Source organism: Rhipicephalus sanguineus, chromosome 8, assembly GCF_013339695.2.
Source record: "Rhipicephalus sanguineus isolate Rsan-2018 chromosome 8, BIME_Rsan_1.4, whole genome shotgun sequence".
Lineage (NCBI taxonomy): Eukaryota > Metazoa > Arthropoda > Arachnida > Ixodida > Ixodidae > Rhipicephalus > Rhipicephalus sanguineus.
In genome coordinates, this window is record NC_051183.1 from 64,310,455 (window position 1) to 64,382,543 (window position 72,089).

The 72,089-nt window shown below is 48.0% G+C and overlaps 2 protein-coding genes and 1 long non-coding RNA gene across 3 annotated transcripts; 1 reads left to right on the plus strand and 2 right to left on the minus strand.

The window, feature by feature from the left end:
* The first annotated feature begins 3,848 nt into the window (after positions 1–3,848).
* LOC119403280 (uncharacterized) lies at positions 3,849–5,150 on the plus strand. Its single transcript, XM_037670226.1, has one exon. It carries the CDS (start codon positions 3,849–3,851, stop codon positions 5,148–5,150), a length of 1,302 nt encoding a protein of 433 aa, XP_037526154.1.
* Positions 5,151–25,482: 20,332 nt separating this feature from the next.
* On the minus strand, positions 25,483–26,279 carry LOC125759669 (uncharacterized). Its single transcript, XM_049418712.1, has 2 exons — positions 26,008–26,279; positions 25,483–25,904 (listed from the first exon to the last, which is right to left on the minus strand). Exons 1-2 carry the CDS (start codon positions 26,249–26,251, stop codon positions 25,483–25,485), a joined length of 666 nt encoding a protein of 221 aa, XP_049274669.1. The 5' UTR covers positions 26,252–26,279.
* Positions 26,280–26,876: 597 nt separating this feature from the next.
* LOC125759670 (uncharacterized) lies at positions 26,877–27,306 on the minus strand. The gene is made up of 2 exons (XR_007417290.1): positions 27,150–27,306; positions 26,877–26,945 (listed from the first exon to the last, which is right to left on the minus strand). It is a non-coding gene; the product is annotated as an uncharacterized LOC125759670 (long non-coding RNA).
* Between the last annotated feature and the right edge of the window lie 44,783 nt (positions 27,307–72,089).

The window sequence follows — 72,089 nt, forward strand, 5'->3', positions numbered from 1 at the left end:
TTTAACTTAGCGCAACGACGACGACGGCGCAATGTCTCCTCTTCTCTTGTGTCCTCGTCGTCGTTGCGCTAAGTTAAACATGTTCAAGCACAACGCTGAACGTTTCGTTAAAAACTGCAGTGGATGAACGCGCTTGACCGAAGTTTGTCGAGCGATAGCAGCAGCTACCGCATCTACAACTGCATCACAACACAGACGCTGCACGGCGCCAACGACGCACTCGGCGCGAACGCCCACTGAATTCGAATACTGCCGGCGCCTCTGTCGGTGGCGGTGCGAAAGGCTGACCTTGAGCAGGGGTCCGTTTTCGTGAATGCGCTGCACTAGCTTTTCGCTGAAGCTCTTCGGCCGGCATTGCGAGGACACGCGATGTGCTCAGAACAAGACGTTGGCATGACCTTGGCTGAGCATGAAGGTCGGGCTCACACAAAGCGGCATTTTCTGGCTTTGTAGCTGGAGGAGTGGCGCTTTTGCCATAAAGTTTCCTTCGTGGAAGCCGGCGCGTTGAAACGCTTCGTGCATCATCGCAGCGCTGACAGCGCGCCGTCGAGTCATCATTTTGCTGTTCGCATTGACAATGATAACGGACACTGACCAATTTATGCTGTAGTTATTTACAGCGGACCTGTTTAAGCCGGCCGTAATCTCCTCAACGTGAACAAAAATCCTCGGGCGGGTTTGCGCCACAGGAATTGGGCAAGCCCCACTACCAGTGCAGCAGGTGCAATCGTTAAAGGAAAACGAACACGTGAAAGAGAGAGAGAGAGATAGAGAGAGAAAGAAAGAGATAAAGAGAAAGACAAAAATAGAGATAGAATAAATTGATTGAAGAAGAGTGAAAAATACATAGAAATAAAGGGAATGAGGACATAAAAAGATAGAAAGACAGAAAAGGCATAGAGAGAGAGAGAGAGAAGCAGATATAGAAACAGACACAAAGAAGAGGTACAACAGAAAGCAAGAAGGAAAGAGAAAGAAATAGAGAGAAACAGAGAAATACAGAGAAACACAGAGAGAAAGAGAGCGAGAGAGAGAGAGACAAAAATGAGGAAATTATAAACGGAGAGAGAGAAAGGGAAGAAGAAAGAAGGTGAAAAATAAAGCTAGACGACGAAGGCCGCCCCACACCGCTCTTCCTTGAGACTTGGCATCACTTCTGCGAAGCTACCATATTTTTTCTCGCGCAAGTATATTTATTATCCGAAGGTAAATTCTGCGTGCAGAAAGGAGATTTACACAATGTGGCCTAAGGCGTGATATTAAACATGCAATACTGAGCGACGCAGGCCTGTTCAGCTGTAAACCTGTGCTGCAGAAATAGAGCCTTTTCCTCGTCTCAACCTGTCCTACTGCCCAACTCGACCCTCGAGAACCAGGAAGCCATCGAGCAAAGAGCCACGGTGGCGGCCTTACCCAATGGAATATCCGAATAACGATAAAGCCCCAACCGCATGCACGCGATTTTCGGGCGACGGCTACGAGCGACAGCGACGAGCGACATGATTTGCTGTCGCGGAGGGCCATCCATCGCCGTCGCTTGTCGCGTCGCAGCTTTCTGGAAAACTAGAAAAAATCGCTTGTCGCCCGGAAGTGAGCGTGACGATTTCCGGCAACATGGCAGCATCACCGATCCTCGCTTCGGTTGCGATTTTCTCTTGATGCTTCCAATCGGCGCGTACTTCAATGAATGCAGGTTATAGCCTACCTTCTTTGCAACCCCATCTCACGTGCAGAGCGAGGCAGCGGCCGTATTTTGTCGTTAATTTTGATCGACGGCTCGTTTTGATGTTTCGGTGGTAGCTTGCTGCAATGATGGTAGCTTGCTGCAATGTCAGTTTAAAGTGCGTCGTAGCGTCGTAGACGTCGTAGATGCGTAGTAGATAGATAGCGTGCGCTTCCGTGCGCCCACTCGAGGTCACAGCAGATACTACTGTCGCAGTTAAACAAAACATTGGAAAAAAAAAAACGAAAATCCCGTAATGCTGCTGTGACTTCCTTATCTCACACAAGTCAATAATAAATTTGACATGCTGCCATTCATCTACTCTGTAATGCTTTTTTGCAATTTACCTGCCTGCACGCAATAGTTTTAAATCTAGCAACCATGACACTTTGTCGCGAACATGTGGGTGCTCCCGTCGCGACGCGACATCGCGACGGAGCCCGTTTGTCGCTGTCGCTCGTCGCCGTCGCTCGAAAATCGCGTGCATGCTGTTGGGGCTTAAGACTACCCTTCTACGAATTGCCGTGACTTTATCCATATCAATAAAACGTTTTCATCATGAGACCAGAGAAGGGCGTTGAAATTGCTATATGAGAATATGGCCAATTCTTGTGTATTCATGCCTGAATGCACCACGTCCGTTGTTGCTGCCGAATCTCGCAGCACGCGGCACTCCTTTCCATTTACTGTGAGCTCTCGGATATATGGCTCCAAAAGTTGAATTTTATCTACTTAGAATCGGCGTCTCTTTTTAACACGCGCCAACTGATAATACTGTACCTGAAATTTCGCACTGAGTCTCTTAGTGGTTCATTTTAGGAACAGTAGTTTAAGAAAAATACGCGGCGAAGACTTGTATTACTGATACCCTTGGCTCTGCATACCGAACATCGCGGAACGCGAGGCACTCAGTCATATGCTGCGATGTTGCCAGAACATGTTTGGAGGTTTCGTAATATGGCATTTAGGATTATCGATGCTTAGTCGGCTCCTACAATCCTCTGCATGGTATTTGCTAGGTATCCTACAATCCATGGTATACTACAATCCTCTCCATGCTAGTAGCTTCTGCAATGGGGACCGTTCTCTCATAGTAAAGCTCATAGCATCCTCTAAGTCGTCTTCATATTATATGCGAAGCATCATATAGCGGAGTTCAAACCGATGGTGGTGGTGGTGGTGTGCGGCGTGACCACCCTTACTGCGCATGCACATACCCTCTCCACAACCTCCTCTCCACTCCCCCTCTCCACTCCCCCTCTCCACATTCCCTCCCCCTCACCACTCTTCCTCTGAAACGCGGGCTAGACATGCCGAAATTCTCTCCTGCGCAACCCCGCGATGAGCGCCAGCGCATGCGCGTCCCCTCTCCCTCTCTCTCCTCTCCTACGCTACCCCTTTCTCGCGCGCGTGTCGAGCGCGTTCCCCGCTCGCGCTGTGAGAATTAACGGCCAGGCTAGAGGGAAGACAAGACGCGTGTAGCGTTCCTCTTCGCGTTCCACGACGCGAGGTCGGTAGCATGCCCAACGAACGCCAACGGGACGCGATCGTGCAAGTGCTCCTGCTTCGCATCGCCTCATGATCCCCTTTAGCGGGAAATCATGTATTTTAAAGACGATAGTCTTTCTTGGGATACTTAAACGGAGAAATTTTGGTCTGTCTTTCTGTCTGTCCTTCTGTCTGTCTTTCTGTTTGTCGGCACGTCACTCGATTCAGCCACTCGGCCGAAGTTGAACCACTTGCCCAAGGGCCAGCCATCTTGAACTGGTACGGCTGTTCATACTTGTGAACGATGTCGATCAAAAAGTAAATATCACGCATATCTGAGGCGCAACATCACTAGGTAAGTATTAGGTGGTGTGTTCCTTTAATAGAAAGTGCATACACACGTAATTCCAAAGACCCTACTTTCTTAAGCTGCGCTGAAAAATGCGACTGCGTTGAAACTTGCCTTCCTCTGTGCCCTCTTCACGAGCTCATTGTTGTGTTTCGGTTTCGGTTCTGTATGGAGGAAGAAGAAGTTGCGGAGTGGCTGTGCTGCTTCGCTCGTCTTCGTGCAGTTTTTCCTATTTTATGTGCCTCCAGTTGCGTGTTCTCTTGCACACTGAATTTCTGAGCGTCGGACATGATCCCAGCAAGGGGTGCGGGGCCCCCGGGACCGCCCCCTACGAAGCCTCCTGAGCTTCAGCCAGGTACCACGCCAGACCAACCACAGCAGATGTTAGCGGCGGTAACCAACATCGGGTCAACCTCTGGCGCTGGATTGCAGCCTCCAACGGCTACAGGTCAGAACTATACTCCGTATTTTGCGAATCTCTCGCTACCACCTGACCAAGGTCCTCCCATGGAGACCATTTCCTGTCTCGATGTCAATCTGCCTGAAGGTCAGGATGAAGACTTTTCTGACACGTCAGAATCTTCTGCTACTATTACATACATGGATGCTACCGTGATTTCTTCGAACGACTCGGAAAAACACATTGATGTACCGCCTGTCAAACGCTGCCGCGGATCGAAAAGGTCGCTCATGCTACCCAATTCTGTGCCCGCTGAAAACACACCTAAGCCGAACTTGACCATCATATTCAAGCCAAGGAACCCTGAGCAAACTATCACACGCTTCAATCCACTAGCATTGAAGACAGCCTTTGAAGAGGCAGCTCCAGATGGCGTACTGCAAGTACCACCGAATGAACGTTTGAATCTCCTGGCTGTCGATACTCGCCATGCAGAAGCTTCTGAACGTCTACTGAAAGTATCAAGCATTGCTGGAGTACTTGTACAAGCCTACGAGCCACGACCGGCCAACTGTGGAGTAGGCGTCATCAAGGGAGTTCCTGTAGACCTTGATCAAGCGGACATTCTCGCTGCTCTCCTTCAAAGAGCTCCCGTCAGGTCAGTAAGGCGACTAGGATCGTCAGAAAACGTCCGCATTGTGTTTGTCACCGAAAGTGCTCCAGAGTACGTCATCTTGGGCTACACACGTTACCGAGTGTACAAGTACGTTGAGGCTCCGAGACAGTGCACCAAGTGTCAGCGTTTTGGCCATGTTGCTGGTGCCTGCAGGTTACAAGCACGATGCTCACGCTGCGGGGGCAACCACGACCGATCTACCTGTGGAAACGAAGAGCCACAGTGCCCTAACTGCAAGAAAAAACATGAATCTACGTCTACTCGCTGCCCCATCTTGCGTAAAGAGAAGCAGATACATAACTACAAGATGAACAACAACGTTGGTTACCAATCAGCAAAATATGCGGTACGCCAGCAACAGAAACCCCGAGGTGGTGGCCAAGTAATGACGCCCACAGCAGACAAAGGAACGCCAAAAAATCCGCCACGAATCGACGACACAAATGACTTCCCATCTCTACCGACTTGCCCACCAGCTCCAACTCCTCACATACGAGGTGCTCAGGATGGCTAATCTGGCCTGTCGAAAGAGTCACGGACCCCAACTTCTTGGCGTGGATCACGCGAGTGCAGCGCTCGACAAGACCATGGAAACATATACTCATTGCTATCTGCGATTGTCGACGCTGTGCGCAGCTTCCTCACCCCAATGTCCTCTCCGGTGGCTAAGTCTATACTGATGCTGCTTGACTTTCTTTCTCCTGTTCTGGCACAATGGCGTTAACGGCCCAACGACTCAGTGTGAAGAACGTTAGAGAAAAGGCAACAATATTTCAATGGAATGCCTGCAGCCTCCGCTGTCGTCTCTCCGACTTCAGACAGTTTGTATATAAGCACCGCTTCCCGGTGATCGCCATCTCAGAGTCCCGAGTGCGCAGCGGCATTCGCCTTTCTGGATACACTATCACAGTCTCACCGACAGGAGTAGATACCAGCAGAGTTCTCTTGGCTGTTCGCAATGACTTAACTTTCAACGTTCACCGCATATCAGCCGATGCATCCAATGAATATGCTGCAGTGACAGTGAAGTGGCACACTTTGGCCTTCACGGTGATTGGGGCATACATACCACCTCGAGCTACATTTGATGTGGACAGGCTGCAGGACATAATAGATGGAACACCTGGACCACACATACTAACTGGGGACTTCAATGCGCATCACCCTGCCTGGGGTGGTAGGAGGACTTCAGTCCGCGGTAGGCGCCTATTTGATATAGCTCATCGCAATAACCTGGCGATTCTTAACGACGGGCAGCCAACCTTCTACAAGAATGACCGATGCAGCGCGTCAGATGTCACCATGATCTCCGCGCACCTCATGTCTACGGCGACCTGGTTTGCAGACATCGAAAGTCACGGCAGTGACCACGTGCCAACCTACATCTCCTTGGGCCCTATGCGGAACACACAACGAAAAGTGGTTCGTTGCACTAACTGGGAGGTATATAACGCCACAATCGAAGAGTCAGACCCATCTGGAATGACGTATGAGGAGTTTGTTGCTGCGCTAAATCGAGCAAAACAAAGTAGCACGAAACATCTGGAACCACCTCGCACTCATTCAACGATCGACGCCGAGTATGAGAGGCTCCGGGCAATTCGCCGCATATCTGAAAGACGTGCTCGTAGGACATTGTCTGCAGATGACATTCGTGATGCCAGGCGACTGCAAAAACAAATCCAACGTCACCTGGACAAGCTAGACAGGAGACAATGGCGGGCCTTCTGTTCCAAACTTGACCCCAGAAAACCACTGACTAGAATATGGGGCATTGTCCGCAGCCTAAAAACCCCACCGACCCAACTGCATCCGTTCCGTTCGGTTGCACTATCCTGTGACAGCAGCGAGTTGGAAATAGCGGAGGCCTTCTGCTCTAAGATCACTGCAGTAGTGGCGCTAGCAACTACGCCTCGTGCAGCAAAAGAGGCTTCAACGACGCCGACCACCACTGAAGCGGATGAACCTTTTTCGATCGCGGAGTTGCTTGGGCTTTGGCACTGGTGAACAAGGCGTCATCTCCTGGACCTGACTGCGTTAGCTACGTCGAGTTAACGCATTTAGGCGACAAGGCGAAGATGCGCCTTCTTGCCATATTCAATGCCAGCTGGGAGAGTGGGCGTCTTGAACCTTGCTGGAAACGAGCTCGTGTCATCCCTATTCTCAAGCCTGGCAAGTCTCCAACGGACCTTAACTCCTATCGTCCCATTGCACTTCTCAGTTGCGTGGGAAAGTTGATGGAGAAGATGGTATTGATGCGCTTGGACTGGTTGCTCATGAAGATGAATGCATACCCTCCACAAATGTCAGGTTTTAAAAAGGGACGCAGCAGCATCGACAATGTGATTAGCCTTATCAACTGCGTAAAAGTCAACAAAGCTAGAGGCAGCATCACTATCGGCGTATTCCTCGACATCAAGGGAGCGTTCGATAACGTGACTCACGAGTCTATCCTATACGCCCTGAAGTCTGTTGGAGTCGGCTGTCGTATGTACCGCTGGATCTGCGACTACTTCACCGATCGGTCAGTCTACATGTCCACGAAAGAAGGTGACACAACCCCGCACACAGTGCAACGAGGAGATCCACAGGGTGGTGTTCTAAGTCCGACCCTATTCAACATCGCCCTCATCGGATTGGAGAAACGCATCCCTGCATCGGTCGAAATCTCTCTATATGCAGATGACATCTGTATATGGAGCAGTGGTCGCAACAGACGTGTCCTACGAGCAAGGTTACAGAAAGCTCTCAATTCAATTGAGAAATTCTTACTCGCACGAGGTCTAATGATGTCACCAGAAAAAAGTGCCGCCGTTGCTTTTACTAGGCGTGATGTCTCGCGCTATATGTTAAAGGCAGCAGATTCTCCCATTCGATATGTGCCAAGTCATAAGTTTCTGGGAGTGACAATCGACAGGCTAATGACGTGGACGCCCCACGTTCGAGTATTAAAGGAAAAAATTGGGTCATACGCGAGCATCTCCCGCTTGTTATCGAGCAACGCCGGGGGCTGCTCCGTAAACGCCCTGCTGCGAATGTACATGGCTCTCTGCGAAGGTCTTCTACGATACAGCCTTCCTGCGCTACATGGCGTTTCCCAAACCAACATACGAACACTCACTGGAGCTCAAGCAAAAGCCCTGAGGGTGTGCCTTGGCCTACCAAAAAATACATCAACTATCGAAACCCTTGTCGAAAGCAGACGCCTATCAGCTCCAGTGCTCCTACAGCAGGAGTTTCTTCGTGTCCACTTGCGCTATGCCACCAGAGTGCCAGGTCATCCGCTTGCTTCAGACAGCGGACCTGTGGTACGGAGCTTACTCCCGCTGCATTATCAAAGCACGTCAATGCCTGCGGAGCCATCGTGGAAAATTCCTTCGTGGTCAATAGTCACTTTCGTGCCTGGGTTCAGTAACAAGAGGCGCACACCCGGACCAGCACTAACACATTTCACTCTGCAGCACATGTAAAACAGCTACAAGGCTCACCGTCATATTTACACTGACGGCTCTGTCACGCCTACGTCATCTGCCATTGGGGTATGGATTCCGTCTGCCAATGTCACCATTTGTGCCACTCTCAGTCACCGTACTTCATCTACAGCCACCGAACTAGCCGCACTACGGGCTGCTTTTAATTTCATCGTAGACCAGACAGCCGAGTCTTGGGTCATCTTCACCGACTCAAGATCGGCGCTACAGTCTCTGAATTCCCCAAGCACGCAGGAACAGCTCGTAATGGACATCAAACGCCTATGCAATAAAGCCTGCGAATTGAATCACCGCATTGTTCTACAGTGGATACCTGCCCACTACGGAATACAAGGTAACGTCCAGGCTGATGACGCTGCCAAAGCTGGACATGACGCCTCGAGAGAAATGGTTGAAATACCTTTCTCGAGAAAAGACGCGGCGACACTTGTATCGGCACATGCATGGCGCTTCCAGCGATCCCTCTGGACAGATGCCAGTCACCAGTATGGGCCTCTTTACAAAATTGATCCATCGTGTGCCTTCGATATGCCGCGAGACCTCAACAGACAAAAGGAAACATGCTTGCACCGCATCAGACTTAACGTCGCCTACACTCATTACTTCAAGAACAAAATCAAGCTGTCGGACTCGCCGTTGTGCGTTCAATGTAACCTCCTAGAAGACCTAAAACACATTCTCTGCGAATGCAGGCGATACGCAACAGAAAGACTTTCTCTGAAGGCGGCTTTGCACCTTCAACAGGACTCGTGCTTAGAACTGCAGCACATTCTGGGCCCATGGCAAAAGAGCACCTGTGCGTTACGCGCAACGAAAGCGCTGCTGACTTTCTTGCGGGCCACAAGCCTGACCGAAACTTTGTAAACAGTGTAGTCTATGTATGTATGTGTGGTTATCAGTGTATATATCATAATCATCACCCTGGAGCACCTGGAGTAGCATGTCAGGCGAATAGCCAGGCAAACATCTCCAGCTTTTCATTAAAACATTTCTCTCTCTCTCTCTCTCTCTCCCGGTTCTGTATTGCACTGTACAAATGCTATGGGGCGCCGCTCTGGCATTCCTGTTTAACGCAGGCGACGTGTAAATAAAAGAGTGTGTGGAGAGTACTAGTTTAGTGCGGACGTTTCTTCTGCTTCAGCGCATCGCGCCAAACCGCGTGTTCGGGCTGGTTGGCGTCCCCACCGGTCGCGTTGGTCACCGCCGGTCTTCGCCTGCTGCTGTGCTGGGACTACCAGCCCGCAACACAGCACTCATGTTTCCCGACGTATTGCCATATGGCGCCCATATCTTACGCAGCGCCTCTTCTATCGTCTTTAGACGACATTTGCAGCGAAGCACGCAGATACGCGGCCAATTTTTTTCTAAACACAGCGACAATGCCCTTTGATGTTAACAACGGGTGCATCAGAGTTGCCTGATGCTCCCGAGCTAGCAAGCAAATAATCATCACACAGGAAGCCCAAAAGAATCACAAACTTAAAAACTTCTCCCATTCTTGAAAATACTTTTATGTAACAAGAAACCTGTCACTCAAATACGAGGCGATTTCAAAAATCACTTTAAATTTTGTGCACAGCGAAAATATGAGCAACTGTGAAAGAAAGCACATATTTCCTTTTTAAAAGTGTCCCCGTGGTAGTCTCTATTCGGTTGCATGAACGTTTCCCAGTTCATGATTACCGTTACTTGTTGATTCCCCCGAAGTATCTTTGACTTCAACACTCAACTACGAAAAGTCATCGACAAACGCGCTATTGGTGAACGTGATGATCACTAAAACAACCAAATTTGCTGGAAAAATGCAAATATGCCCCCAAAAAACGCGACAAGCGACTGGACAATTCTACAAGCGACTCGCCGAAAGGGGAAACCCAAATCCATCTATTATAAGCGGAACGGGCAACTCTGGGGCCTATACACAACATATCTTATTTTAGAGCTCATACTTTTCCTTTTGACTCGACAGCGAGGTCGTTTCGCAGAAATTCCTGTGTGGGCGTCTTGGCAGCGTCGTTGATTATGAGTAAAAAAGTGAGATATACAGTAGTGTTTCAAGAAATGTGTCCAGTATTTTTTAAAAATCACAGAGAGAAGGTAACTGCGTGCTGCCTGCGGCGTTACCTTTACTGTGGGAGAGGGCATTTTGAGATGCGCACAAACATTAATTACGGCAGTATTTATAGAAATTAAGAAAATTAACTTTTTAACCAGTGGAACGAAGTGGTCGAGTCAAATGGGCGAATGGAAGCCCTTCCTGAGAATAGCCCATAGCCGCTTTGAAATTTCTGAAAGGCGGCCACAGATAATCACTGCGGAGCGATGAAATCTGGCTCATTTTGCTGGCGATACCGAAACCTATGCACCAAAAAGCGCGTCTGCCATTCACTGCGGAAACGCTCTCCGTGACGACACTGTTTCCCTCGCACGGGGAGGGGGGAGGAGGATAATCTAGCGCCGTTATCATCCGTTGATCTAGATACTTCGTTTCGTGGCAACGCTTATCCTCCTCCTCCCCCCTCCCAGTGCGAGGGAAACGGTGTCGTCACTGAGGGCGTTTCCGCAGTGAATGGCAGACGCGCTTTTTGGTGCATAGGTTTCGGTATCGCCAGCAAAATGAGCCAGATTTCATCGCTCCGCGGTGATTACCAGTGGCCGCCTTTCAAAAATTTCAAAGCGGCTATAGGCTATTTTCAGGACGGGCTTCCATTCGCTCATTTGACTCGACCACTTATTTCCACTGGTTAAAAAGTTAATTTTCTTAATTTCTATAATTACTGCCGTAATTATAGTTTGTACACATCTCAAAATGCCCTCTCCCACAGTGAAGGTAACGCCGCAGGTAGCACGCAGATACCTCCTTTCTGTGATTTTCAGAAAATACTGGACACATTTCTTGAAACACCCTGTATGCAAGCTAAAAGATCAAGAAGAAAAATCTTCGGCGCAAGCGGGAATCGAACACAGGCATTCTGCGAGGCAGACGGGTGTTTTACCACACAGCCACGACACTGATCGAAATCGCTTCAGAAAAAAATTACACCATCTCCCACTAAAGTGAACCATGTGGAGATGCGAAGCAGTGCATTGGCGACTTAAAGTTCCGTTCATCACGGGCACCTTGGCCGATGTTAACGCGTCCTTGCAAGTGTAGCACACCATGAATTCACTGTAGTTTCTGCTGCTGTCACTCGTCCCGAACTCTTGTTGGAGCACGCCATGCGGGTTCATCGCGTGTCTACAGAATCTCGTTCCCCGACGCCATCAAGTGATTGTTGAAAGAGTGTAAGGGGAGAGGCCACAGCGTCTTACCCACCCTCTACACAGGCCCGAACACGCTAGCGCGTGCCAGCGCGTTCTGATTAGGATGCAACGCGTTGGTTCATCGCACGTCTGCAGTATCTCGTTCCCCGACGCCGTCACATGATTGCTGAGAGAATGGAAGAGGGGAGAGGCCACAGTGTCTTACCCAGCCCCTTACGCAGGCCCGAACGCGCTAGCGCATGCCAGCACACATGGTTTTGTCTGCGTTACGCCAAGCTAGGACAGCCCGGGCTCCTAAAGTGCTTCGCATGTATCATCATCAGGGCAGTCGAAGAACAAGAGGATGAAGACCTCCTTGGAGGGAGCGCGCGCTCAGATGGCTATGCTAGATGGGACGGTCGCCAGTGGAACCCCGGACCCAGCCCAGCGCAAAAGCTGCTTCGCATCTAAAAAAACGCCAGGCCTGCGCGGAAAGCGCGGCAAATTCACAGCGAAAGCTGGAAGAGCGGAATTTCTGGAGCCCGTTGTAAATACTCTTGGGGCTACTAATACAAATACTTTAGCAAGGTACCCACTACGGCATAAAAATTTTTGGGACGCTAGGAAGCACCACGACACCATTATTCTTCATTCTGCGGAGGAGCGAAGTACCAGATATACACATCTGTAAGGCATTATGTGCACTTTGTTAATGCGACATCTGATGACGATGAAGAATTATCGCTGTTCCCTATGCAATGGTTTGGAAGCTTTAAACTATCCACAAGTTACATGATTCGCCTTGTGTGACGCCCGGTCGCTATTTCGCTCTCCCACCACGCAATATAACATAGGTTAACGTGAGAAAGAGAGAGAGAGTCGGAAAGAACTTTATTGAGACCCTGAGGAAATGAATCATGGGGGTTTCATGGGCTTCCGCGGCAACCAATACAAGTGAACTTGCGAGAAGCCCACGACACTATAAATCAACATAATGTTTGAGAAGTAGGGAAGCAGCCACTATGCCATTTTTCGTCATTCTGTGGGGAACCGTGGTACCCGCTAAACACCTCTGAGCCATTTTGTGAACTTTGTTGATGCTGTGCCTGATTACGGTGAAGAATTCTTCCAGAGCCCTTTGTAATAGGCTGGAATAATTCAAACGACCCACTCGTTGCGCACTTCGCATTGTGTGACACCTGGTTACAGAATTGCGTCGTGAAACATCTCGTTGTTATTTTACTCTTCTACCACACCATAATACATATGTTAAGGTGGTTCCTTCGCGACATGGACCCTGTGCAGGGTCTTTTCGCAAAGCAGTTTCAATCACCGGCATGGCTCTGTGGTAAAATACTGGGCTCCCCGCGGAGGGCCCACACGTTTGTGACGCCATACTCGTTCTTGTAGCCGTTTTTATCAAAGCTGCTATCGACTGCTCCTTACTGTCTTCCCATTATGACCGCCGCAGTGCGAGCTCGGTGCAAACTCGTGTTCCCGAGAAGCTCGGGCCATCCTGCATAGCACCCTTGTTTCTCGAAGTGGTCGACGCCCGCGTTAGAAACAACGCACGGCTTTGGGAGTGAAAGATAGCAAGGCGAAATAGCATAGCCGACATCAGCTGTCGGCGACAATCTCTCGTCCAAAGAAGATTATTATGCCGATATGAGGAAGAACCAACTGTGAGGAGCAAGAGACCTTGTGTTGAATGCTTACGGCGCGAACATAGGGTGTATATTTCAGGTATGCCGCGCAAGACGGTACGCTGTGTCCCATATGCTACATTTGCTCTTTGTCTTTTTTAACTGCTGTCCACCGTGGTGATACAGCGGTTACGGTAATGGGCTGTTAACGCAAAGGTCGTGGGCTCCATCCCTGCCACGGCGTTCGAATTTCAATGGAAGCGAAGGCCTGCGTACTGTGCAATGTCAGTGCATGCTAAAGAACACCAGATTGTCAATATTTCCGGAGCCCTGCCCTACGGCATGCGTGGTTTAGGCACGTAAAAACTCACAAATTATTTTTGCGGTGTTAAAAGATTTTCCATAATTCAGAAATACCTGAACCCAGCAAAATTCATAACTGCGATACCACTGAAACACATTGCCTGCAGGTCTTTTTCTATATAGTGGATTTCACTGCTTAGCTGGCACAAGTGATTCCGTATGGGCTGATCCAACTCGCGATGTGACGTCACCAATACAGGAGTGACGTCATATAACCGCTAGTTACGTCACATAGGCACCGCTGACCCTAGTGAAGTGCATATGTGCGTACACCGGATAAACAGAAGTAAAAATGCGTTGACTATGTTATGAGCGCTGGATATGTACCCTGGGCCTAAGGTGCAGAAGCCTCATGCCATAACTTCCACGCAAGAGCATCTTCTTAGGAGCAATGGAACGCCTGCATGAATATCGCGCGCACAAACACACAAGCAAGCAAGCAAGTGCCTTGACACGTTTGGCCAGATTTGCCCCTCAACGCTGATGGTATGCTTCATGTACTGTCGGCCGCAAAAGTTTGCGGGATCTGCAGCGCGTGGCGGAGCGACTGAAAACTGCATTGCTGCGTCACCTACCGTGACGCGGCAGGTGTTGAGGCTATCGGCCCCGGCCTCCGCGATTAGATCCGGCAAAGGGACGTTCTCTAAACGCGCCGTCGCTAATCACCGAGGTCGATGGCCTCAACACCCGCTGCGTCCCGGTAGGTAACGCAGCAATGCAGTTTTCCGTCGCTCCGCCATGCGCTGCACATCCCGCAAACTTTTGCGGCCGACAGTACCTCATGCAAGGCAGTGCGCTATCTCGAGTTGCGCGTCACTTTACAACGTGAACGGTAGGCGTTGTTGTCCCAGCCAGTACGAAGCACATGGCTACCGCACACCCTCAATAGAATTGAAATGAGTGCCCGTGGGACTGCGAACCACCACAACCATGACATACGCCACCACATCTCGTGTAAGGGGGAACAGTTTCGCTTTGCGCAAGCAAATGCCATAATTATACAAAAGTCACAAAGGGCCACCTATGCCCAGGTAGTCTTCGGACACGATAAGCGCCAACGACTGAAGTTTGCGCAGACCTTCCCAGGGCTACTAGCCTCGACGGCCTATACCTCACCAACGCAAAAGGTGACTTCAGGTTCCGACATGCCGCCGGCTCTATCGACACAGACCGTCGACGACATGACCCGGCTAGCAACTAGGCCTCTAGATATTGCCTTGGACTGGGTTGCCACCTTCATTCGGTGCCAGAACCACAATACCCTCACGCTCGCTACTCTCAACATACAGTCTGTGCACGCGCACGTGCACCACCTCGAAAAAGACGCTTTGCTCAAAGAAATTTCCGTGTTAGCACTTTCTGAAACCTGGGTCGATTAGCCCACTGCAATCATGGGATTCCAGTGTGTCATCCACAGCAAGGGACTTCATTGCAGGTGCGGAGTCTTGGGCAAATATAAGAGCATGGCGATGCGCAACTTCAACGTATAGGCCGCATCCGACTTCACTGGCCGTCAGACACCGAAAAAAACAGGCAAGCAGCGGAATCGGTGAGGTCTGCGTCGCGCACATCAATCATCACGTGACAACTGTCAAGAACCCCTTCCACACATGCACACAGGTTTGTGAAACGTGTGTGCGTTCTCCATCATAACGGACAAGTATAAGCATTACATATCGGCTTGCCGCGTCTCGTGTTGGTGATACAGTCGAACCCCTCAATAACGAAATCGCCAGGGAAGCGATTTTTGTTCGTTCTCGTGGAAATTTCACTGTCGCGAACATAAAAAATTCGCACACCAATTACTGCGCACAACTGTGCATTGTCTTCCGCTAACTTCGATGATTCGCTGTGTTTTCGTGAAGTAGCTGCACGCGCTTAAACTGACCAACCAGCGACAAATAATTCTTTCAGAAAGCATGTCTGCCGTGGGCCTTTACCTAGACAATGAACCATTCGCGTCAAACGTTGCTGCTGAAGTGGCCCAGATCCTTTGTTATTTTTGGCCCTTGATTGTAATGTCCCGAAATGCTAGCTTTCGGAAAGGACGTGAAAAGCGAACTCATAATAAATCCATTTTCAGCCACGCATAGAGTTGACATGCCTTCAAGAAAAATATATAAATAAAAATCACCGCCTAAGCAATCTGCACAGATAATTAACCAGCGCAGCTAGAATGTGGGGCCCGGGCTTTTATCGCGGGGTGACTCCCAACGGCTCATTAAACTGTTTTTCAGTTATTGGTTACGTCTGTTCAGATATGTTAATTGGAGCTTGTCGCCCGCGTCTTTCCTTCTGGATGCCTTGCCCCAAAAAAACAGTGACCATGCAATGGTGGTGGTTACGTCCAAAGACAGGCTGATCGTCAGCGCGTCCCTAAAGACAACAGACCCCGTAGTTGCCGAAGAAGCGGCCGTGGCCGCTGCACTCGCACATCTGAGCGTGGACACCGTGGTCACCGACTCAAAGACAGCCTACGGAAGCTTCCGCAGAGGGATAATCTCATCCGCGGCCCGAGCCATTCTATCCAAGTGCAAGCCTCCGGGAAGAGCCATAGAGCTCGTGTGGGTCCCGGCTCACTCGCAGGTAGCAGGCAGCACCCTTGCCGAATACCACGCCCGAGCAATGTCAATCCGGGTCGAGCATGAGCGGGAAGAGCTACCGCACCCGGTTACCATCTTTCGTGATATTACTCGGATGTACCGAGAGGAAAGGTGCAGACTGCCAGAACCGCACCCCAAACTGACCAGGCAACAACAGACGGTCCTGCGTCGAGTGCAGGCAGGACCGCTTGCGCATCTTGTGCTGATGAACCGCATCTACCCTGCGGAACACGATACGCTCTGTCCGTTTTGCACAAGAGAAAAGGGCACCCTGCCGCACATCTTGGCAGAGTGCACAGAACTCAAGACCCCTTCCCTCAACCCCCCCCCTAACAGCCTCAACCCCTTGAGCGGTGGGAGACCTTGTTATCCAGCCCCGCCCTACCGACTCAGCTTGCACTGACGGACAGGAGCCAGGAGCTGCTGGGAACATATGGGTCGTGTGACTAGGTAACCATCCCGTCTGGTGCCTGCGTGCACCATCGATATATTTGGCCTCAGTAAAAGTTGATTCATCATCATCAATTTTGTGGACCAGCGGTGAGCGTGGGATTTGCCCAGGTTATGTGGCACATACGCAATGGGAATTTTTGCGCACATACGACGGAGGAATTTCGGTTTCGCCTAGGCATATACAGCTTCGCTGTAAAATGTGGAAGTTTCGTGAATATATTTTTCCTTGCGCCACGCCTTCACTATGTGCAGTGAACATTTTTCAGTTAATGTTTAGTGCAGTAATGGCCGCACGCATATATGTGCGAGATTCTGCAGCCATGCTGCAGTCCTGCTCCAATATTCTATTGCGGCGTGGCTACAGCTGTAACAAGCTCGCCTCGGTGGTGTCATACTTCACCGGATCATCTGCTCTGTCCTCAAAATGGCCCTATTGAGCTAATGGTCCATTTCCACAACGCGGGCGAAGCTAGGTGCCTAGAACAAGCGAACAAAATCGATGATAAGCATCACCGAGAAACCATTACAAAAATGCGCCGGCCTCATTTTAAGTTTCCGCGCTACGTGACGATACACGCCGCCATAGCCGTGAAAAACTGTGCCTTAAAACCAAATTCTAAGCTTTAGACCGGGCCGAATTTTATTTAACTAAGAAGCTTTCGTTTCTGAGAAACCCGCATGGATTTAGACTTCTGCACTCTGAGGCACAATTACACGAATGAGGAGTAACGGAGCCCAATAGGCACGCGCGATGAACGGATAGACTGCGAAGGAGCAACCGCAGAGGGACGCGTGCCGTGTGCAAACTAGTTAGTCTGCAAAGGAACCATCAACCATGCGGGAGATGCAGGCCGTGTGCAGAGATACGTTCCGTGCGCAAACCGTTCTCAAGACAACTAACCGTCCTCCTTGCTCGTGTCAGTATTCCCACTAGTGTTCGTGCTGGCGTATTGGCGGTTGTGTTGCGCTTGGAGAGTTCCACAATCTAGGAACTACGCCTCGGCGTGGATGCGCGTATGGTGCTGCTTTTACGCTTCGCCGCACTCATGAAGTCTGGAGCTGGTCAAGACACGTCGCGACGTCGCGCTGTGTATCTCCGGCGTAGCCACGGCACTGCGTCGCCACTGGCTGGGGATGGCGGCCAAGAAGACAGTAGGCCTATCGGACCCATGATTTCAATCTGGCTCTGGGCAGAAATCAGCGCTGGATTCTTTCACAACTAAGTGATCATTATTTATTCTGCGGTACCTGTCGCATGCGCGAAACACATCGCGCTTTCCGGCAACGGGCTCGACCATATTGTATATCAGGCGCATGAAATGCACTGCGAAGGCCAGCTTCGGCGTCTGTGCTCGCCTGTGCGTTGTGACCGCCTGGAAATTTGCTGCCGGCGCCCGGACGCCCGCTCATCAATGATTCGCCGCGGTGATGAGCTTCGGGCTCGCGATATTGGGCAGAGGCGTCACCGCTGCGCTGCGACTCGTCGAAAACGCATTGCGGTGGCCGGCACCGAGCTCGATTGTATGCTGCCCACTTGAATTGCACCGGCAAGGGCTGGCGGGAGGCTTCAGCTAGCCGACTATAGCTGTGCTTCGGAACTATGTGGAAATTGGTCGCCATTACCATCGGCTTACCCGTCCCTCGCTCGCAAGCACCTCGCCGCCGTTCGTGGCGACAGCCACGCGTTCGCTCGCTCTTCTGCTCGAGGTTCGTGGCGGCAACGGCGGCTGACGGGCTTGCTCAAGCTGTACGACGCCTCCCGCAGAAAACTCGCCGACTCTTCGGCGGCGCGGCGGTTGGCGGCGCCTCGGCGGGATGGCTGCGGCTGCCGCCCTTGAGCTGTTTCGCTATGTGGCTCGAAATGCGTCTTTTATGATGTATGACATCACGATGAAATTATTTGCATGCCATATTTTAGACGTTTGTTTTTATTTCACATTGCATGTATTGGCATGTGCGTGCGTCTTCATCCTCTCTGTCACGTATGACTATTTGCAATCTTTTTTTGCTTTGAAAAATGCACCCGTTGTCCACAACGTGCATAGTGCTGTGTGCGCTGTTTAGTGCAATGCCAGTAATCTATCGCTTCCGTTGGAGCAGCATCATAAAAAGGACTGCACGAGATATGACAACGCGGCATGACCTGTATTGGACATTTTACAGTGAATTCAATGAAAGAAAGCAGAAACTTCATGTGTATATAGAAAAATAAAGCATTTCATTGTCTGACTTTTGTCTTGCGTTGTAGCATTCACAGCGAAAGCAGTGATACAATCATGACTAAATATTTTTTCGCGTGTTTTTTTTGCGCGCCATTTGTTGCTCACCGCGAAAAAAAAAACACGCGGAAAACGTATGATGCCTTGCGGAGAGTAACTGCAGAAAATAATTCCTGGGGATAAACGGGTCTTTTGAACTGGAGATAAAAAGTTCATCTGAATGGAGTATTTGTGTGGACCAACCGTTCGTCCGGCGAGGTGAAACTGTGGGGACTAACGGTTGACCGGTAAGGTGTAAATCTCACAACTGAATGTTAGCCCATTGAGGTGATCTCTGGAGACTAATAGTTGCCCGGTAAGGTGTAAATGTGAGGATTAAATGATAGTCCATTAAGGTGATCTGTGGGGCTAACAGTTAGCTGCATGAGGACTAACTGTTAGACCCAGTGCCGTTAGTTCTTAAAGCGATTAATGGTTGTGGCAGCCCCATTAGTTCCCAAAAGGGACGAATCACAGACCCTTTTAACACCCTATGGCCGAAGAGTGGCTTCGTGCTATAGACGGCTGATTGTCAGTTATCCCTTTCATAACCCTTCCACCATTTTGTGGCTTTCTGCATTACTCATCTGCAAGTTTGTGCGTACATACCAACAGCCACAACAACCTATATAAAGATCGTAACCCAGCTTATGTAATGGAAAGGACCAGTACCTAAGCTGCAAGACATGTATTTGGAGCTCAGCTGCGATAATTAATACTAACTTTTCATCCTCCACAACATATGCATCTGGAGTGTACCATTTCTTATGTTTTCGCTCGTTTAGGGTTCCTTTCTCTGCATAGTTGGAAATGGGAAAACTAAGGCCATTCAGTCGTATGCCATGAAAAGATTTACTGCTGCGAATAGATTTATATGATCGTCGAACCATCATATGCTTCCTAAGATTATAATATTTGTTTGATACTTGTTCGTGGATGTCTGATTAAAGAAATGCATCCCACAACATCACGACGGTAGAAAATTGTGGACATTGGAGACGTCAGCTAACGAACATCGCCAGCAATACAGACAGATCACGCTTAACAATATGGCACCTTAAAAAGAATCAAACTGAGCACGCAACTAAGGATGTCACTATTATTCGTAGGGCCTCACGCTATCACTAAGAGCACACGGAGGCCAACGCCTGAGGGCTGATAGATGAAAGGCTGACACGACCCGCCAGAATTCGGCGAGTCGTGCCTCATTTCGTCTTTTTCGAACCTTTCCTGGCGCTGCGAGAAGGCCTCTTTTTCTTATTGCAATAGTAATTATATTGTCACGTGTTCATGACTGCGAAGAACACGAACTGAAGCCGGTTAAATTTAAGCGCTTAATTGCGCGAACTTGTGCCCAGAGAGAGAAGAAACACACGCAGTGCAACGATAGCGTCGAGCGCAAATCTTTGGTCGTTGGTAATCTGATCGCCGGTGAAACGCGTCGGCTTATATGCTCGTATAACCGAATCTTCCAGTGTTATCGCTGTGCTCGCGTTAGGTCTAGCAATAACTCGGCTACACGCGACGTGCACAAAACCTTAAAGGCTCGTTCACACCGGAGGCGGAGCGGCAAAGCGGCCAAGCGGCCAAGCGGCAAAGCGGGGAAAACCTCCTCTCCAGGCGGCGAAAGCGGCCGGAAAACGAGGCGGCTAGTCCGATCGCTCCCGGACCGATTTTTTGCCGCCCGCCCGAGCTCGCCGCTTTGCCGCAGCTAATCAAAACGCACTGCGGCGGTGGCGCTGATGTATATCCTTGACGTACACATCCGGTTGAAATAATGCAAATGGCGTCCATCATGTCTGAACAAACGGCTGTGCTCTGTGCGGAGCTTTTATTAGATGCTATTAAGCAGTACCCGGTGCTTTACGACAGGGCTGGGCAGTATCGCGATACAAGAGTATCGCGATAGTATTTCAGAGATACTTTTGAGTTTCTGTATTTCTGTATCGAGATACATTTGAAAAATGTATTTGTATCTCAGTAGTGAAATACATTTACGATGTATCGCCTGTATCGCGATACTATGCAGGACACTGGTATCTCGTTACATTGTTTTTTGTGTCGGAAATGAGTTGAGGCGTGTTTCCAATGGGGAAATGACGTTTTTTTTTCTTTTTTTGTGCCAAGACAAGCAAAGGAGCGCCGCCGGTCGCCGACAGATAGGGCGGCGATGGTTTCCCCTCAAGCACAGAATGGTCTATGTGGTAAAGCGCGCAACAACGCAGACGGCAGAATCGCGGGGGCAGTGTTGTCGGCCTCTGCCGACGAAAGTCGCTGTCTCTCAAGGTCAGTGCAGCACGCCTAATTTTTTTCGGGTGGCAAGCCATTACGACCCCCGGCGCGGATACCGCCGTGGAACAGGCTTTGCAATGCTTCGCGGGCGTTCAGTTCTCAAAGCGGCGACACTTCCAAAAGCAGTTCTTGTAGTCGCGGCCGAAGTGACTAGAAGATGGCTATTTTTGACGCGCTTTCAGCCACCTCTCCAATGTCAGGGTGCGTTCCTAATTCATGCCATGCACGAAACGGTCTTTTGTGGTAGCAGGCTCCCCCACCGCCGGAGCCGACTTCGCCTGTTGCGGCTTTCTGAAATGGGTGCTGGTAGCGTCGGTGGTGGTGACAGCTTCATTGAAGCCGACAGGGTCAGACGGCTGAGGATTCCGAAGATGGGGACCGACTTCGGATTCTGAACAGTCAGAACAACCCAAGTGAGGGCGAAAGTGTTTCGGTATCTAGATGACTCGAGAAGAGATATCGCAACGCTGTAGGGCAATCCGGCTATGAAGGCGGTATTTATTCACTATAACACGAATTTGTGCTCGCCTTCAGCAGTAGACACACTTTTTTTCTTTCGTGAGTCTTGTGCTGAGTCTGAACCGACGCTGTTAGAAGACAGCCTATTTGAGAAGCCTACACAGCCTTCTTAGCAAAGCAGATCTTCAAAATAAATGTGTGCTTTTCTCAATTCACTGAGGTTCATTAGTGCACGAGAAGAAATTCTTCAGTGATTCGAGTGATTTGCTTAAAGTGTGCTATTTCTAGTATAGCTTAGTTTGTTCGCCAAGTATGTCGATTTCAATGTCCAATCCTTGTTACTGTTGCTGTGAAATAGTATATTTTTATTGCAATTGATACTTGTAATTATGTCATTATTACTAATTATGTACTTTGTCCGCCCCCCCTCACCTGCAATGTCTTAATGGCGCTGAGGGTACTGTAATAAATAAATAAATGATCTGAACGTTTCGATGCGCTGTAACTTTAATTACAACATCATGCTGCACTAATAAGTGTCTTTGCATAGTATGAGCATCCTTGAAATGAAAAAAGTATTACAGCATCTGTATCGCTGTAACTGTGTTCCGGAATACTTTTTTCGTCTTATTACAAAAGTATCTCCGAAATATCCCGTTACGTTAAAGGCAAATGTATCTCAGTATCTGTATTTTAGGCTTCCAGTCCATGCATTTCGATATCTGTATTCCGGAATACTTTTCTGAGTATCCCTGCCCAGCCCTGCTTTACGACAAGTCGCTGCCTCGCTACAAGGAAGTAGAGTACGAAAAGGAGCTATGGATGAAGATTGCGACGGATTTTGGGTGTGACTGGTAAGTGCACAACATCTCGTTGATAGCATTTTAGCTGGGCATCTACGTTCCGCACCGGTGAGACCGTCGAATGCTAGCGACTTACACATAAACGCGTAGAAGGAGCTCTAGTGCGCGTGACTTAATTAAACACACAAACACGCAGAACTGCAGTGTGCGTGCGCAGAACGATCGTGCGAGCGGCGGAACGTGAACACATTTTGGGCTCCGCACTTGAAGCCAACTGACCGGCGCTTGAAGTTGCGTCCACTTGGTTCCGCCGTCGTTTTGCAGCCAAGCTCACCGTGTCTCGGCAAGACGCGCTCGTCAAGAACACGAAATCTATGCAGTTCCATGCACTCTCTCGGGACGCTACATCTGCGAGCGGCTGTTACGTAAGCTACGCTCAGCTAATAGAGCTTATTTCTTTTGGCTCGTCGTAGCGTGTGTTTCAACGGCCAGTACGAGATATTTCGGCTTATAACTTGTATGCGCAAAACCTCTCCATGAAGTCCGACAGTCTTGTGGAGTTGCGCGTTTCCTAGGACAACCACTGCGCTTTCGCTATATAACAGTATTCAAAAACCGGCAAAGTTCGGCGCGCTCGCCGTATCAGACGGCTTGCCCGCAGCGTCGGCCCGCACACACAGCAGGTGACGGCACGACTCGCTCCAGCTTTGTGTTATCTTAAGCCTCGATATGACACCGAACAACGCTAAATCTGCCGAACCCCTTTCTGCAATTTCTGACAGCTCAGCGGTCGGTGCAACACTCGCACACGTGAATGCAAACAGATGTATTAAGTGTCGTTTTCTTCCGTTTTGCGTCTAATTGCAGAGAGAATATGGCGCGCCTAATATTTATTTTTGTTACTTTTGTTGAGTGTGCCTGCCGAATCACTACAGTTTATGCACGAAAAAAAAGAGCTATATATTGGTTTGAGTTTTGCTTAAAAAAGTTCAAGTTCAAGTTCAAGTTTATTTGTATCGCTTCACATTGAGTTGCACAGTTGTGCAACATTGTACTGTGTTGTAAAATGTTTTTCTTCATTTGCAGCTGCAACTTGCCAGACAAAGTTTAAAAACCTCAAAGACACCTTTACAAAACTGAAAACCAAAATCAGGGACAAAAGCAAAAGTGGGGCCGCAGCCAAGGACATTCCATCCGTTAAGTGGAAGCATTTTGAGGCGATGCTGCCAATAATGGAGAAAGTGTACGAGGAGCCCATGTAAGTTTCCTTACACCAATTTCTTAGTTTGCACATGGTTGTGCTCATTGATTGTCGTTTATAGTTCGTAGTGTCAAATGCTACGAAACCAAATATGCTGACTTCTGCCTTGTGAAATCACAGCATTTTGTGGATGAGTACACTCATTTTGTGTTTTCAAACTGTTCTTACAGCATATGCAGCAACATCACTTTTCAACAGACCAGAGGGTAAGTAACTTCAAATTAATCGTATAGTGTATCCGTCGTTAAAAAATTTTTTAAGTATGTGATGTCATACTGTACCCGTGTAATTTGAGAGACTAGTTGCTTTCTCCTGCTTTGCAAGACTTACAGTCGCTCTCAATATGAGTTGCAACACGTTGTCCATGGTTGAAGGAGCCCCAAGCCTGGACTATTATGCTGCTAAACGTTAAATTGGTTTTTAGAATACCAGTAGCAGAAACAGTGTATGCTTCAGCAAATATTGCTATGTTGGCGCTGCTTTGCGGTGCTGACCTCACTTTGAGCTCTGACAACATGTTGAAACTCATTGGGCTGCAACTGTACACATGTGGCAAGAGTAATTAGGACATTGTTGGAGTTCACATGGAAAAGGAGTTTATTTATACTTGATGCAGGTCAGAATGTCACTCTGAGGAACCTGCCGCAAGCCAAGATGAAGTCGAGGACGAGTTTTTGTGCAACGACATCTTTGAGGACAATGCAGTGGACCTGGAGAGGTGTAGCAGCAGCTCATCCGAGAGAAGTGGTCGTCGAGCTGCAACGACTGACAGTTCTGAAATGTAATGGCTTTGCATTTTCTATTGGTTAACGTATGCAATCAAAGCACTCAGTATTTTCACATAGGTTGTGAAGCGCTACACAGCTGATAATTTCGGCAATTGCTCATGCAGGCCACCAGAGACTGATACAGTTGAAACAGAAGTGGAGGAGGCGAACAAAAGGCAAGGACAGTATTGTTGTTGCTGCACATGGTGTGTTCAAACAATGGGAAATGCATTGATTAATTTAAGTTTTTCAACAGTGCATCAAGGTCACAGAAGTCACGTCGAACATCAAGAAACCGAAAGACGTAAGTTGTGACCAATTTCTGTGCAGGACATTATGAAAACACACATATTTTTATTTGCAGACCTTCTGAACAAACACCAACATCTATGGACGTGGCAGCCGAATGTCTGAGCCACCTTAAAACGTCGCGGGAAAATCGAGAGCAACAAAAAGATGTCCTCTACCGTTTTGGACTTACCATAGTTGGGATGCTCCGTACATTGTCTTTAGACGACCAGTTCGATACAATGAATGCAGTACAAAATTTAGTGTACAATAAGGTGAAGGAGGCCAGGCAGCGAGAAAATTCAGAATGACTGGACTGCCAAAATGTTCCTTGTTTAATGCCAAAATGTTCCTTGTTTCAACAGAAGTTGTGTTTTCATAATAAAAATTCGTGTTGGTTGACATGACTTCGGATGGTTTTGCCTGTTTGTTTTTGCTTATATTTCTGTCGAAAATACGTTGTTTGCATGTTTGTATACAGATATGCATAGTTCGAACCGAATTTCCATTTGGTACGCAATTATTAAGCATAGGCAGCGGAAAGGCAACGTTAGAAAATAGCTTGGTAATTTGTATCATGCTGTTTACACCTCTTTGGTAGTACTTTTGTACCGTGATATTGTCCAAGCTGTGGAAATAAAGCGTAAACTTGCTTGTGTGGTTACCATCTGCAGTCTTTCACATGTTTCACCTGCCATGGCAGCCTGTCCTCTGTTATGAAATGTCTGCACAGCTTGGCTATTGCCCGCAATCATGCGAGAACTATACCACCTCTGCACAGCTTATCGCGAATGGCATAAGCAAGCCTGTAAAAAGATATTTCGAGACAATCGTGATATTGAGGCAAAACAATTTCCCAATGTGGTTTGGGATACGGCTATACCTTAGATGCATGCAAAAGAAACTTGTACCTAAGCTGTGCTTACCTTGCCGAGTTGCATCCTGTGCCGGGTAATGTAGCCAGTGCGCCGTTGACTACACCATCGCTTCTCCAGCTCCCATCTGTTCGGTTGCCTTGCCAGTCTTCACTGTCTGTGGTGCCTGGAGGACAATACATAGTTCGCGAAGCAGGCGACTCCTTCAGAAGGAAGTTATGCAAAGCCACACATGCAGACACAATTTTTCTGATGTTTTCTTCTTTAGCTTTAAAGGGGCGACGAGGAATTCGCCATTTCTGAGCGAGTATACCGAAAGCATTTTCGACTACTCTACGAGCCCTGCTCAACCTATAATTAAATATCCTCTTTTGGTGCAGCTTCTCAAATTGGCTGGTTGCACTGCTTTGTGTAGTGGAGGATTGGGCTGTGGAAGCTGTGGTGCTCCCAGTGAGAACAGGATGAAGACCTGTAAGAAAGCATATGCCTTGCAATGAAGCTGACTTGCCAAAAATACGATGCACCATGGCTCTACTATAAACAAAATGTGCATTTATAATATCTCCACTTACTTTTCTTAGAATATGGCCGCATCATGTAGGTCTTTAGAGGAAATGCCTCGTCACCAACAAAAAAATACGGGACGTTGCCAATTGTTCCAAGGCTTGTGTCTGGCGGAACTCCAAGAGTGCCATCAACCACCATGGGTTGCAGTTTGCTTCTACTGAATATGCCACCATCTGACTCACTTCCGTTGTGGCCAACCTCAACATGCAGGAAGCTACAATGTAAAAAAATCATTCTAAATGTTAGCATTGATGTTTGACAGGCACCGTTTATCAGGACTCCAATGGTGTGAATTTAAACAAATTGATAAGCAATATCGGTTAATGCGATAAACACTCGTTAGAACATACATTAGTGGTTTCAAAGCATCTATCCAATTTAAGCATAATAATTAGCATACAACTATGGTACAGCAAAACTGATTTTTCTTGACTGTTATTTTTTCATTACTGCCAAACTATGTGTACTTTTGCATGAGTGGGATCTATGAGTTTTCATATTGATTTTTAGGCTAACTATTTATGTTTTCACGAATGACTCATGTTCAGCAAGTACAGTTTGATTACTGTATTGTGGGAAACGAAAGAAGTAAATGGTGAATAATTGTGCCTTGATACAAGCAGTACACATGGAATACAATTTGTCGGTAAGATAGCATAGAACCATGCCGACCGGTGGCTGAGCCTCCATTTGGAAATTCACACAGCATTCGCTATAAACTGGGCCGCCTACTCAAACTATAATTACTGACATACAAAGCCACATTAGTTGACACGTACCTGTAGTTTGCATCACTAATTGCCATCACTGATTTGCTGAATGAACCCTTGTAGTTCCTGTCTCGGCTTCCCGAGTTTGCTGGGCACTCCACGTTCACATGTTTGCCGTCTATGGCACCCAGGCAGTGTGGCATATCCCACTTCTCTTGGAAGTCTCTCGCAACCTGCAATTGAAGTCATACAAAGCAACGAATTGTGATGCTTAAAGAATTTTAAAGAGAGATGTTACATATGAAACTATAATAGTGAGGTTTCATTCATACTGATGTCAACTAAACAGTGGCAAACATATTGATGTACAATGTAATTAGTACAGGCCAACATTTGTAAGAGACAGTTACCACATAAAGCATGAACTGACAGGTTACCTTTGACCATTCATTCTGAGTTGACGGAAGTGCCACGTATATGGGTCCAAGTATGTCCCAAATCGCCTGGCATACTTCCGAGACGATGACACAGGCCGTCGATCTGACCGACAGAAAATTAAACGACGACGAGCGTAGCGTCTCCCCTGCCGCCAAGAACCTGAAGCAACAGACATCGCTAAATTAAAAACTGCTCGGGAACAGCCCTGTTAAGTCGCTTTGCACGATGACGATAAAACAATCATTTCTATGCATGACGTAACAATACAAGCCCTTAAACGCGCAAAATGCATCTGATATGAACCACCCTTGCCTGACTGCTAGAGCTAGCCGGTGTTCTGCAAGGATTGCCTTTCGGTAGTTCGTGTCACTCTTCTTGATCCTTGGCCCGAGCATTTCCAACAGAGTGTCGAAGCAGCTCGGGGACATCCTCAAATAGCTGCAGAATAAACACATGTGCCAGACACCATGAACAACACGTACAACTTATTATTTAGAGTTGCACACATCACTAAAACACTACGTGAGCTCTCATTAGTTAATGATGGGTACTCACTCTCTGTAGTACTCTATGTCGCGAGACCGAAGGTGCTGCAACAAAACGTCCGCATGGCCCATAGCAGCTCGCTGTTGCAGGGCGGGACGGACCCACCAGCGACGTTGGCGGCGTCTATTTTCTTGCGCTTCCAACCCTTCATGGTGCGCCAGCAAGGACGCGACCGTTAAAAGGCCGAGCATATCCTCTTCGTCTGAACTCATCACAGGTAAAACAGGCGTCAGCACGCGAAGCAGCAGTCAGATATGGCGCGAGGTCTCCGCAGCCGGCTCGAGTACACTGGCGCTCTGGTGGCGAGGGTAGAGACAGAGGGTGCCACGAGATGGCGACACGCGCGCGCAAAATCGCGAGATGCCCCGCCTCTTCGGCCGCGCGGGCAGCCAAGAGAGCCGTGCGGTCTGAACAGGTACGCGCGGTCGCCGCCTCGCCGCTTTGAAAAGCCCGCTTGGCCGCTTTGCCGCTCCGCCTCCGGTGTGAACAAGCCTTAACAGAGCCATCTGAAAACAATGCGAAGTTTCTCAGACATTGCGGGGCGGCTTGCGTTAAGCGGTGGCTACACATGTAGCAGGCGCGTCACATGAAAATACAGAAAGTATCACGCATGATCATATATGGTCAATTTCAGCTCAGTTTTCCGTCGGCGTCGGCGTCGCCGTCAGGTTCCACATAAAGTCCAAATTGATAACATCGCCCCGCGCACTATGTTCTATGTGCGAATGAAAGCGTGTGACCACCGCCACCGAATGCTTATCAAGAGGAGAGGAAATGATATAATTGCTTGGGGTTTAACGTCCCCAAAAGCGCGATATGATTATGAGAGACGCCGTAGTGGAGAGCTCCGGAAATTTCAACCGACTGGGGTCTTCAATGCGAGCCTATATCTAGGCATTTCGCCTCCATCAAAAATGGGGCCGGGATTCAATCCCGCGACCTGCGGGTTAGCAGTCGAGCACCATAACCACTGGAAAACCGTGGTGGTTCGGAGAGAAAACGCACAGACCGTATTTCGCCGCTCTAAATGCACATAGATTTCCTTCATGCAAGCTAGCGCGTCGAAACGCTTCGCGCTGCTTCGCAGTTCTGGCAGTGTGTTCTCACGTCACCACAATGGTATTTGCATTGAAAATGATATCTCCAACTGGCCAATAAATGCTGTAATCTGTTTTAGATGCGAAGCAGCTTTTGCGCTGGGCTTTGCCTGTAGTTCCATTGGCGACCGTCCGCTTTCTGAAACCTACCATAGCCATCTGTAAAATATTGAGCGCGCGCTCACGCCCAGGAGAAGTCTTCTTCGTCTTGCTCTTCGACCGCTTTGATGATGATACGTGCAGAGCACTTTAGGGGCCCGAGCTGCCGTATGTTGTCCTAGCTTGGCGTAACGCAGACAAAACCACGTGTGCTGGCACGCGCTAGCGCGTTCGAGCCTGTGTAAGGGGCTGGGTAAGACGCTGTGGCCTCTCCCCCTTACACTCTCTCTGCAATCATGTGATGGCGTCGGCGAACGAGATTCTGCAGATGCGCGATGAACCAACGCGTTGTATCCTAGTCAGAACGCGTTGGCATGCGCTAGCGCGTTCGGGCCTGTGTAAGGGGCTGAGTAAGACACTGTGGCCTCTCACCCTTACACTCTCTCAGCAATCACGTGATGGCGCCGGGAAACGAGATTCTGCAGACGCGCGATGAACCCGCGTGGCGTGCTCCAACAAGAGCTCGGGACGTGTAACAGCGACAGCAACTACAGTGAATTCATGATGTGCTCCACTTGAAAGGACGCGTTAACATCGGGCAAGGTGCCCGTGATGAAGGGAACTTTAAGTCGACCCATGCGCTCCTTCGCATTCCCCCATGGTTCCCTTTAGTGGGAGATAGTCAAATGTTTTCTATCACCCCGAAGTTTGATGAAAATGAAGAAGAAGAAGAAAACTTTTATTCATTTCCGGCAGATTGCTGGGCTGCGCTCCCACCTAGGAGCTAATGGAGACACCGTGTCTCCTGGCAGCTTCCTCGGCCTGCTGGATCGCCCAGAGTTGCTTGTCCAGGCCCGAACTGAGCAGCGTAGTCCGCCAACGCTCCACAAGGCCTTCATTGGAGGTCGCGACCCTAGTATTGCTGATTAATGCTGGTATTTGAGAATTAAATCACCCCGGTACATTCACGTACCTCTACTTCGGTTCATATACGTGGGACATACACCGCCTGACAGCAATGACATTTAAATGCCACACTGGTTTTTCCAGGCGTTGAAATTAGAGAGACTATTTTAAAGAACGTATGAAGCAAAGACATCCCTTATTGACATTATTGGTTCTGTATATGGTTAGCGCATGCACAGCCAAATAGCTAAGGAAATTTTATGCTCTTGCCAGAGCAGGTTCGGAGGTTTTGTAATATGGCTTATACCAAGCGTTATCGTAGCAGAAACGGCTCCAGCAGCAGTGCCTAATTGGATCGCTCCCGCAACAGATACCAGTGTGTCGGAACATAAACGAAAAACGGTACTTTTGAGCGCAACTAAAACGTAACCGCAGCGCCGCTCTGGCAATCCTGTTTTACCCAGGCGACGTGAATATAAAAGAGTGCGTGGAGAGTACTCCTTGAGTGCGGACGTTTCTTCTGCTTCGGCGCTTTGCGCCAAACCGCCTGGTCGGGCTGGCTGGCGTCCCCGCCGGTCGCGTTGGTCACCGCCGGTCTTCGCCTGCTGCTGCGCCGGAACTACCAGCCCGCAACACAGCATTCACGTTTCCCGACGTACTGCCAGATGGTGTTCATATCTCACGCAGCGCCTCTTCTATCGTCTTTAGACGACATTTGCAGCGAAGCACGCAGATACGCGGCCAATTCTTTCGTTCCGGAGTGAAACCAAAATTTTTTTAATAGTTTTTGGCTCGCGAGAAAACTCCGCAATCCGGATCTACTGACGTCATGCAACCTGAGCAAATATACATATATCAGGGTACAGTATTAGCCTGTACCAAAGGCAGGAATTCCAAAGCAAACATATGTTTAAATTGTGCTAAAAACGAAAACAGTTGCAACCATAGCAAAAGTCCAGGCAGTGGACTTTTGCTGTGGTTGCCACTGTTTTCGTACAGCGAAAGCTGTTATGAGATCACAACAGCCGATTTTGGCGCCATAGTTGTCCACCGCCGCGGGCGTCCGTAACTGCTATCGCGCCAAATAAGAAAAAAAAATGAACTAAGGAACAAATTGCTAGGATCGGATAACCCGCGCCATCTGCGTGGCATTCGAGCTTTCCACCACAGTGGCACTTTCGTGCTTGTAACTCCTAAGCAAAAATACTCTATACAGGCGTCATGTCGGGCAAGGGATCGTGTTAACACGTGTATTAGAGCCTGTCAGAATAGTAAGATAACAACCTGGCGTCACACAATTCGAATTGCGCAACGCGTCGGTCGTTGAATGCTTCCAAGCCGTTACAAAGGGCTCAGCCACAATTCCTCATCGTCATCAGCCACAGCACAAAGTGCACATAACGCCCTAAAGATGTGTAGCGGGTACCACGATGCTCCGAAGAATGACGAAATATGGCACATTGGGTGCTTCGCTACTCCAGCAAAATTACGATGATTTATGGCGTAGTGGGTACCTTGCATGTGTATCTGTATTAGTTGTCTCAAGAGACTGTACAATGGGCTCTTTAAAAGCCGCCCTTCCGGCTTTAGCTGGGACTGCGGTGCTTGTTCCGTGAAGGCCCGGCGATATTTTATCGAAACAGCGGTCTCGCACATCAGAGAGTACACTCAATGACGTGCTGCTTCTGAGATCGTGCTCACTCCCTTGACACAAAGCATTGAGCCCACTACAGAAAATCGTAATTGACTTTTGAGAAAATAGGTACTATGACTTTGAAGGGTATACGGGTTTGTGCTAGTTGGTAGGAATTTGTGGTACAGTTATTCCGCTTCTGTAAAGAACGTGGGGAGAACGTGTTTACCCCTGTCCCACTTTCTTAAGAGGAGGGCAAGTAACTATATCATAAATCCAATATTTTTTTATGATTACTTTAACTTCAATCTAAAAAGACAGGGCGTGCAAACACGGACACAAGAAAGAAGTCAGGACTTTCTTGTGTCCGTGTTTGCACGCCCTGTTGTTTCAGAATGAATACTTACCAACTAGCTCAGCTCATTGTTATTTTAAGCTTAACTTCAATTTTTTCATACAAGAAAAAACGTCACGAACCGTTACGGAACATCTTATTTCGTTCCGGAACAGAAATGAAACGGAACCTCTTGCGGTGGAAGGAAACAAAAAACCGAAACGAAAAACATTTTCTTCCGACACCCTGGCAGAATACATTAACCGCTCTTGCATGGTGCTGCAAGCAGTCTCCAGTAGTTTCTAGACAAGAGCTGCGCTTGCGTGCCCTACGCCGATATCGGCGTCGTACGCTAACACTCACGTGATCGACCGCATAGGATGTGTGACAGAAGGGAGAGTGAACAAACAAATAAAACAAAATAGACTTCCTTGGCGACGTCGGCAAGGCGGAGTTTGAACCCGGGCCATCACAGCCCGAACACAAGCGTCGTAAACATGGGGCTGTGCACCTACGCTTGCGCAATCAACATGAATTTATGGGAAGCATAAGAATGCGGGAGGGAAGTGGCCACGTAGGCTACTTGACCTGCCCTCTCGTAGGGAATCACTCGCGTGTCTACGCGGGGTCGTTCTCGCTCCGACGTTGTGCTGTTTCTTGAGCGGCCGTGGTGCGCCCCGAGACGCCGAGCGCTAGCGACGAGACGATGACGACGACGCTGCCGGTCGTTCTGACGATGTTACCATGAGCTTACGAGGAAGGGAGCTTAGCACGAGCAGGCTAAGGGTGTAGATAAAACAAGATGAGGAGCCCTTCCCCTATCGCGAAAATGGGGGAAAGCGAAGCGTAGCGTGTGAGTGCCTGAGACGCCGAGCGTCTCAGGCATTCACACGCCACGCTTCAAAGAAAGAGAAAGAGAGATGACATGTCATCTCTCTTTCTTTTTCTTTCTTTCGTTCGCATTACGTAATGCTCCATAATAACTTCTAAGTGCGTAGCACTTTAGGGGCTCTGCTTGTCGTCCATCCGTAGATCTATCTCTTGTGGCCTGATCACGCTTTAAACTAAATGGTAAACACGGGCCTAAAACTATGCTAGAAATGCTCTAAATCGGGTTGAGATAAACGACGCACGCACGCACACACACACACACACACACACACACACACACACACACACACACACACACACACACACGCACGCACGCACGCACGCACGCGCGCGCACGCACGCACGCACTGTTACGTTTGGCCCTGGAATACTTCTTGGGAGGCGCCTCTGTGCGTGATCCTGTGAATCAGGCGTGTCAGTCAGACGGTTTCCCCGTAAGTCGGCTTATGCCGGCGAGGTCGAGCGAGCGTGGAATGCCGCCACAGACTGGTTCCCAACGAAGCATCGTGGAATTCGGAGGCCTCTTTTTGGCTCAGTGTTATCGGTATGGGAGAGCATCTATGGAGGGGTTCTCACCAAACCACTGCATTCTTTTCCCCGAGCGCAGACACGAAGGTTTGCAAGTGCTGGAGTGGACTTTCTCCCTGTCCTTCGAATTCGACACCTCTCCTATCTTGTGCGGTGTTTGTCAGCTTGGAACCAGCACCGCGATAGACACTCTCATCAAACAAGGTGATGCTTCCGCCTAATGGCAGCCATCAGCTCTTGCAAGTGTTACCGGCAGCGGCAGCAGAGGTTGTTGGCCTTTCAGCCCCACCTCTCCTTCGGACTCAACCTCCTCGCCGATCTTCCGATATTCGAGTCGTCGAGGCGTGGCGCGTGAATTGTGTGGTGCACTGATGTTCCCCAATTAGACTTCTCGCCCTACGAGTGTATTGTGTGACTCATTCCCTCCTTTCTGGAGGCCGGACGCCGGGACGGCAGGTCACAGGATTGGCGGGAGCTACTGACACCGGTTTGTGTGTGCCTCAGTGTTGATAGACACGGGGCTATAAAAGCCGAATACTTTTGACGTTATCTCTCTCTCACTTGTAATCATGCAAGTGAAGCTACGTTCCTGTTTGAAAGAACGCACCTCCTCATTTGGAAATATCGGCTTTGCGGACGGACGGCGGGAGCCAGCTACCGTAACGAGACCCGCCGAACCCTACGCCTTGCAGCACGCGCTAGTGGCGCCATCTAACCACATGTTACATGACATGAGCGCTACAGATATTATTGCAGTGCATACGTATATCAGATAAACAGAAATAAAAACTCACAAGTGTCGCTTATGGATACGCCTAAGAGACATTTGTGAGGAAGTGAGCGTGTTTTGACTGCCTCTTTTGGGGCGTACGAAAAAAATATGGCTGAGCCGTCTGTCATAAGGATCGGTATAACACGAAAGTCAAACTTGTCGTCACAGATGCAGTTAATTGTTTATGGTGCATTGGTATATGAGAGCTTGTACAATATCTAACAGATGTAGCACCGCTTGATGTGGACGCATCGCACTCACGTTGACGCATAGTGGCACATCTCCCTACCGACCACAAACGCCCATGACTATGGTAGCTGCGGTAGCTTGCGGTAGCTGAAGTTCTTAACATCTACGTGGACACCGCATATGGCGGCTCCTGCGGAAAAATGGCATCAACAAGCATATAATAAACACCGATACTCGATAGGCATTCCTTCAAAGCGTCGTGAAACGCGAACAGAAACGATACGCGCGTCGTGTCTTCACTCAAGCCTGGCCGTTACTTCTCACAGGGCGAGCGGGGAACGCGGTGCGACGTCATGAACAGAGTTCTCATCATACGAGTTGCGAAGCTCCCTTTAGGCCCCATGTATCAAAATCCGATCTCGCCATTGGTCGATATTGCAGGGGTCTGCTGAATGTCGCGTCATCTGTTCACACACACACACACACACACACACACACACACACACACACACACACACACACACACACACACACACACACACACACACACACACACACACACACACACACACACACACACACACACACACACACACACACACACACACACACACACACACACACACACACACACACACACACACACACACACACACACACACACACACACACACACACACACACACACACGGCATACCTATAGTGCCAGTAAAGGTTTCCTCCCCCTTAAACAGCACTTTATTACGCCGCGCACCTGTTTCGCTCGGAGGCGGCGCAAAAAGGAAAGTCAAATAGCGGTCGCCCACCCGCTCATACCTTTATATGCATCGACCTCAAATTTTTGCTGACAAAGAGCACTGCTTTTTTGCTGACAACCAAAGATGCGGCACCGATGCCGCCGCCGATACCTACAGAGGAATTTCTGCGAAGCGAGCTCTCTAACGCTATCGCGTTAAAAAATAAACTGATAAGCGTTATAGCTTGTGTTTTACATTGCCTGGAGCCGTGAGCGCCGCAACAATCTCTTAAACAACATGGCGGGGGTTGAGATGCTTCGAGTTTGTGTTTCAAAGCAAACTTCGGTATTTATTGCCTGAGAGACGCCCGAGTTCCTCTTTTTACTCCGCGACCATGTGTATGTCAGAAAGTATGAGCCTCAAATGTCGCAAGATAAATGGTGGCGAATACACTCGTTCTCGATCACGCTGCTAAAATTAAAAAAAAAATTATTTACTCCTGTGTACGGCGAACAATGCACACGTAGGAAATTAGTATAAAGGTGTTTCATCACGCCTGACGACGGCGCAACATCTCTGGGGTAGTTTAGGCACGTGTTGTAGCATGCATTTCACACACGTGTTATACAGCGATGATGCAATATTGTACAATGTGTCATTTATACAATGTATCAAGTCACAACATCGAAGGAAAGCATGCGACATGTTAAACGCAATAATGACAGACAAAATAAAGTACATTTTCACTGGTCACATATACATAACAGTACTTTAAGACATCTGCTATTAAAAGCTGGTAAATATTTATTAGACATAAAAGAGCTTAACAAGATGACCTAATTAGGAGGACAACATAAGATAATTTTCTTTTATATTTCTGCTAATAGCAAACTGTTTAGCATGTTTTAAGGAAGGTTACAGTTTAAATATTCCCTCAGTTGAAAATCAATTCGTGGATGAGCATTTAAGGTACCAGGTATAATTACAGAAATTTTTGAAGGCCATATTTTGTTCCTGTTCTATCGAAGCCATAGTGTTTATGTCGAAAATCCTAAGAAGCGTTAACATTTAGGTATCGTTGTACTGATGCTCACAGACGGCGCGACAATCTGCAGGTCCCCGCAGAATCGGCCATGGGTAGGTCTGGGTTTGCGAACGCGGTTTCGCATCTGACATTATTGAAGAACTCTGGTGATGATGGCGTCACGAATCTTGACGGTCTGTGATGTCATAGGTGACGTCATCGCGTGATAATTTTTCGTACCGCTCATGTTGACGCCGGAGACGCTGGACAGTGACGCCGACGGTCCTTTTTTGAGTTTAATAAGGCGTCTAAGGCTTTCGAAATAATAAGTTCATGTTAAACGTGTAGGTATGCTAATCCCTAGGAGCATGTGTTAGTGACATCCTGTAGACTTGGGCATTATTGAGAAATTTTTATTGCGATAGCAATTAAAGGGACACTCTCGGCGGATGTTTGCGGTAGTCGTCTTATTCCGGATATCTATATGTATGTATATATAAATATCAGAAATAAAAAACAATTCAGAGGAAATACTTCCGAAGCGCTCGACCGCGGTTTTGAACCTGCGACCCCTCGCTCCGCAGCTCGCTGCCTTAGACAATTACGCCAGGCTCACTCGTCCCCCAGGCTACTAACGGCAGAACGACAGAATAGAAACGTACGCGTAAATTAAGATTACGCGCGACGCCGGCCATACTGCATCGTTGCCCGCCCTGCGTTTGCGCCGTATCGCTAACGGCCCTCGCTAATTTTCCATGTTTAGGGTGCCTTGATGCGCGTTTTGTTGCGCGTTTTAGGGGGGCGCACGCATCGAGGCACACTATCCATGTTGGTATCGCAGCGACGCGCTACTCCTGGCCAGTCGGCCGCGGAAAAAGAAGCGCGCCTCAAGCTCGTGGTGGCGCGAGCTCGTCGGAACGCATTGGCTGTTGTTGACTTATGCCACAGGAAGGAAGAAACGAGACGGCTGAACCAGAGTCACAGTACATATGTTACACCGCGAGCACAATCCTGAGGCTAAAATTGCAGCTCAAACGCACAAGACACCCACAAAGAAGAGAAACGTACGACACAAGCGCTGACTAACAACTCCTGTTGTCAAGGAACAACCAACCAACCAACCAACCAACCAACCAACCAACCAACCAACTCCTTTATTCTTTCATACGCGAATCCATATATAAGCCCAACGCAAACTTACCGCACATGCGCGCACAATAGATCTAAACCAAAACGTGTAACAAAGGTGATAGTGCATTAGATACGCGAGGACATGAAATCATATTCAGATGGGTGCAGGGAAAAAGAAGCAAAAAAGAAAGGACGAAGATGTGCCTTTGCGCTGTAAATTTAACCTCAGGAATATGTACCAACTAGAGCCAAATGAAGTTTTATCTTGGTGACGAGAATCGACGCCCGCAGGGAACGCGAGCTGTGGCTTCACGTGCCACTGCCAGGTGCGTTTTTAGGGGCGAAGCTCCTTAAGGCGGCACCCGTTCGTCCCTCGTAGTAGTGCGTAACCAGTCGTAACGCTAGTACCAGATCTTGACCTCCAAGGTGGTGCCGGTGGGAGATTTTTCCTGTGCGTTGTTGAACAATAAAAAATTCCCAGCGTGCGCCTTAACTAAAAGCCGAATTCTTCTGTCTCTCGTTCCCCATTAACAGCCATTGGCATGTTCCAGGAAGAAACGTTAGTAGAAGTACAAGTGTAAGTGTTAGCTAAAAGCCGACTTCTTCTGTCTCTCATTCTCATTAGCAGCCATTGTTTTTACCTCCAAGGTTGTGCCTGGTGAGATTTCTCCTGTGCGTGATTAAACAATAAAAATTTTGTTCAAAACGCCCTTGATTGATGAAATAAACCAACGAAAGACGCCAGATGTTTTCTAAAAGCAAAACGAAAGAACGCCAGATGTTTCTAAAGCAAAACGAAAAGACGCCAGCTGCTTAACGAAAGACGCCAGATGTTTTCTAAAGCAATGGTTTTCTAAACAATGAAAATTCACAGCGTACATGTAAAATTAATGTGAGCTGCAAGTCGTCATAACTCATCGAACCTTTAGTATAAACGCGCCCGATCTCACGTCGGTGATGATGTACTGGGCAGAATTCACGGAATATTCACGGTTTACCGATGAACCTCCACAGCTTCGCCCACTCATCATCATTCATTCCGTGGATATGCTGTGATTTTTATTGTCTTCTCTTGAGGTCGCGCGCTCTGCGGTTTTGGTTGCCGCCCAAGGGAAGGCGCTGCAGGGTCTTGGGGCAACGCGAGCGCAAGAGTCCGAGAGTGGTCAGCGTTCTGCGCATGGGTCCTGCCGGCTCGCAAATTTCTTGGGCCCCCAATTCTAAAGTAGTCCCGTGATTCGCTAGAGTTAGGATGTGCGCCTTCGATTTGTACTTTGACATACAGAGCGCGGTCGACCGTGCTCGCGCGATTATCTCTTGAGGGGGACTTTTGTACGTCTTTTCTTTCACAGCAAAGTGTGAGTTTAAGCTATAGACAACACAAAGGTCACTTTGCTCGCTGCAATGGCCGCGTTTGCGAAAGGAGTTATCTGCTAGAAGAACCAAAGTGGGGGTTAGTTAAAGTAACAACTGTGGCAGTTCGCGCTCGTCCTGTGTATACCTGTGCGTTATTTTCGTGCGTCCTTTGTGTTTGAGCCGCGCGCTGCAAGTGTGGAGCTGTGACAGTTGTTAGTTCGTACTGGCCTTGTGTGTTTTCTTTTCCCGCATCATTCGTGCTTGAGCGACGCGCAGCAAGTTACTAGCTGCTTGCGGTTCTTCCTGTGACATTCCAATTTCTTGCTATCGCATTCATTGTTTTGCCCTTGAGGCGAAACTGACTTTTTTCATGTAAATAGTGCTGAGTCCTTTGTATATGGTAATGCCATCGTTGTATTGTACTCTCACTGTGCCTAAATGTTCGTAGCGTTCTACCAAGCAAAAATCTTGATCTAAACACATAATTCTTAGTGACATCATTTTAGGACGCATCTTTCCGCTTTGTGATGCGGAGCACATAGTGCTCTAAATAGTCTCGATTTTGATGGCGCTAGCACCTAATGACAATATGTTTTGCGAGGTGCACCCCACAGTTGGTCCCAGCCAACACGATCATGAGCGTTGGCCCAAATGTTATGATAAGACATGAAAGAAAAACTGATATAAAAATTCCGGCAGATTCCTTGCATCGTGGGAGTCACTTTCATACGAAGCACTCAGCGAGTAACTGCTTAAGCTGAATTTTTGGCTTTGCGCAAAGTTTTACGAGATGCGTTGACGTCTTTGTGTAAATGGAGCAGCTCTGTCCATATTACGGGCTAAGCAGCCACATCGTCTGAAGTGACGCTTAAAGAATACCTATTGTCCGACGTAACTTCAGCACTCACTGTTAGAGCATAGACGTCCGTTTTATGGAAACGAATGGGACACTACGATGCGCTTATTTGCATACAACGTAGCGTTTGTTACGTATACGTTGGTGTCGAGCCACGCTTGAATAAACCTTGCTGGTTTATATGAGTACCTATGTGATGTTTACCGCATATTATTGCGATAGCAATTATATGGGCAGTGTCGGCTGATTTTTGCCATGCCCGTCGCCGCCGTCATGCACCGTATATATATGTGACGCCATGAATGAGAGACGGGCCGTGGCTCATACGCCATACTTTTATTCTATATCACGCGCCACTTCTTCCTCGTCAGCTTCTACCTGACTGGCTTCATGCGTCACATGATTCCCCCTCCCCCCGAAAGAGTGCGCGAAGTACTAACAAAAGTGAACGATGAGTCTTATGCGAGAAAATCAGGCCAATAGTACCATGTCCCTAATGAGTGCAATGACCTTGCCAGTACTTTAGAACACGGTTCAGCAGTCCGGTGATGTCCAGCACAGCTCTGGTGGGCAAGGCTGGCTGTTCCACAGCAGATGACATGGGCTTCCCTGGCGCCTGGATGCTGAGGAAAACACGGCTTGAGCTCCCGTGAAAAACGAAAATGGCTGGGAGACCTTGTAGCATCGGCAGGTCAGATGTCGTAGGCGTTGGGGTCTTTGTCGTGGCTTGTACACGCTGTTTGCCTCTCGTTTGCGTGTTCGTTGACCGAAGCTGATGGAGCGATGTCTGTGTTCTTGACGAGAAGATGGAGTGGTTTCTTGCTTCCGTCGTCGTTCACTGTGGTTTTGTCGCAGTTGTCTTGATCTGTGGCGCGGAAAGCGTCCCTGATGACGCGTCTTAATGCGGAGGTGTCTCAGATATTGAAATTGCCGTCGGTTTCGTTGGTGTCTATTTTGGCGACCTTCCTTATGCCGCAAGTGTTCTTGAGATGTAGTTTCAGTTTGTCGTTGTCCTTGTTCGAGTACCCGTTGTAGGCTCTGGGGTTCTTCAAGCTTCTTCTTTTGGCATTGCTGTTGTTGCGGGACTGGATGAGGTGGGCTTCTTGGAGTAAGATGAGTCTGGTTTTCTTTGCATGTTGATGTGATCAGCAAACAGTCGGTACTCGGTGGTCTACTGTAAGGCTTGTCTGGCGATGGAAGTAGTGTGCTAGAATCATCAGCAATCTTCCCAGGGTGTTCTGAGATGCCGTTCTTTGTGGATGTTTCAGTCAGTTGGCAACGCGCAGGGTTTGATGAATTCGAAACTTCTGTATTGCTTTGACTCTCAGGTGGGTGATCACTGGGCGCTACAGCAGCCATGACATTGTGGCGACCACTGCGCACAGACTTACGCAGCCTCCGTCTCGTCATTGATTAGCCCGGCGTGACGCAGCTACCTGCTGCAACACGCTTCCGATAAAAGACAGCGCCACGCAGTTCCGTCGGAGGCTTACGTCACCACCGCTGGCTATATAACCCAAGCTACCAAGCTTGGTTTCATGTTTGTTTCTCTAACCTTCCGAAGCGCAGCATCGGCATGCTTGCCGTGCTGCTGCTATTACGTTAATAAATATCGTTTCGTTTTATGTTGTGATCCGTCCTTCACCGACTCCGCATCCCACATATGCGGACCCTACCTAGTCGTCAATCGCGACGACAAAAACTTCACTCTGCACCTCTGTAACCACCTCTGTAACCACCGACCAAGGACGGCAGTTCGAGTCTCATCTTTTCAGGTTCCTCGGGCTGACCATCGGTTTTGAACGCTTAAGAACCACCAGTTACCACCCCTGCGCCAACGGAATCATCGAGCGTTTCCACCGACAGTTCAAAGCAGCCATTATGTGCGACACGGACTCAACCTGGCTCGAGGCCATCCCAGCCGTCATCCTTGGTCTTCGCGCCACCTTCAAGCCGGACATCTACGCTACACCAGCAGAGCTCGTCTACGGGGAACCACTGCGCCTCCCAGGTGAATTTCTCGCTGCACTGCCATCCAGTACTACGACGTCAGATCCCACCGACTTCGTCGCCCGGCTCCGACGCACCATCGCCGCCTTACGCCCGTCACCTGCAGCCCACCACAGCAAGCCTACACCGTTCGTGTTCAAGGAGCTAGCATCGTGCACGCACGCTTTCCTCCGCGACGACACCGTCCGCAGGCCTTTCCAGCCACCCTACAGCGGACAGACCAGCGCCAGTACCTGGTGTAGATACCGATGTTCACCCAGCCGCAGATGTTGGCGCAGGACCACAACCATCCCGTCATGACCACCACGACGGTGTTGCATCCGGCGCCGCCGCAACATCTCCCCGTGTATGTCTCGGCGCCCATGACGTCGGCGACGATACACCACCAGCCACAGGCGCCTACTACAACGGCGCCACCAGTCGCGGAGAAGCCCGTGAAAGCGCCCACGTACATAAGCGCGCCCGGTGCGACCGCTCTTTCGCGGATCCACTCGGCCCTCCTGAAGCGTCTCTCCGCAGCGCCGCCCGTCAGCGGAACGGCTCGCAAAATCCACTAGGTTTCTACACCCGTCCTCTACGCCACTCTCAGCCCCGACCCCCAGGAAAAAATGGAGCACCGTTCGCTACTCCGTGTTACCGACCAGGACAGGACCGACTCAAGCCCGCGTACATCGCGGCGAACGAACCTGGCAGCGCCACTCTTTCAACTGGCGTCCGTCCACAGCCACCGACGTCGCAGCCCGCTCCTTTCACGACACGCTCTGGACGTCTGGTATGCCTCCCAGGTTTCTACAGACCCTGAGGGCTCTGCACTCCGCGGGGGGGGGGGGGGGTGATGTGGCGACCACTGCGCACAGACTTACGCAGCCTCCGTCTCGTCATTGATTAGCCCGGCGTGACACAGCTACCTGCTGCAACACGCTTCCGATAAAAGACAGCGCCACGCAGTTCCGTCGGAGGCTTACGTCACCACCGCTGGCTATATAACCCAAGCTACCAAGCTTGGTTTCATGTTTGTTTCTCTAACCTTCCGAAGCGCAGCATCGGCATGCTTGCCGTGCTGCTGCTATTACGTTAATAAACATCGTTTCGTTTTATGTTGTGATCCGTCCTTCACCGACTCCGCATCCCACAACATCACCAGGTTTCGATTGCGAATGTAGGTACGAAAGCGTGCTATTAGCGTTATGAGCAACTGAAGCGCCACTTGATGCAGACGGGCCGTGGCTCATACGCCATACTTTTATTCTATATCACGCGCCACTTTTTCCTCGTCAGCTTCTACCTGACTGGCTTCATGCGTGACATATATATAAGACACAAAGAAAAATAATTTAGAAAAATTTTCCGGCGTGCCGAATCGAACGGGCGACCTCTCGCTTCCCAGCGCGCGGCGTGGCGTTAGACGTTAGGCCACGAACAGCAGCGTCTTTCAACCTGCTAACGGCGAGATATTTATATACATCATCTGCTTAAGCATGCTTTCTTAGTCACCGCATAGATGGCGCGATGTGCGCGCGTGGCACGCTTTAAAGATCGTCGCCCCGCTCTTGCGAATGCCGTTGTTGTTCGCCCTACAGGGCGTGGTCGCCTTCGTGCGCTTATCTCGAGGAAAGAAGGGGGCGGCCTGGGGGTGGAGCGGGGGTTGCACGTCTTGTGCTTGTGCATGTCACAGAGCGTATGAAGCTCACTTCGCTCGCTGCAGCGGCCGCTGCAGGAGCGCACTGTTCAAACAGAAATAAGTAACCACTGCGGTCATCCTGAATGTACCTGTTCGTTCGTTTCGTGCGTCCTGCTTTATGTTTGAGCAGTGCGCTTCAAGTGTCGAGCTGTGACGCATGATAGTTAGCGCTCGTCCTGTGTGCGTTCTTTTCGTGCATCCTTTGGGCTCGAGCGACGCGCTGGCAATTTCGAGCTGCTCTCCGTTCTTCGCGTTACATTCCAATTTATAGCTATCGCATTCATTGCTTCGCCGTTGCGGCGAAACTGTGACTTTTTTAGGAAAGTGGGAAGCCATCACTGCAAGCAAAGTTGGCATTGCTCGGAGATGACACCTGCATGGTGTATTTTTGAAAAGCAGTTTCGATACCTGGCGTAGCTTGGTGGTACAATACTTCACACCCACGCAGAATGCCTGGGTTAAATCCCGGCTCGAATCTAGATTTTTATTCTATAGATCCATCGGGATTTTTCGCTCAGCGACATTGATGCCGGTAACGCATTTCTGCGACGCAGGCTTCCTAAAGCCCTTGTGTTAAAATATCGGTGTCTGCTCTCGACGTTCCTGTGGCGCACACCCGCTTCACACGGCCCTCGTATGTGCCACCCATGACTGCGTCAAAGGATTTCGTGGCGTACGCTACACGCTTCTCACGTTACTGATGTCATGACCTGTCAGTCATGTTTGCTATGCACTCATGGTCTCCTCCGCCAGTTTCGATATATAACAAGTTCAGGAGGCCACCACCAAAGCACCCAGACGTGGGCGGCTAGAGAGATAAATAGAAACCATCTAAGTGCACTTGGCTCGCCAAGAAATGCTCCGCATTTAACAAGAGCTATTGGTTCAAGTAAAGAGTAGCATGGAATACATATGATATTGGAGCATAACTTTATTAAAGGTAACGACCAACTAACTATCAGAAGAATTAATGAAAATTCACCAAATGAGTTCGTTGAAAAGCATGCTGCTTTCTTGTGGTTATGTGTTAATAAAATGGCACATACCCACTACAAAAAAGCCTTCCTTCTCTCATCAGTGGAACAATTGAAGTGGGCGATGGTGAAGAAGCTGGTTCTAGTGCATTGTGTGTATACACTGAAGCTTTGCAAGTCGACGACCGATAGTCATACTGTCTACCCAGGTGAAGCCAAACTTCTTCAAATGCTATATGGCATAGCGCAAATAAAGACACTTAGGTTGAACATTAAGGTCGCCTAATCTTTTTTTTTCTAACGTTCACATCAGCGCTTCAAAACAAAGTGAAGTGAATCTTAAACATATGGTGATCGTGCTTGAATACATTGGGTGGTGTAGCAGTGGTATATGATACATGCATCTGATAATGAAATGTGTGGCGAAGTTTGACTCACCGCAACGAAGATGCCGCCACAAAGAAGTGCCGCCTCCCCCGGGAGCAGTCTGGTGACGCCCTTTGTACAGCTGAGCGCTACACTGCGGTGATCGGTATCCTGCGGTACAGGTGAGCACCAAACTGGGCCAATGTCGTTGACGCGGGCGCCGCCTTTTCCCAGTTGCTCTTTGGACACCGTTGAGGCGACACGTGATGCGCTGGAACGAGACGCTGGCATTACCTTGGCACAGCTAGAAGGTGAGATTCACGGAAAGAGGTGTTTTCGGTATGTGCCTGGATCAGTGGAGCTATCACTCTAAAATTTGCTTCGTGCAGGCCAGCGCATTTAAACGGCTGGCCCGCCATGACAACTCTGATAGGCTGTTGTCGTTTTTGAGGTATGCGTAGAAAATGACAATTGGAGGTGGTGAATTTTTGTTGTAGTTATTCTCCCAAACAATATTTATCAGCTGAAGGTGAATTCTGAGTATAGAAATCAGATTTAATAAAGTATTATTATTATTATTATTATTATTATTATTATTATTATTATTATTATTATTATTATTATTATTATTATTACTTAAACCACGTGGGATGAGCCTGGCACGCTAATAGTTCCTTAGACATTACACATGCCGACGTCTAAAGAAGTAACGACGCCCAGCTACCAGCTCGGGCTGCAGAAACAGCGTCTTTTCCTCGCCTCTACCTCTCGTACTGCCCAGCTCGACCCTCGACAACCAGCAAGCCCTCGAGGAAAGAGTCAGGGCGGCGGCCTAAGCTAACGGAATGCCGGAGTAAGAATATGACCACACTTCTCCAAATTCCCCTCATTTTCTTTCTTCGGAATAAATTGTTGTCATCATCATCATCGAATGGAAGGGCGATAAGTTTGCTATTAGAGTGACCTAGAATAGGGGGAGTGTCCAAAGCGCCGGCTCCTGCGTGGGCCTTTTGCCGTGAACTCCCGCGCCGCGCCGCTGCTGCGCCGGACCAGTGGGCTTTCCGCGCTCGGGAAGCGCGCGGAAAGCGAGGGGCGTCTGCTACGCGCTGTAGTTTTTTGCGCCGCGTTTCCACACAGGGCACTTGAAGTCTACTTAACTTTAGTAATGTGGTGCGGAATGAAGCTTATCCATCTTTAAGCGTTGTGTTAGTGCTGGGGCAACAACAGAATGCAAAAAAAGCATGTGTCAAGCGGCATCACCGTGGCCTAGTTCCGGTCACAGAGTTCGAGAACGTTGGTGCGGGTGTAAAAACGCGCAAAACGGGCACGCACAAGCAAAGAACGAAAAAAAAACCCTATTCGCACCAGTATTGGGGCGCTAGCATCACGCATGCACAAATTAAGAGTAATAAAAAAGTAAATTGCACGCGCAGTCAGCTGAAATACTTGCGCGCAGTGACTTCACGAGCTTTTTACTCATAGTCGCCCCTGGTTTGCTAGCCATATGCACACCGCTTTATTTGGCAATTCATTAGCCTCCACAAGCTCTTTATCATGTACGGAGCACACCGGGTAGGCGCAAGGGGAACAAAAAAAGATAAAAAAGAGTAGAGGCGGCCATACGACCGCAATGCTGTTGGCTTATTTTTGTTTCTGAGGTAGCTTACAACAAGGCTCACCGTGCGCAAACATTTGAAAGAAAAGCAATGCCAGGTAAACTAACCTTATTCCACAAGTTTTTGCATAAAAGGCGTAATATAGAAAATGCTGTTCAAATATCGAGATATCATGAAACAAAGTTGCAAACGCCCCCATTCTTGCTGTACAAGCTGCCTGAACGAAAGCACGGTAAAATATATATATATATATATATATATATATATATATATATATATATATATATATATATATATATATATATATATATATATATATATATATTATCGCATGTTGCATTGGATCGCTGAACGTCAGTATGAAACATTCGCGCGAGATACGTGCATTGCTTCAAGCCTTCACCATACGAAATGAAAACAGTTTCAAACAACTCATTCTCAACTTCAGATGTTTTCACGGTTCTCGGAGGTCAGCGTTCGCCCGGTTCAGAGACTTTACGAAAAGATGTGGATGAGTAGTTACATAAAATACAATTGTTTCTGCGGCAGTTGAGTGCGCGCCAGCAGGGCACCCGACAGCAATTTCCCGCTTTTTCCTGATGACCTCAATATAGCGTCCACCACAATTTCGTGCTGAAGCTCCGGAGTACTTAAGTAGCGAGTCTGCTCATCTCTTGAATAAATAAATATAAAGAAATGACCAGACGGGTAAAACAAGCCTCTCTTGTCCCGCAGACGCGTGCAATCAGCTGCTCTGAACTGAGAATCACGTTTATTTTCGGGCGATCGCTCGTAACATGAAGTGAGGCATACACAATGTTGCACTGTTATCGTTTCATTTGTCTTTTTTTTAACTCTAAAGCCTTAGATGCCTCATCAAACACGAAAATTGACCGTCGGCGTCCCGCGTAGCCAACACGAGTGATGCACAAAATCATCACGCGATGACGTCGACAAAACTTGTGACGTCACTATTACGTCATTCAGCGCGACGTCATATGATGACGCCATCACATGACATGGTCGCTTCCCATTGCCTCCGTGACTGGCCCCCGATGTAGGCAATGTAAAAGCAGGTAAGGTGGAGAAAGCTTGCAATGCCTTCGATCCTGTGTGCAGTCCGAAACCACGTTATGTGCAGAAAGCTTTCGGAGAGGGGCGAGGGAAGGATCAATGCAACGACTGAAGAAAAAGATGGCTTTCGTTTTCGAGTCATCTCCGGCGAATGCATAAGGGACCGTTTTTTTTTTTTCATGTTATTTTTTCGCATACATTTTACCTACGCGGTCAGTTCTTCAATATGTATGGGTAAGTCTAACATGTTGACATCGATATTGGTGACCACCACGTTTTTTTATAATCTGACGGAAAGAAATCGTCAGACCACACATCGTCAGAATTATTTCTGGCTAAAGAAAGCAGGTTTGCGCGCCACACACCATATTATTATTGTTAGTCGTTACGCAAATGGCAAGCATGTCAAGTTAGTGATGTCATGTCCTATCGGACATGTTAGGCATACATACATTCGTACCCCTCCGTGCCAATTTTCGTGTATACCAAGTGAACGAGACGCAAGTTACGCGAGTAATCTTTTACTTTTGGTACCGCGGCCACGCCGACTGACACATTCGGCTTCGCATGAAATGGCTTGAAACAGCAGAGCGCCGGAGGCAGCCTTGTAAAACAAATCGAATGCACGAAATAAAATGATCATGAAGGGTGCAAACGCATTAGCATGCATGAGCTAGTTACTACGTGCATATGTGCTACGTCCTCCTGGTTATCTCCAGTTTATTCTCTCCTGCAGCAAGTTTACGTTCGTGATTCCACACGAAAGTAAGCTAAGTGCCTTTTCTCACGATGAAGTGCGCGCAGGATGCGTTCCTCAAACAGCCGCGGAAGTGTGGACCAATGCGGTGACAAACCAGCTGCAAGGGTATATACAAAAAACCCTGTTTCACAACATGAGTCGCTGCAGTAATATGTTGCAGTGACGCAGTATAAAATGTTGCCCAAATTTCCACAATTTTAGCTAATAGTGGCGAAAATATCACGCGTGTAGCAGACGCTCGCCGCTTTGACGCGGCTTCCGCCGCGGAGAAAGCCCACGGGTCCGGCACGGCAGCGCCGCGGCGCGGAAGTTCACCGCAAAAGGCCCTCGCTCCTCCCATGTATTGGCGCGGCGCTTTGGACACTCCCCCTATTCTAGGTCACTCTATTTGCTATTTGAGAAAGTGAATACTACCCGTGTATTCGGGCCTTCGTCAACCTAGTTTTAGCGTCCTTTATAAACATGTTGCAAACGATAACGTAACGCTGAACCTGATATTCCGCACCGGAACTCTAGGGCTCCTTTTTATTAATAATAGCTTAAGAGGTGTACGGAGCGAGGATAGAGATGATTGATGCCATTGGCTCTGCATGCCGATTGCTTTTGCACGGCGAGAATTTTCATGATATACTCTCGTATCACCAGAGCAAGTGTGGTGATTTTGTAACGTGGCATTTAGGTAGCATTGTTGGATAACTGCCTTCGATAGCGGTCCCTCCACCTCTTGCCCGTTGCCTCCTATGGTGAAATAAACATTTTTAAACACATTTGACCCCGGAGACAATGCTCGCGATTGACAACGCCTGTGTCGACGCATTCCATAGTAGAGTTTTGCTTGTGCATTTTTTAACACACACATTAGTTTCATATGTTGCATTATTATATTCCTATATGTCAATAGATGTCTACATGACCGAGCTCTGATGCGTGATTCTCGTAACCGTATGGCTATTTAATGCTTCACACTTCATTGTTGATGATATAAAACATCTGAGACCCAATTAAGTTATCTGAAAAGCAAAAGTTGTGTATTGGCAACACGACTTCAAAACAAGCTAAAATGCAATAAGCATCGGCTGAACATGTTGCAATTCATCGTATGCTGTAACTGCGTATGCTGTAAATTCTCTTAGTGGCAGCAGTACCGAGGGACTCCCCCTGCTATCTTCCAGACCACCCTGTCAAGAGCCGGTGTGGGTTGTCTCAGAAGTCTGATAAAGATTCGATAAAAATAGAAGGGAAACAGTGTTTCGAGATGAAGGCTATATATGATAGAGTCGACATTAGATTAACCCGTACATTGAAAGTGGAGACATTCATTTAGTGGAAATTATTGTAAGCAGCAAGTACATCTCAGAAACCTATCCGATCTAGCTGGTTGCGGCACCTGACGGATCAAATCTCAACCACGCACCTAAACCATGTGCTTCGTCCGCGCACGATGCACAAGGTTCACCTATGGATTACACCAAGGCACACGATCGTCGAGAGCGTGTATAAAAGTGACGGAATGGGTACAACTAAGGCTTGTATATGATAGAGTGGGCATTAGGGTATGTAATAACTTAAAATACGCTAAAAGACCGCGAACGTCCGACGTGTGGACGACACATCCTCTTCGCTGCACGCTCCGTCCCAGTCTTCCCTGGCGTTTAGGCAGCTGTGTGCCGGGTTACACAGCGTTCTCCTCAGGCACATTGCAGGACACAACCTTACTAGACTACGTTCAGTCGTCAAACTTTTCGCAGGCACCATCCATCGCGGGCGCCCACGTGCCTTGGCTTGCCGCCAGATGGCGGGAGCGCCGTAAGCACCTCGACCCGACTCCAGCTCTAATATTAGCGAATAAGCTCGGGTGTCCTCGGACTTCGCTACTTACAATCTCAAGAGAGGTTTTCACCTATTGCCTTTTTAATATTTTTATGGCTTCGTGGTTAGCGGATTGATTGAAAGTTTTTACCAAGTTGTGAAAAATGCTTTTCCGCATTGCGGCCATTGTCGTAGGATTTTAACATGATACGGTTGATAACAATGCGCGCTATGCTTCACTGGAACGCGAGTTACGCGGCTTTTCTCACTTTAGAGTGCCCATTGCTCTTTGACAAAAGGCGTGGGCGCAGGGGGTTGGGGTCAGAGGAGGAGGCGCCGGCCTCCTTAATAGCATGTCTTTCGACAGTTTTCTGCTCAAGGGCCTCTGGGGGAGCGGAGTCGGGAAAAGGGAAACTTCATTGCCTCCCCCCCTAATGAGCTCGTTTCGCAGTTTAAAGAGCTCGTTTCGGAGAAAATCGGGTGTCGGCGTCGGTGACGCCGTCGTTGGTTGTGAGCGAAAAATCATCTTGCCCGTGACCGAAAAATCGGCAAATATGCAAATATAATAAATAATAAAAAACTGCGAGTTCGAGTGAGAATCGAACTCAGGTCGCCTACGTGTCTAGCAGATCTTCAACCGCAGTGCTACGGTATTTTTTATTGCAATAGCAATTATATGGACACTCTCGGCTGTTTTTGCCGTCGCTGTCATGTCCCGGATATGTATATGTTTGTATACATAAATAAAAGGCACAAATAAAATTCCGAAGCGATCGACCGGGGTCCGGAACCTTAGACCCCTCGTTCCGCTGCTCGCTGCCTTAGACAATTACGCCATGCCTCATTCGTTCCCCAGGATACTAACGGCAGAATACAAACGCGCGCGGCGTTGGGTGAAACGCACGGACCGCCACACGGGGTGAAATTAAAATTACGCGAGACGTGGGCCATGCAGTATCGTCGCCCGCGCTGCGTTCGGGTCGTATTGCTGGCGACCCACGCTAGTTTTCCATTCTGGGGTTTTAGCGAAACGCCATTCGTGGCCGGTCGGCCAGGGAAAAGGAAGAGCGTCCCGTGGCTCGTGGTGGCGCAAGCTAATGAGAACGCTTTGGCTCTTGTAGACTTATGCCGCAGGAGGAAAGAAACGAGACGGCTGAACCAGAATCACAGTGTACAGTGAAACCTCGGTGATACGATCAGAGCTCACACGAATTTCGGGGTGATACGAATTTTTCGTTGGTCCCGGCCAAGGCCCATTGGCCTCAGTGTAATGGAGTATGTTTGTTGCGAACCGATTTTCACCCAGCGACGTTTGGTACGAACGTTCGCTACCACCCAGGTTCCAAGGGGTGCTGTCCGCGCTGTCGCGGAAGACGCACCAAGCATGTGCGGGCGCGGGAACGCAAGCATGGGCATGTGCGTCACACCGCCAAATCGTCAGAATCACGGTGTAAGAAAAACACTTTTCTTACGGTCAGAATAAACCTTCAGAGACGCGTCACGGCCTCAGAGTGTCGCGGGTCACAACGCACCTGGTTCATTAATTAAATGCGCGCGTACGGGCAGTATATTTACGAGTACTGGAGTGCTGGTATAATTGCCGACATCCAACAACTTAATCGACAATCATTCAGGGTTTTTCCTGACGTTGCCGCAGCGCTGACAAATAATAAATTAAAATGTACGCGACCTTTCTCTTGTCGCATGCTAATTTTCCATGATTTCTGGTGATACGAATTTCGGATGATACGAATATTTTTGGTGGTCCTGTGAGATTCGTATCACCGAGGTTTCACTGTATATGTTACGCCGCGACCAGAATCATGAGGCTGAAATTGCAGCGCAAACGCACAAGACACCCACGAAGAAAAGAGACGTTCGATACAGGCGCTAACAACTGCTTTATTCTTTCATAACCAGCGCATATGTAGGGCGAAGCCCAAAGCGAACTTACCGCACATGCGCACACAACAATAGCTCTAAACTAAAACGTGTAACAAGTATTATAGCGTATTGCATACACGGAGACATGAAATTATATTCAGATGTGTGCAGGGACAAAGAAGTAGAGAAGAAGTAAGAAGGACAAAGAAGTGCCTTTTCGCTGTAATTTTAGCCTCCGGAATATGTACCAACTACAGCCAAATGAAAATTTATCTTAGTCATTGATCTTAGTGACCAGAATCGAGGCCAGCAGAGAACGCGAGCCAAGCGCCGTCTTTATTTTCTTCTCTTGAGGTCGCGCGCTCTGCGGTTTCGTTTGTCGCCCAAAGGAAGGCGCTGCAGGGTCTTGGGACAACTCGAGCGCAAGAGTCGGAGAGTGGATTGCGTTTTGCGAATGCGTCCTGGCGGCTCGCAAATTTCTTGGGTCCCCAACTCTTAAACTATCTAGTGTTTCGCCGGAGTTGGCATATGCGCCTTCGATATGTACTTTAACATACACATCGTGGTCGACCGTGCTCGCCCCATTATCTCTTGATGGGGAATTTTGTATGTCTTGTGCTTTCACTGCAAACATTGCGCTAAGCAATGGACCACACGAATGTCACATTGCTCGCTGCAGCAGCCGCGTTTGCGAAAGGAGTGATCCCCCTTACCCCTGTGAGGAGTAGCAGGCTAGAAACGCGCTTTACAGGCCAGGCCTACCTCTCCTCCTTGTCTTGTCTTGTCGCCTAGATCTTCTTGTCATTAAAACATCTTCTTCTTCTTCGGATAGCTATTGGAGCCAAAGTGGGGGTTAGTTGAAGTAACAACTCCGAGAGTTCGCGCTCGTCCAATGTATACCTGTGCGTTCCTTTCGTGCCTCCTCCTTTGTGTTTGAGCAGCGCGCTGCAAGTGTCGAGCTGCTTGCCGCTCTGCCTGTGACATTCCAATTTCTAGCTATCGCATTCGTTGCTTCGCCCTTGAGGCGAAACTGTGACAGTTTTCTTTATTACAGAGAAGGAAATCGTTGCACTCACAGTGATAATATAAAAATTAATAATCAGGCATCTTTAAACACAAGTCAAACACAGGAAACCAGTCTAGAGCGTCACTAGAACGTTCATATATCCCGCGTATTTGAATCACTTTTTCTATGCTCTTCTTCAAACTGCTTCGAAAAAAAAAGCTATACGAATGTCATGTAGTGGATCGAGTCTCCTTAACGCGTGTACGATTGCGTGGCAGAAGCGTAGAGCCGCGCCAGGCGTCAAAACATGTGAATTGCGAAACGACTGGGTGTTTTAAAGGCCCACCCATTACAAAGTGCTCAGACACATTTAATCATCCTCAGCAATAACATCAACAAAGTGAACAGCTCCGTGGGTTCACGTCTTGCCTTATGGACGCATATTGGGTCCATCGCTGAGTCGCAAAATGAATAATTACGGCGTAGTGGGCACTTAACAACTGCACTTGCAGTAGGAATTCTAGGATACTTTGAAACGGCCAATGTTACGCGCACTGTCATTCGTTTCCTTACGGCACGGTTGAGGCATGCACCGAGAACGGAAGCCAGGCTAGCAGTCCGCCTTTCTCACGACGCCCCCGCGCGTTCGGCTCTCCCCTAGCGGAAAAGTCACGAAACATGTCATCATCTTGGAGGCTTTGCTTCTGGCAATATCGGTTGTTCCGGCCCCTACGAAACCCCTTCCAAATGGCAGAGGGCAGCACAGGAAAATGAAAAAGATGGATCGAGAGAAGGATGCGCACGGGGCCCGATTACGCTATCGTGTTCTACTATTCAAGGCGAAGCTCAAGCGTCCTTCCAAGTTTTTTCTACTTTAAATAAAAAGTGAGGGACGTTTAAGCTTCACCTTTAAGAGTCGAACGCGATGGCGAGATCCAGCCCCATCCTCATCGTGCTCTGTTTGGCTTCTGATTATGTTCAGTCGCCCGGTCTCTCTCTCTCTCTCTCTCTCTCTCACACACACACACACACACACACACACACACACACACACACACACACACACACACACACACACACACACACACACACACACACACACACACACACACACACACACTCGACACACCTATAGTAAAGGTAAAGGTTTCCGCTCTCTTCAACAGCACTTTTATGACAACGGTGTACCCACTACGTGTGTGTAAGAGATTGCGCGCACTAATGTGCATGCCCTTTGTAATGGGTGGCATGCTTTAAACGAGCAGCAATTATGCGCGCGATACTTTTTCGAAGTTGCGATGCACCCACTACGTGTTCGTAAGAGAATACGCGCAGTAATGTGTGTGCCTTTTAGGGGCGAAGCTCCTTAAGGCGGCACCCGTTCGTCCCTCGTAGTAGTCGTAGTAGTCGTAGTGCGTAACCAGTCTTACGCTTTGACCTCCAAGGTGGTGCCGGTGTGCGATTTTTCCTGTGCGCTGTTGAACAATAAAAAATTCGCAGCGTGCGCGTTAACTAAAAGCCGAATTCTTCTGTCTCTCATTCCCCATTAGCAGTCATTGGCATGTTCCAGTAGGAAACGTTAGTAGAAGTAGAAGTGTAAGTGTTAGCTAAAAGCCGACTTCTTCTGTCTCTCATTCCCATTAGCAGCCATTGTTTACCTCCAAGGTAGTGCCTGGTGAGATTTCTCCTGTGCGTGATTAAACAATAAAAATTTTGTTCAAACGGCCGTTGATTGATGAAATAAACCAACGAAAGACGCCAGATGTTTTCTAAAAGCAAAACGAAAGAACGCCAGGTGTTTCTAAAGCAAAACGAAAAGACGCCAGCTGCTTAACGAAAGACGCCACATGTTTTCTAAAGCAATGGTTTTCTAAACAACGAAAATTCACAGCGTACATGTAAAATTAAAGTGAACTGCAAGTCGTCATAACTCATCGAACCTTTAGTATAAACGCACCCGATCTCACGTCGGTGATGATGTACTGGGCAGAATTGACGGAAGATTCACGGTTTACCGATGCACCTCCGCAGCTTCGCCCACTCATCATCATTCACTCCGTGGATATGCTGTGATTTTTGTAATGGGTGGCCGCTTTAAACTACCAACTCGTTACGTAGTTCACATGGTGTGACACTCGATGGCAATATACGCTTGTACCCCGCTTTACTGCTGTTACTGCTATATTACATATCGTACTGTGACACCTGTAGACAGGACACGTATGTTTGTGAAGCATTAAAGTTATTCTCAGTGCAATTCCAAGCAGTGGAGTGGTAGAATGCCTGCTTTCCACGCAGACGCCGTGGGTTCGATTCGCACTCGAACCTAAGAATCTTTTATTATTTGTTTTATACAAGACGATGATTTTTCGTTCACAACCAACGACGCTGACACCGACGCCGACACAGGAATTTCTGCGGAACGAGCTCTTCAACGCTATCGCGTTAAAAACATACAGGTCACAGTGCGCTTTTGGCTTGTGCAGTTGCTTAACTTTAATTAATGGGCAAGTTGGTGAGTCATGATACTGATGAAGCAGCGCACAAGACAAAATTACGTACTCATTGTTCGCGTCATTGTGCTAACAATGACGTGGCGCTTGTGATGAAAATGGCCCAAACATAAGCGGTGCGTTATGGGTGTGCTTGTGCATTTCGTGCGCTGCTTCTACCAACTTGCGCCCCAGTACACAAAGGCATATCTCTGAAAATTTATTAATTATAATATCTCAGGTTTAACGTCTCAAAACCACGACATGATTATCAGAGGCGCCGTAATGGAGGGCTCCGCGAATTTCGACGATATGGGGTTTTTTAACGTGCACGTAAAGCTAAGTACACGGGCCCAGCGGCGGCTTCATTTTCGCCTACATCGAAAATGCAGCCGCCGCGGCCGGGATTCGATCCCGGGACCTTCGGATTAGCAGTCGAGCGCCATAACCACTGGACCACCGTGGTGGCGCGCCCTTAAAATTTGTTTCCGATAATTGTATGGAGAGATTTCTTCTCCACTACGGGTGTTAGACTCAAAACCCATGTATGTACAGTGTACTTACAGTACATGAGTTACGAAGGCCATGCTCTTGTGTTGTGCAGGAGCACAGGCGCAAAGACGCTGAATTAGTCGAGTCAATCCGTTCTCCGAAAGTTGTTTTATGCATCTTTTTTGTCCGCCTACGTGATACGCCGAGAACCGATCGATATACAGCCTTGCTGTATAAGACGTTGACTATGTTACGAGTACAAGATTTCAACACTGGGACTCAGATGCAGCAGCCCGATGTCGTAGCTACCGAGCCAGGATATCTTGTTAGAAGCAATAGAACTGCTTAGTGAATACTGCGCGTACAAACACACAATCAACCAAGGAAGCCCATTGAGATGTTGGGCGCGTTGTTCGCCACAATGCTTATGGTTTCCATCAGAACTTCCATTTTGCGAGACAGCGGGCCAACACACGCGGGTCGTTTTTACAGCGCTGACGGAGTGTCGTCGGGTAACCACTAACATATTTGCATCAGAAATGCTAAAGAGTAGAGGCCGGATGTCTAGGCACTAAAATAGCGCATTTTAGGCGCCCGAAAATGGCAGGAAAAACAACGTTTTAGACACTAAAAATAGGCAGGCAAAACAAGGTTTCGGCCTGCAACGTCGTAAATGTAGGCACATTTTTTTTTACATAAATGCAAATAATTTCAAAACAAAGGCGTGCGCAACCTGTGTCTACGACAGGAAAACACAGAAATGTTATTGTTTATGATGGTACAAAGGCGCCATTTGCTGAACACAGCCGTGCAATCGTCCTTTTTGCTGCATAGTTCGCAGAGTATACATACGGTCTCTCCTTTTATTAACGCGACAGCGTTAGAGCTCGTTTCGCAGAAATTCCAGACAGATGCAAATAATTAGATAATAAGAGTCTTTGGTGTGGGTGAGAATCGAACCCAGGCCGTCTGCGTGGTAAGCAGGTGTTCTACAACACAGCCACGACAGTGCTCTTTTTTTCTTCATTCATGGTATTTATTACAAATGTGTGTAATGTACATACATAGCGAACAAAATACCGAAGGGCGCCTCTACAAGCGTACAATAAGTGTTGAGCAGAAAAGAAGTTTCAAATAACACTGTGCTCTAAAAGGGAATCAGAGCAGTGCACTTCATGAACAGTGGATACCAGTCCGGCTGGAACTGCAGCTGTTGACAAAAGCTGTAGAGCCATTTAGTGCTTGAAATTGTGATGTGATGTAGTGCGTGGAGTGATGTGGTGCGTGGAGTAGTGATGTAGTGATGCAGTGCGTGGAGTAGCCGTAACACATGTAATATTGTGTGACAGAATCGCAGAATCACGCAAGGCGTCAAAACAAGTGAACTGCGCAAAGAGTGGGCGGTTCAAAGCTGCGAACCCATTATAAAATGTGCAGTAGAGCAGGTGAGCGTGGCACCTTACGGACGCGTAGTGGGCACTTCGCTAATGGGCAAAAGGATGAAGAATTATGGCGTAGTGGGCACTTAGTAACTGTACATCCAGTAGACATTCCTTCTAGTAGACGTTCCTTACCTTGCGGCACGGTTGAAGGCGATGCGTACGCGGCCCTATTACGCTATTGTGTTCTACTCCTGAAGGTGAAAGCCCAAGCGTCCTCCACGTTTTTCTGTAACTATGTGAGTCGAGTGTCCGCTGCCGAATCCGCACAGTCCTGGGCCTCATTCTTTTCGGCATGGCTGAGAAGGGCACAGCAGGAGCAGGTAGCCAAACCGCTAAATGACCAGATGGGACGGATGCCTCGTATTGGCCGGGCCTAATCGCGCACGGTAAATTTCTCCTCTGTCGGTGAACACTTTAAGAAGTCAATTACAAGAAGGCAGAAGCCGCGTGCACATCACATTTTTCTTTTAGTGCTCTTAACTCTCCTTTTCCTTGACGGCTTTATAGGGCTTCGCATTCGCCAACCATCGTGCCATGTAAGCGCGGCGGCGTATGGTGACCCGGCGCGTCCCCTTTTCACGTGTGCTAGCTGTTGTTTTCAGTAAGTTAGTTGAACTAGACGACTAGGTTGAACCCCATATAGTTCTGAATAGTAAACCTTGCCCGGTAACATTAATAACGGACTCAAATTATATTCGAAGGTGAAAGTTAAGGTTAAATAGTGTTCATCAGGCTCGGATTTTTGAAAATAGGCATTTATAGGCGCTTATAGGTATTTACGCACGACCGCCCAAAATACGCATTTATAGGCACTATAAAACACTATAAAAGCCCTTCCTAAGCATTCATTCATGCTCATATATCAAAATGGGGCGATAGGACCGCAAGGAGCAAAATAGGCATTTGCCTAATATCCGGTCTCTTGTAATGAATATGACCAAGCTGCATGGGAATTGAAACTTGAGTTAGTTGGTACGGATTAATCATGATTTAGCGCCCGTGTTGTCCTTCTTTTCTCTGTCCTCGTCCCTCAGTGCGCTGCTTAATGCATGATGAACTATGACCAACTCATGCTGTAAATTCGTTTTGCGTAAAAGGTCAATGAAATTTATAATTAGAATGTCATTACTTACCACATAGCTCTACTCCGAGTTTATGAAACCTGCACGCACCATCTGGTACTACTCAACCTGAAACTCCATGCTAGACATGGTATGTTTTCAAATTAAGGGTACTATAGTTCAAAAAGCCCACACAGCGAAGGCAGGTGTAGTTGACGCCGTTGGCTCCGTGTGCCATTTGTTCGTGGTTAGCGATACATTAATGAAATACTGCGGAATTGCCAGAGTAGGCTCGGAGGTGTTGTAATATAACCTTTACCTCTCTTGCCATTTCTCTTTGGCTCCGAAGCGGATGTGGTTGACCCATATTTGTACCGCATTGACAACAGCGATCATGGTACTGTCGCGGCCGCTTGATATGAAGAAAGGTGCGGCCCGTTACGTGCCCAGAAAACAGCGGAGGCTCCCTAGTTGAACTCATTACCGTTGTGGCGCCTCAAGACAGGTCGCACCAAGATGGCGTAAAGAGCGCATGAGTGTCTTTGTGTTGCGTGTTTTCTTGGGGAGCGTGGAACTCTTGGAAAATATTATTTGGGATCATGTCATCAACACTCCTCTAGATGCACAATGTTATTCGGAAACAACGACATCTTATTACATCGTAAGAACGTTTAACGACATTCATATATGTCACAGGAAAATTCATGGTACCCGAAGTTGACATCATTTACGGTCGTTCAAAGACACCAGGAAACGCAGTGGCTCCTCGGCATCCCCATATATGACGGGATACAACATCTCGCGCAAGTCACAACTCCGTGTTCTTTTTGTCTCTTTTTTGTTCTTTATGCGCGCGGCTATACGTCTACTAGCGCTAACGCGGACGGAGCTGCCCACACAGCGCTCACGCTTATGCCCGTGTGTTCAGCGAAACGACCGCGAGCGCACTATGAGCGTCGCATGTAAATCATACCGTACATGACATGCATGGCATGATTTTCATGTTTCCACCAGTCATTTATGTTTGTCACTCTGTCACGTCGAGCAATCAACAGTTTTGTTTATATCAAGCTAGCGAACTGGCCGCGAGTTCACCATGTGCGTGTCATGTAAGTCATAGCCTACATGACATGCTACATATAACGATTTTCATGTTACCACCTTTGCTTTATGTTCGTCATACAGAAATATTTTGTCATACGGATGTTGGTATATAACCATTTAATTAAGGAGCCCCGAGCGCCCCGAGACCATGTCATGTAGATCATGCTGTGCGTGATATGCGTGCCATGATTTGCATGTTAGGATCTGTCACTTATGTTCGTCATACACTCGTGCACGCCATAACAATTTTGGTATATATGAAGTTAACGAAACGGCCGCAAGATCACCAAGACCATGGCATGTAAATCATGTCGTTCATGACATACATGTCATGATTGTAATGTTATGACTTGCATGACCAGGATTTTGGGACATGTGCACGTAGTGCCATCTCTCGTTGATGACAGCGGTGGCCTGCCGTCACCGAATGGGAAATAGGCGAAAGAGATCATATGTGACGAAAAAAGCTAGATATCAGAAACGACTCCCGGTTCTATAGAGCTCATTAACACGAAAGTGTTTTATGCCGGGGTGCACCACGGCTCGATTGACGTATTTTAGTCACGGATATGGCATTGTAAAATATGAAGACTACAGATGACAAAGGAAAAACTAGAAGAAAAAATTCAGAGCATATCCACGGGTGAATGATGAAGAGCTTGGGCGAAGCTCCTGAAGCAATCATGGTTACACCTTGAAATCTTCAGTGGTTTCGCACAGCAGTAATCAAGGCGATAGTCCAGTACATCATGAAAGACGTGACAAACACTGTATATGTTTATACAAGAAATTTTATTAATCGTAAGTGGTAGCTAGACGTGGCTTCCGTTCCCCTTTCATTATAACGGTTTTATGATCGGTGAGGTGATGGATCGGTGATGGGTCGTAGTGGGATATTTGCAAAGACGAAGTAGTGGGCAGTTTGCAAAGGTGGCTTCCGTTCCCCCTTTATTATAACGGCTTTATGGTCGGTGAAGTAATGGATCGGGGATGGATCGTAGTGGGATGTTTGCAAAGACGAAGTAGTGGGTAGTTTGCAAAGGATCGGTGATGGGTCGTAGCGGGATGCTTGCAAAGACGAAGTAGTGGGCAGTTTGCAAAGGTGGTTACGCCGGACAACTGAGACGTGACAAGGTTAGACTAAGAGGAGCTTCGCCCCTAAAAGTTATCACTGGGAGTCGAACTTACGACCCCTCGCTCCGCGGCGGGCGGGGCGAAACGATTCGGCCACAGAGGGCACGCTCTTCGCTATGCTAACGGCGAGCTATTTATATACACCATTTGCCGGTGGCGGTACTCAGAGATCGGTGGTACATCAGAGTGTTTTAGTTAACACTATAGAGATGGCGCGAAGGGCTCGAAGAGCCCGCTTAAAGCTTTTCACCCCACGCGTTGCTATGAGCGCCCGCCTCTACAGGGCGTGTTCGCTCGTGCGCGCGCTTATTTCGTGATGGCGGTGGTTTGTACGTCTTGTGCTCTCACCGCAAGTTTGCGTTGAGAGCACGAAGGCAACTTCGCTCACTGCAGCGGCCGCTTTTGCGAAAGGAGCGCGCTGCTCTCGCAGAAATAAGTTACAACTGTGACAGTTCGGACTCATCCTGTGTATGCTGGTTCCGTGCGTCCTTTCTACTTGAGCAGCGCGTTGCAAGCTTCGAGCTGCTTGCCGTTCTTCGCGTGACATAATCTGTTGCTACAGCATTCATTCCTTCGTGCTTGGGGCGAAAGAATGCACAACAAACGCTCAGCTACGTCTGTGAAGACAAGTTTCACTTTCGTGTTATACCGATTCCTATGACAGAGAGATCAGCCATGTTTTTTTTTAACATTCTGTTAAAATTACAATGTCGCAATACAAACCACGTGGCTTCGCAGGCTGTTTAATATTTCACAACGGGGCACCATGTGTCTCTAATTGCGGGCACCGCCACGATGTTTAGTGGTTATGGCACTCGACTGCTGACCCTGTGGTCGCGGGATGGTATTGCGGCCGCGGCGGCTGCATTTTCGATGGAGGCGGAAATGTTTGAGGCCCGTGTGCTTAGATTTAGGTGCACGTTAAACAACCCCAGGTGGTCGAAATTTCCCGAGCCCTCCACTACGGTGTCCCTACTTAATCATATCGTGGTTTTGCGACTTTAACCTCCCTGCCTTCTCATTTTTCGGTTTCCTTCCTTCCTTCCTTGCGACTGTAAACCCCAGATATTATTGTTAAAGAAATCCCGCGGAATATGAAATCGTATGATGTGACTGCCGCAGTGCACTCTCGTAATACAGCGCTCTCAACCATACTTCAAGAGAAACAAACCGTTCACGCGGACCGTTGCGAAATGAGTGGCCACGACTGTAGACATCGGCTTCACAGAGTGTCGGCATTTTTGATGGCCGCACTCGGCCAGGAAGCGCCGTCGTGCCTGATAAGCGATTGATTGATGGTCCGCACACATGGTTGTTTGCCCTTTAAGCATGGTTGAGAACGCTGTATTACGGTAGCGCGAAGTCACGTGGTGTTTTCTAGCGGATCCTTGCTTTTGTCATGTTTACTTAATACGTGCCGTGCGTCAGCATCAGAAACTGGCACGTTGTGTCAGCACAGATGGCGGACTGCGTGCTAGCCACGCGTTTGCCAGTGCATTCACGCAAGTGCGCCACCCCGTCTCCGTAGCTTGCTGAAACTTGGTTCACTGCGCGCGTGGTACACAGTGCAGCCGGAGGAGCAGGCTGAAGGGCAGGAAAGTTGAAATGCTTGTGTTCTTCACCAGAGTGCTTCACTGACACATGATCATAGAGTCAAACTGTTCAGCTGTAGCGGACAGGAAGCCGCTAGATGTGGTGGAACTGCGGAGCTTCACATTTATATTGCATTTTATCATTCCAAAATGAAAAAAAAAATTGTCAAGAAATAAGTTTGTTAATCGTAAGGTCTAACTGGTTGCTTTTGAATATGAATTTATTAATGGACATATTTCGCAATTTTCATTGCGGATATAATTTATTCCTCTCGCCGAAAATTGCTCATAAATTAAGCGAAGCTGATAGTAGGCTATCGAAAATATTCTGGCAATATGGCCAGCCAGCAACAGCATCATTATTCGCACCACTATGGATAGTCTGTCACGTGGTTGTGAGGGTGAAGAATGCGGCAAAAAGACTGGGAAATACGAAGCTCCTTACTTGGTCGAACTTGTGCCCAGAAAATCAAAACTCAACATACAAGCGATACACGCTGCACAGTGATAGGAGCGAGAACAGTCGCCGGCCGTCGAGTAATCTGATGATCGGTGGAACGCTTCGTCTTTAATACATCAGTCATCGAACCTTCCAGCGCTATCGCTTGTGCTCGCGTAAGCTCTCGAATAAACTTCACTATTCGCGTCCAGCGCGTAATCTTAACAAAATGATGTCAAACAATCGCGAAGCTTCTCAAACATTGCGACGAGGTTGCGGCAAACGCTCCGAACAGTCTTTGTTGGTGAAACCCGAATACATCAAAACAAGCAATAAACACGCGTGTCAGTAATATCGCTAGTAATATTACTGATGGTATACTACCAACTGGACTATCGATAGTTTGTCTATAGTAGTACTATCGATAGTTTGTTTACACTATCGATAGTTTCAAAAAAACTATCGATACTATCGATAGTTAATTTACCGATAGTTCTGCATCGCTAGTTCAGAGGCCTCGGAGGCGCACCAGCATGTTGGCGATGAAGGAGGTGTTTCGAATGAATTTGTTCGACTGTTTTCATTCGCAACAATCCTAATCTCCCCTTTCCTCTTCTCATGAGCTATAGCCTGCGGCGTTTTTGATCGAATTCTTGCATTTGTTCTTTCAGTAGTGCAGGGGGAAGGGATCCTTCATCGGGTGAAAGGAGGGGGTGCGTGACCAGCAAACTTTCCCTAAAGGGGCGACCCCACGTCCTGGGAAGTTCCGGGGGGGGGGGGTGGAGAGGGAGCAGTGTAGGGGGGGTGTAGGCTGCTTCTCCCCCCCCCCCCCCCGCCCCGCCTGGTCTGATTCATTTTAAAATGCACAAGTCAACAACTTAGCAGCACCACTGGGTGAAGAGTACAGTTATTCATCCGATGGAGATGACCATGCACGCCGATTTGATCAAGGCCCAAGTGAGAAGAGCGAAATACCTTTACAGTGCATGTTTCCTTGACCAAATATACTTGAGTATTCGGCACCAAACCGTACGCTGTGTGTCGCGTAGTACTTTCGTTGCCCCGTCACGGTGGTCTAGTGGTTTTGGCACTCGACTGCTGACCCGAAGGTCGCGGTATCGAATCCCTGCCGCGGCGGCCGCATTTTCGATGGAGACGAAAATGTTTGAGGTCCGTGTGCTTAGATTTAGATGCACGTTAAAGACCCCCAGGTGATGATTATTTCCGGAGCCTTCCACTACGGCGTCTCTCATAATCATATCGTGGTTGTGGGACGTTAAACCCCAGATATTATTATATTTTATATTTTCGTTCATCGCATTTTCGCGCTGTTAAAAGATTCGCCATATTCTAGAAAAAAAATAACCCCTGTAGAACTGGACAGAACAGGCAAAAGAAGAGAAGCGCATTGCCCGCAAGCCATTTCTGCTGCTAAATGGGAATTGCATTTGTTTAGCTAGCACTAAAAACTCCGGATGGGTAGACGGTCAAGGTTGATATTTGACGCCACGCATGTACGCACGTACGTACGCATAAACGCACACGCTAATGACGTCATATAACATCGAGTTACGTGACATATACACGACAAATTCTAGTGCACTGCATAGGTACATCGGATACGCAGGAATACTAAAAAATATTGAAACGGCTAGACTTGAATTCTGAGTTCCAAGTGCTGAAGCCCGATGCCGTGTGTTCCAAGGAGGTTAAAAAAGATTGCGGCTAAGGAGCCAGTGGGACTCGTTAGGCGCAATAGGACGCCCTTTCAAGGGAAGTTTGTTACGAGTCAGAGATTTCAGTGACGGTGATGGCGGCGTTGCACGCCAAAATTCAGGCGCCGGCGAGTGTACAGAAATGTGACCCTCGACGTTGCACCGGTAATACGAGTATTCGTACTCGCCGTTATCCAATATCTGCTGCCTCTCTCTCGATCGTGGGCTTGTGAGCGATCAGCCGTTGCTGATAGAGCAATCTGATCTTTAATGGAGACCACCTGTCATTTCGTGTTGCCACATTTCATTTTTGCATTGGATACGAACGCATGACAGTCGAGGTTAGCTGCAGCAACTGAAGTGGTGTGCCGGTATGCACGTGGATGTAGATCCATTTCAAGACATGATGGGGCAAACAAAGATTGGAGGGAGCACTGCACATCGGAACACAACGAATGAAGAAAAAAGAGAACCGTGGATAGACACTCACACTTCGGTTGCCCAAAATTTACAAGTAGGTGGAGGGCTCCTGACTTTGTTTATTGTACAGCTTGAAAACAAGCAAGCAACCAAGCAACCGCGATGAGACGTTTGCGGCGTTTTCCACCACAAAGTTGATGCTTTCCTCAAGAATTTCCCTCGCGGAAGCGAACGCTTTGAAACGCTTGGCGCGTTTTGACAACGCTGACAAAATGTCATCGAATCGCTGTTGCGCCGTTCGCGTTGAATGTGAGAATCGACAGTTGCCACATTGTGCTGTAGTATGGTTTACGCACGGACGGTTGATGAATAAACGAATAAAACATTTAAGAAATTGGTATGTGAGGGTGACGTCGACACCGGTACATGCATGCCTCCTTTCGTCTACTTAAATTCGGCGTATGACTTATGTGGGAAAATTCACCATATGATAGTGCTGACCTTGATATCCCACATTGCCTTTTCCTATTAGTAAAGTTAGAAAGTTTAACTTAAAGAACGCATGCAGTGAACACACGCCTTATTAATACTGTTGACTCCATGCATCACTAGTTTCTTCGCAGCAGGAAACTGTAGTAAATTCTATGTGATTGCCAGAGCAGATTTGGAGGTTATGTACTAGAGCATGTAGCTAGTATTGCCGTAGGATAATTGGCTCCATCAGCGGTCCTGTTGCGGCCACGGGTACATATTCACGTTTTATTTGTGCTTTTTGTTTGCCATGTAATGTGCATATGTATATCCATCTTTTTGTGACAAATTGGTGTGTGTGTGTATATATATGTTTGTGAAACATCGATTGTACGTGTTGCCTCCGTCATTTCGTGTTTTGTTTCCATGTAACTGAAGTTTTGTCATTCTCGTAAACGTATGTCTAGCAAGCAAATGTTACGTTGAATTGTTATTGATGTTAACCGTCTGTGATAATAAATTTTTCTAAACACAATATCTATTCCTGCATAACCCACCGTGGTCCTGTGTTGGTGTTTAACTGTTGACACGAAGGTCAAGGGTTATCATACAGGCGCGATGGCAGAAACCCGTGTACTTAGATTTAAATGCACGTTAAGGAACTAAACGTGGTCGAAATTTCAAGGAGCCCTTCACTACGGCGTCTGACTCACACTTATATCGCAGCTTTAGGACGTAAACCCAAACTATTATTATTATTATTACATTCCTATGTAGCCTTAACATGCTTGTATGTTCACGCAATATTGTATGACCAAAAACTCATAAAGTTACTCACGCATCGATTCCTTCAAGATGACTATGAGGCGAAAGCCGTCGGGTATATTTAAGGGCGCAGCACTTTAGCAGCGCGGCTTTCGACCGTGGGGTGATCACGCTGACAGTCATGTGCTCAATACAGGCCTAAACCAAGGCTTGCAATGCTAAAAACCGGGTTAAAATAAACGAACAAGTTCTAAGCTATTAAAATTTAGAGAAAGAACAAAGAAGTAAACACAATTATTAACGTAAAATAGCTAAATCACTTCTGAAACATGCGGCAGATGTCCGCATCGTGCGAGAGAGGACGCCACCGCCTCGGGAAGTGCGCGATTGCTCCTCCTACAGGGGCTTCTCCGGCGCCTTCGTCACTACATGCGAAGGGGCAAACAGCCTGACGGAACTCGTAGCAGACGACACGTATCTCGACTGCCGTAACAAGCAGAAAGTCAATATAGCGCAGGAAAAAGTAGCGCGTATGTCGTGCACTTTGCGAATCTCCTTAGCAAGATTCTGCCCTCGCCGGGGAAACCTTACATGCTTACATCAAACGATGACGTCATCGGTTCTTTGCTGAACAGTGCGAACTATACGAACAGAAATCGCAGTATGCTCGTGCTACGCCCTTCCTCACGTTTCGCAGTAGTTCAGCTGCATTTAGCGCAGGATTTTGAGCTACATCAATCGCTACACAAGTGTTTTTTTCTCAGCTGTAGTACTAGTCTACCGCCAGCCCCCTTCTAAAGCTTTGTGCACCTAACGCGCTGTTGCACTGCCTCCATGAAGCGGACGCATTGCAATCTTTGCGCAGCTCACCTGGTTTTGCATTGCTGCTTGATCGGTCCACGTTTGACCTTGCGACGGTGTTATTTGACAGCGTCGCCATATGAAGTTACGGTATGTTACGTCATGAACAGAGTTCTTCTTTCATAAGAGTTGCGAAACTCCCCTAAGGCCCCATGTATCAAAATTGGATCTCGCCATTGGCCGATATCGCGGGGGTCTGCTTAATGTCGCGTCATCTGTTGGCCAAAATTTGGGGGACTTTTAGGCACAAACACACACACACACACACACGACATACCGATAGTAGCAGCAAATGTTTCCGCCCCCCTGAAACAGCACCATAATACGCCGCGCACCCGTTTCGCTCGGAGTCAGCGGAAAAAGGAAAGCCAAAGTGCGGCCGGCCTCCGCCTCCTATGCTCTACTCGCTTACAGACAGCGCTGCGTTTTCGCTCACAACCAAAGATGCTGTGACGATGCCGCCGCCGACAGCTATAGAAGAATTTCTTTGAAACGAGCTCTTTAACGCTATCATTTGTTAAAAAAAATAAACTAATAAACGCTATATCTTGTGTTTTAGATTGCGTGCAGCCGTGAACGCCGCAATATTCTCCTAAACTACATGGCAGTGCATCGGGCAGCTGCGAGTTGGGCTTCAAAGCAAACTTCGGTATTTATTGCCTGAGAGACACCAGAGTCGCTCTTTTTACTCCGTGAGCATGTGTATGTGGCACAATATCAGCCTCAAATGTGGCGACATAAATGGTGGCGAATACACTCGTTTTCGGTTGCGCTGTTAAAGTTTAAACAAAATAAAAAAAAATAATTTACTCCGGTCTACCGCGAACACTGCATACGGAGAAAATTGGTCTAAAGGTGCTTCATAACACCTGACGAGGGCGCAAGATCCCTGCGGGAGTTCAGCCACGAGCTGCAGCATGCATTTCACACAAGTGTCGTACAGTGATGACACAATATTATACAATGAATCCCAACATCGAAGGAAAGCATGTGCCATGTTAATTGCAATAATAACAAAGATAAAATAAATTACATCTCACCAGTCACATATACATAACAGTAGTTTAAGACATCTGCTATTAACAGCTAGTAAATATTTATTAGACACAGAAGAGCATAACAAGATTACCTAATTAACAGCATTGTCAATATCCCTTGGATTATCCGAACGTGATGTTGCTGCTGAGTTTTGTTCAATTCTGACTGGAACTGGACAACTTGCTCAGAGTATTACTGCACTGCCTAATTCTGTAGAGAAGCAAATCCAAGATGCCTGTGCATTACCACATGCCCAACTGGATAACCCGTATTCTCTACTAGAATTACGAACTGCTTTACCACTAACCCGTGTAAGGACAGCAGATGGTCCAGACAACGTGTCGTACAGCGTTCTGAAAAATCTTGGCCCCAAAGGCACGACAGTTCTAGGGATATATAACGACACGTGGACAGAGGCGTACGTTCCGTCGTGTTGGAAGATCGCGAAAATTGTGCCACTGCTAAAGCCCGGTAAATCACCGCTATCCCTTGACCCAATTCGCCCAGTCAGCCTCACTAGCTGAATATCGAAAGTCATGGAAAAAATGATTGACATAAGGTTGCAGTGGTGGATTGAAGCTAACAACACTCTTCCAGAACAGATAGCTGGTTTTAGACGACGACGATGCACTCTGGACTCCGTCTTTGACCTAGTCACATTTGTGGAACACGAAATGAACTGTGGGAACATCGCTGTTGCGGTGTTCATAGATATAAGAAAAGCATTTGACTCTGTCAGCCACCTACCTGTGCTGTACGGGCTTACCTCACCTGGGGTACATGGCCTTATTCTTAAATGGATCGCCAACTTCCTGCATGACAGGCAGATATGCATTTCTACCAATGATGGCGAAAGTGATCTGTTCAACGTGAACAGAGGTGTACCCCAAGGAAGCGTTCTCAGTCCGCTTCTTTTCAACGCTGCAATGACAGGTCTTCCAAAAGTGCTGCCAGAAGCCTTGAACATATCCATTTACGCAGACGACTTATGCATATGGACGTCTCACAAATCGATGGAAATCATCAAGCATCGACATCAACAAGCACTAATCTAACAAGCGATTACCTCAAGTAGCGAGGCATGCAGATTTCTCACGCCAAATCTGTAGTTCTACCGTTCACGAGAAAGAAAGTGAGAAACTTGAAACTTTTTGTGGACGGCCAAAGAATCGAAATCGCACGAAAGGATCGATTCCTTGGTGTTACTTTAGGCAGCCAACTCAGATGGAGTCAACATATAGCCGATCTCGAAAACCAAGTGAACAGCACCATAAATGTTCTTCGTCGCATTGCGGGGGCAAAATGGGGCGGAACATCGGCGGCACTACTCCACCTCCATTGCGCTCTTATCCGACAGAAGACTGCCTACTCGGCGCCAGTTCTCCATAACATATGTCAGACGTCTGTACACAGACTTCTGCTGCTACAGCACGAAGCCTGCGCATTTATCTGGGCGTTCGGCAGGCAGCATCTAGTTCCCTCACATTAACAAAGGCACGAGAACCCAACTTTCAGTTTATCCAAAATGTGGAGACCTGTCGGCACCTGTTTCGTCTAGTCACGCAGCACCCTTCACATGCACTCATACCACGAATTGAGAACCATCCCGGAATGCAAATGCACCGTGTGTACCAACAGTACATTTCACAGCTTCCTGCATCATCAAAGTGGCCAGCGGGCTTCCCGCCCTGGTTACTGGAGTTGTCGTTTAAACTACTGGTGGCCGTTTCAACTACTGAAACATCAATAGAAGGACTTCGCAGTAAACGTGATGTACCAGCCGTTGCCGCACTGCAGTTGGTCTCAGATCACCTGATTGACCAACGCTACACTCACGTGTACACTAATGACTCCCTCATCAAAGAGACTGCAACATCAGCATTTATCATTGCGGAGTTACATGAAGAATATGCGTGTCGGCAGGGTCATCTTTCCTCTTCAACAATATCTGAGCTCGTAGTCATTTTGCTAGCCATCAGCTTTAATAAACTGTCAACGACGCCAAGAGGATGGGTCGTAATCACGAATTTCCTGGCGGCTCTTACATGTGTTGAAAATGCCATTTCAGGAAAAATCGATATACATATAGCATACGCTATCTTAATAGAGATTTTAGAAGCTAAAAAGTCATAGCATCACGTGATACTTCAGTGGGTTCAGAGTAATTGCGGAATCTAGGGAAAGGAAACGGCAGATGAATTGGCAAAAGCCGTTCATCATCATGTAAAAACCCGCCTCATTCCTACACGACATACACCGCATATTACGAAGGGTAAAACGTGAGTTATGTTTGTTCGCCTGATTCTCAGTCAGCACAAACGAATCGATTATATGCGCTGTTGACAATAATCTTCAGTGCCAATTAGACCCTCAGCTCCCACGACGTATCGACACTAATGCATCGCCTAAGAGTCGGAACTGCCTATACAAAGCACCTTCAAGGTCTTTTTCAGACACTAGTATTTGTGGTGAATATTGAGCGGACAGCATTGAAAGTGTGCACTGCGATTGTATGTGTGCTCTGTTCAAACGAGAACTTTTGAGCTTGTCCAATGTAGGATTGTATATATGTATATATATCATTTTTGTTTCTTAATATTTTTCAATCCTAACAACCAAGTGGAAAGGCGTATCGCCAAGCAATGGCGACAACAATTCCTTTCTTTATTTTTCATTTCTATACAAAAAGCAGCAAGAATCCTTCTATCATACGTGTCATTCAAGAAATGCATTTGCGCAAATAGAATCCTTCCTTTTTTTTCCACAGCTTTGGCAGTCTGCAAAAAGAATGATAGACATTGCTAGTTGGAGCCGTCAAAGCGATAACAGATTGAGTGGCGACGCTATAGAAGATAGCACGATGGTGCCATGTTTTTCGGGACATGTATAAGCACTATATATCAGCCTACCGCTTCTGGTGTTGGTAATACCCACGTTGCCATTGGCAGCGTTACCCAACCGTAAACAACTGGTTATATAACACATATGCGTACCTTCAACATGTATGTCTGTGCGTATAAATATTATACAAATCTTTAGCGTCATTTTGTAACGTGTCGCTTAGTAAAATAAGTTACGCCACAGTCACCTACCCGCCGCATGCTTCGCATAACGTCGACTACCACGGTACGTGGGATCTGCCGAATTTTTAAAATTTGTTGTTGTTGCGTAATGTCTTAGTTACGCGTTTCCTTTTGTTTGCTTTCTACTGTGATTTTACAGACTAATCACTGCTAAGAAAATTTGCGCATTTTAAACCCGGACTATCAAACTGACTAAGGGCATCTGCACAAAGCATTTATCCATGCGCATATACTAAGCAAATCGAATCTTATAAAAGCTTTAGACAAAAAAAATAAAGACCAGCAAGCGTACACCAGAACTACGTTAGGCTCAAACCGCGTTCAGACTACAGTCGCATCTGTCATAACTGTCGTATCGCGTAACTGCTGTAACGTCCGTTTACTTTGCTAGCGACCACGAGTGTTCACATATGAGCCCTTTGGTAATATACGTTTTTTACGACGGGCCAATCGCCACTTTGATTTTCCAGCATGGCGCCATTGGTCGCAGAGAATGGGTCTTTGGCACACTTCATCGACGAGCAACTCATCGCTGCACAATGAAGGCCCTTCCGCACTCGTCATGGAACTTGCCGCGAGAACACAAAAGAACGAACACGGGCAAACCAGCTCCACAGACACGCCGCTGCATGCCATGACGCGCATGAAGACGCAGTATCTAGGGAGACCGGAAGCCCCGTGATCGGGAAGTGCAACCTGCAACTGCTTTGCCCATTGGTCATGCCCTGACGGTCGCATCAGTTGCGGTCGCAAAAGTCGCGGACCCGCCAACATTTACGCCCGAAACGTTACGTACTTTACGCTAAATACAACTTCGTCTGAACAAGCTCATTACGTTGATTGCGTTTACGGTCGCGATCCTTACCGACGATCCGTACGTTGCGCACGTAGTCTGAACACGGCTTCAGGCAAATTTATGTACTGTACTCCTTATTTCTAAGTCAGCATAATTATCGCAGTGCCGAAGTGCCTCGTACTGATTAGCGCAGGATGAAAACACAGCACAAGTATGCATGCACGTACCCATTGCGAATAATTGGGCCGCAGTAAGCCGCAGTACTTTCTTTTAGTTTGACCACAGTAATTTCTTTACCGCTCAACCGATGGAGCGCCACTCAATCAACCAATGACGCCTTGCTGAAAAGTAGTGTACCATTTTGAACGCAAGGTGGGGCTCCCTCCACAGCCTCGCATTAACGCCAGTGTCTGTCCTTCACACTTCACTTTTTGTTGTGGCGTCCTTGCCCTACTTAATATCCGCATGCTTGACACATCCACCAACGCTCGCATCTCACCACCGACAAACACAAACAAGGAGACTACTTCAAAATGCCCGAATGCTTCAGAAAATAAAAAGAGTGCAGCTTATTTCGGCAAGCTAACGTTTTCTGTGCCGCGAAGAGCGTATCCTCTTTGCTTTTCTTTATTTTTTTCAACGACTCGAGCCTTTCGTACGGTAATAAATGGAATTCGCGGAGAGTGCTGTCACCGCTTCAACGTCAGCGCGTACGGCAGCTTCAGGCGACAACACTACACCGCGGCTCTTTTCCGGAT

Coding starts and splice junctions, on each gene's coding strand:
- LOC119403280 (XM_037670226.1), top strand. CDS start 3,849: ATGATCCCAGCAAGGGGTGCGGGGCCCCCGGGACCGCCCCCTACGAAG.
- LOC125759669 (XM_049418712.1), bottom strand. CDS start 26,251: ATGCTAACATTTAGAATGATTTTTTTACATTGTAGCTTCCTGCATGTT. Junction 25,905..26,007: donor GCGGCCATATTCTAAGAAAA/GTAAGTGGAGAT, acceptor GCTTTCTTACAG/GTCTTCATCCTGTTCTCACT.